The 61,709-nt window shown below is 54.7% G+C and overlaps 1 protein-coding gene across 1 annotated transcript; it reads right to left on the bottom strand.

Annotated features, from left to right (window-relative positions):
- Window positions 1–999: 999 nt before the first annotated feature.
- Rgs5 (regulator of G protein signaling 5) lies at window positions 1,000–58,578 on the bottom strand. Its single transcript, XM_076832444.2, has 5 exons — window positions 58,464–58,578; window positions 31,009–31,119; window positions 25,942–26,003; window positions 13,967–14,133; window positions 1,000–5,250 (listed from the first exon to the last, which is right to left on the bottom strand). The coding sequence occupies exons 1-5, from the start codon at window positions 58,505–58,507 to the stop codon at window positions 5,089–5,091; spliced, it is 546 nt and encodes a 181-aa protein (XP_076688559.1). The 5' UTR covers window positions 58,508–58,578; the 3' UTR covers window positions 1,000–5,088.
- Between the last annotated feature and the right edge of the window lie 3,131 nt (window positions 58,579–61,709).

Here is a 61,709-nt window from a genome sequence, read left to right as displayed (position 1 = left end):
GGCTGGAAGTCCACATCCAAAAGAGGTCCACGGGGGCATCATTTGCAAGACCCTGATGAGTGTGCCTTGGACATCTGAATGTGGGAGAGCCTGCCTTACCTGCCTGGTGGGGGCAGAATGGGCTCCCACTGGACAGGGCCGGTTCTGCTCAGGTTGGGGCCAATAACACCAGCATCTTGGAGTCGCAGGTGGCTCCTCTGATCTGGTGGACCAGACAGGAGCCTGGGAGGCATCTGATTTCTGAACCCTGCTTTACATGTGTTTTCATGGTGGCCTGAGAAAACCTCTTGCTTGGGGGGAGTCAGAAGTGTCCGTGATCTTTATCCTACTGGAGTTTCTTGGTGGAAACTCCCAGAAATGAACCCGACCAAGATGACTGCAGTGAAGAGGCAGTGTTGGATGATTCAGGGTGCTGCACCCATAGGAGATGCAGCCGGGCCCACAGGAGCAGGACTGAGAACCTGAAGCCTGCCCAAGCCAAGGCAGGCCGTCCCCCGTCTCTCCCATGTCCACCTGTCTTCTTGCTGTCTCTGTCTCTTTCTACGTGGCTTCCTATCACTGCTCCTATTTTCACTGATTTTCTGCATAAGCTCTCCCCTTCCACTCCGTCTGAGTCTCACCAGCTTTGTGACCTCAGCCTGTCACTTACCACATGTAAGATCATAGAGCTGCGTGTAGCCCTGTGGGCACAGGATTTCAGACCCTTCACTGGCTCAGGGAGAACAGGAAGCCATCACCCTCACTGAGCATCATAGGGTCCACATCAGTGCTGTGCTGTCTGTTCTCCCAGGGGTGACAGCAGTGACAATACTTACTGTCACCCCTGCCAGAACAAAGTGCCATCAGAGAATATGGACACGGCACTTTGTATCTCCTCTGTGGAGTCCTGCAGGTCGAGCTGTTCCAGCTGACTTCTCAGGAAGGGCACCTGCACCTGGGAAGGAGGACCCTGAGGTGGCTGTCACATAGATGCCCGTTTAATGTACACATGCCACATGGTCACAGATATGGATGTGGTGCTTTATTCATCAAGAAGCATGAATCACATAGTGTGTAAAGTGTTGGATATAAAACCAGAAGACAGACATGACTCTCACAGTCACCAGCTGTGGACAAATGCTGACATGTGGGGAGACGACCCTTCCCTTCAGCTCCCGAGTCCTGACACCACGTGACATGAAGAGGACTCTTACAAGCATATCAGAATCACTCATCTGCCGGGGCAAATCCCTGCCCTGGCCCTTTGCCCACTACAGCCCTGCACTCCCCGGGGTGGCCAGGGAAAGCTCTGCTGTACACCGTGGCACATTGGGCAGACATGGTGGATGTTTCCTCTCGTGGAGGAAAGGAGGCCATCAGAGTGAGGCAGGAGGAAAAGCAAGTAAGATCAGTGATGGGCAAGAGGCTTGCTAGAGTGGACTGAAGAGGTGGCTTCATAGCTTCTCTTCTATAAGAGGAACCTGCTAGATATGACACAAAGGGACACTCCACAGTCTCCAGTGTGTTGATCCTGCTCATCTCTGTGTGCCATGAGTTCCCCTCATGGACACCTCCTCCAGGGAGCCCTGGCCCTGGCAGCTGGGGTGGGCCGTGCAGGAAGGCCTTTCTGTGGGTACTGGGTACTGACGACTTGGTCTGCCACAGGACCTCCTTGGTAAATCATGTCAACACAAGAAACAAACTAATTGTCACCTGCAGAACCTGACCCAGCAAATGACAAACACACACTTGTCTAGCAGAAGCAGAGACTGGACAGCTGGCCAGACCCTATTACAGCTCAGGGATGCACCCTGAGCCCATGCAGGGCTGCCTGGCCCCAGGTTTGAATGCATCTATGTTGAAAACTCGTCTCTCCACTCTGCCCTCTGGTACCTAAGGCAAATAGGGAAAGAAGGGGGCGTCCACTCTGTCTTTCCAGGGCCAACAGCTGGGGTGCTGGCTTGAGGTCTCCTCCGGCTCCACTGAGTCAGGGACCCACCCTGCTGCTCTACAGTAAGACGCAGCTGCACTGGCTACCAGGCTGGCTGCTGCCTCCTGGCCAGTGGGTTCACCTTACAGGTCTTGGCCTGCTAGAGGGAGCAGGGGCAGCAGTAGGAAGTCACTTCCCCAGGACACAGCTGCCCTTAGGTGACCTGGAATCATCACAATATGGGACAGGTGGCTTGGCGAGGCCTGGGGTGCTCATTACTTCTGAGCATATTATAAATGGACCCCTTTTGTTCTCTGGGCAATGATTAAGGTCACCCTGTTGAAATGAACTGTGTACCAAGAACACATCACTAAGTAAAACCCAAGGCTTTAGAGAGGATGAAAAAAAAAATCTTCATCAAGTTCTTCTCCCTCTGCTAAAATCTGAAATCTGCTGAATCTAATTTGTACAGTCAAGTGGTACACAGGTGTGGACAGCGGAAGTAGGACATTGAAAGCGGAAGTAGGTGAAAACCTGGTGACTGCTGCTCTGAGTGAGGTCCAGGAGCCTGGGCAGCGCCATGTGCCCAAGCTGTGGGGTGGGGGTTACAGTAGCCGAACACCATGCTCAGCTTCCTAATCTGCTCTAGAATCCAGTCTCCTTGTCCTGCTCTAACTTAAACCTCATCTGCCCAGCCCCACCCTATACCAAACCCAGGCAGAACAGCCATCAACACCTGGGCCACTGCACCGTCTCACTCCATCTCCAGGGACCACAGCCTGCTCCAACCTCCCTACTTCCCAAGTCCTCCTGCAGGGGCTGCGACTCCAGGGGAGGGAAACTGCCAGAGACTCTCAGGCTCCCGCCATTCACTCAGGGCAGGGGAGAGGAGTGGGAGAAAGGGATGCACGTTGGCTCCTGGAGAGCTCCTCCCACTTTTCTAACTTCTCAGTTCCCCAGATCTAAAGGAATGTGTTTTCTTCCTGTTACCATGGAAACAACAAATAACATGGGGTGTTGTTTTGTTTTTCCAAGTTTCAAAATACTTTCCAAACCTTTCAGAATTTTTTCTAGGGCAGTTTTAATACATTTGGTTTCTCATTTCAGGCTGGAATACTTATGTTCCTTGCACTACTTGTATGCTGGAAGAGTTTCTGATACAACCTGTGTATTCTGCTCTGGAGGTGCAGCTACATATAGGCAAGTAGAGCATGCCTGGCCACATCCCAGCAAGGTGCCACCGAGGCCCTTCCTGCGCTTTGCCTCCTCCTCCCCTACAACATCTGCCACAGGTCTGCACTGGCTTGAGATGCACCAGCTGCGATCTGCGACCAGCAGACCTCTGGGGGGAATCTGTAATGTCCACTTCAAACTCTGGGTGTTTTCAAATGCTTGGTATTTAAAATAATGTGGATAGACATTTAAATTTTTAATCATTTTTTTCTTAAAAATGTTTGGCATTCAAGAAAAACACAAGTCACCTAGATTTTTTGGTTGCAACATTTCTAGCTGCATGAGAAAGGCAGGTGTTGGCATTTCCCTCACTCAAAGCAGAGCAGTCAGGTGCTGGGGAAGAGGGTGCCAGCGTGCCCTGGCATTCCTGTCTGAGCTCCTGTGAACCCACACAGATGCACAGCTGGACTCACACACACAGCCTGGTCCCTGACTGCCCTCAACTGACACAGAGACTTTCACCTGGGCTGCACAAGTCCATCCCCCTGCAGATGTGGTGCCAACTCAGTCACTCCAACCCACTTCCAGTCAAGAATTCAAACACATTATCCCTTGAAATCACAAAAACACCAAGGCCAGCACACTTGGGTTGGCCCTAAGAACAGTAGCACAGCTGCTGCTCTCCGGACATTCCTAAGGGATTACAAGCAGGAGCTGCACCCATGAGAAAGGAGCATGCACCTGGGCAGGAGTGAATGTAGGACTGGACAGGGTCACCTTCCCCTGGATTCCCCTCATCACCTCCCTCTGTGAACTAGCCCGTGTCCTTCTTGACCTCATATACATGGTTCAGCTTGATTTTGCTTATTACCAAATTATGTGAATCATCACTAATGAGACCTACTACAGTTCAGGAAAAGTCTAACAACATTTATGATAATGCAATGTATAATCAGAAGATCAGGTCCACGATACAGCGTGGCCTATGCCTTAGCTGTGCAGGAGGCAGGTGGGGAGTGAGCCTCAGCCTCCAAGGTAGCCGCCACTCAGGCAGGAGGCAGGACAGGGTGGGGTCATGAAGGGCTGGTAGCTTTGCAAATTGCAAACTGCAGGGCCCCTTGAAACTGCCTCTCCTTGGAAGCCTGCAGTGGCGACCACACTGCCCTCCAAGGATGATGAGCCCTCCAGTCAGCCTTTACTGACAGGGATATGCATGCCTGGCAACCACTGCAGGCCATGTCTACCCTTGGAAGTGCACACCCTCCTGACACCCAGAAGGCAGTCACTCCAGGGAACAGCAGCAGCTTTATAAGATCAGAGAATTTTTGGAATTAATTGTACCCTCACAAGGATTTCAAATAATTTGGAAATAAAAATTTTGTTCTACATCCCATGAACATGAATACATTTATAAAACAGCCCATTGTTGATCTGAGGTCACTGATTTAAAATATAACTTGGTAAATTTATAGGGAGTGAGGGAGGGATAAGGACAGGATCAGCCTGAAACATATTTGGATTGGTTTTATACAAACACAGTATTTGTGGTTGTATCTCAACACTATCCAGCAAATATGAAGATGCTTGAAGGGAAAGAGCAGGATTTTAAATTCACTTTAGAATTAAACATCAATAAGACTCTTACCACCTCTTCTGACCAAATTCAGGAATGAAAAAGGGGTAACTAACTAAGGTCCCTGGAAACCGGCTTCCCTTCCACACTCCTCAGCCGGTGCCGGTGGCCATCTGCTATCTGGGCCACACTTGGTGACGCCCTGTTCTTGTCTTGCACATGTGTCTGGGGCAGGACCATCTGATTCTGACTGGGGCTAACAGAAATCAGGCAGAGCTTGATTAAGAATGGAGCAGAGGCAGAGCCACTCCAAAGCAGTGGGCCAGGGTGAGCAGCGCTTGGCCCTCACTGCGCACCGTGAGCAAAGCCTTGGAGGGTAGGTGGGTGTGCAAAGGGCCGGCTATGGTGGAGGGCATGGCTCAGGACCAGGCCACTACTTGACCAGCTCCTGATAGAACTCGGAGCGCAGGAAGCGAGGCAGTGAATCCTTCTCCATCAGGGCATGGACTTTCTTCTGGGCAGAGTCGAAGCTGCTCAGGGAAGGCTCCACCAGGTTCTTCACCGTGAGGTCCTTGGTGAAGTGGTCGATGTTCACCTGTGGACCAGAAGCAAGGCTGCAGGGTCAGCCCAGGCTGCAGGTGGAGAGGGGCGGAGAAGGAGGCTAAAGGTACCAATAAAACACCTGAGGGAAGAGTCCTAAACAGGGAGAAGGCCGGGTGAGTCAGCCCTGGGGCCAAGCAAGCACACTCCGGTGACTCAGACTCTCCCAGCCGCCCTCGACGCCCGCCCCACCAGAACCTGCACAGCAGGCAGCACACTGTTGAGCCTAGCAAGACCAAGGAGACACTGCTTTACAGAACACACACGCACACACAAACACATACACATGCTCACACACATTCACGTGAACACACATGCACATGATCATACACATACACATGAACACACATGCATGTCTGCACACACCTGCAAATATGTACATATGCACATGCTCACACACATACACATGAATGCACACAAAACATGTGCACACATGAACCCATACACATGTGCACACATGCACCCACATGCATGCATGCATGCGCACACACACACCTGCACATGCTCACACACATGCACCTGCACATGTGTATACATGCACATGCTCTCATAAACACATATGAACACCCATGCGCATGTACACCCACATACATGTGCACGCATGCACCCATGAACATGCATACACATGTACCTGCACATGCTCATACCCGCACATGCTCACATGCATACACATGCACCTGCACATGCTCACACATACACATGCTCACACACATACACTTAATCATGCTCACACATGTACACACACATGCTCACACATGCACATGCACACACATACATGATCACATATGTACATGCACACAGAGACACACACCTGCATGTGTTCACACATGCACATATTCACACACATGCACCTGCACACCCATGCACATGCTCACACAGTGCCCACACATGTACCCATAAACATGCTCACATGCTCACACAAGCACATACATGCAGCCACACATATGAACATCATGCACATGCATGCTTGCACACACACACACACACACACACACACACATGCACACACACAGAACGTTCAGTGGCTTTGAGACCAGAACACTAAGGAGTGTGTCTGAGTTCAGGGGTGTTGCCATTGAATCTCACACCTTTCTGCCACAGCATTTGCTTTCACACCTTGCAGAGGGAGCAGAGAGAAAAGGAAATTTTGACCAGGGACCCATGACCTCATCCATGACTCTAGAAAATCAAGAAAATGAGGAAACAGGAGAGAATGATCACATAGCTGCTAACATTTGTTGAGTGGTTCATCTCTGCCGGTGGTGTGCTCTTCCTGTGGATAAACTTGGGGATCCTATAACCACATCAAGAGGGTACTGCCATCTATCTTCATTTCTCAGCTGAAGCAGAGGTGTGGAAACAGTATGTGATTTGCTCAGGGTCACAGTGATGAAAAGCAAATCAAGAAGCCAGCAGAGCCATGGAAGGTGGTGGGCTCACATATGCTGTGTGCAGGGCCATGCACTGCCCAAGCTGGGCATCACTCATATCAGGACTGTGTGGCCGGTTCCCCTGTGGCTGAGCAGGGCTCAGCCTCAAGAACATGCCTGAGTGTGATTTGAAAAGAATGTTTGTACTTCACAATATGCTTCAATGACTCTCAAGGGCTCTAAGTGTAATAGAGAAGAAAACAGAATCAAAAGGGCCAGTGGTCCTAAGCTGGAACCCTGGAGGCGATCTGAGGGTCTCTCCTGGGTGTACTGGAGGTCCTGCCACTGAACAGAGCCATTTCCGGAATTGAGATACTGAGGAGCAGCAGTAGGCTAATCAGAGACTAAGGCAGGCCTGGGGAGGACAGGGCAGGAAGACAGCAGGACGGAGCTGTGCTTGTGAGCTCAGGGCAAGTGCCCGGTACCGCCCCGTGGAAGAGTGGGGGGCGGGGGAAGCCTGCAGGAGGACAGGGCCAAGACCGGCCTTTCATGCCAGTTCTCTGGCTGCAAGCTCAAACTGCAAATCCAGGGGCAGGAGTCTGGCCAGAGGGGCGGCCACAGCAGACTCCTCTATTCTCAGTTCAGAGCTCCTCCCACTGTATTGGCACCTCCTTTCTCCACAGAAAAGTCTTAACTGGGTGGCTCCAGAAATCTTCTCGGTGGCTGATTTTAGGACTGTCAAAAAAGAGTCTCTACAAAAGAGTTCAATGTAGATTAACTTCCTATTTTCGAGTTGCCCTCTTTTACTTGGCCACTGGCCGGGAAGAAATCAGCACTCCAGGTGCTGGACGCCCCTTTACTTGTTTCCACAACTACTAAACCAGCATAGTAGTTTGTAGAAATGTGTAAACAAGGCCTCTGGCCTTGAGCTGGGCTTCACAGAGATGTCTACCCTTCTAAGAGAAGTTACAACTGGGCCCATGGTAACAGCCGGCAGGGGGAGGGAAGAAAGGGGAGAAGAAGCTCTCCCCTCCTCAGGAGCTGTCCTTGAGGGGTTAACTTGCCCAGAACAGTGAAAGAAAAGCTGCTTTTATGTGAACTTCTGCAGACTATGAACTTCTGAGCCCCGCCCCTTACATGCTGGGTGTAAAACTGAAACTCCCTGAACTTGGGGTTCAGGGGATTGATTGATTACAGCAAAGGCTGTGCCCTCTGAACCTGGCTGCAGCCAAATAAAACTGTGTCCTGCTGTCTTTAGTGCCTTGCCTCGTCCCTACATCAATAACTTAAATGTAGGGCTGGGATGGTGGCTCAGTGGTAGAGTGCTCGCCTAGCGCGCACGGGACCCGGGTTCAATTCTCAGCATCACATAAAAATAAAGGAATTGTGTTGTGTCCATCTACAAAAAAAAAAAAAAAAAAAAAAAAAAAAAAAAAAGTTTCTCTCTCTCTCTCTCTCTCTCTCTTTAAAAAAAAATATAACTTAGATGTAGGCAAATGATGCAATGCACAAGTTGTCTCCACATCCAGCTACACATGGCCATTTCATTTTAAAAATCTTAGTTCCAATCTCTACGATTGTATCTCAGACAGATCCTGAAAAGCGAGCTGAAGGAAAAATTCAGAGAAACAAAAAACTTGGATGACTACTTTCTGTAATATACATCAATCTTTTCAAATTGAAAAAGTGAATATTTACATCAAAATGCAAGATTAGCAAAATTTATTAAACATAGATGAATGCAAAACGTCCATAGTCAAGAGAAACAAGCTCTGAGAGAACACAGGCCTGAGAGAATTGCACAGAGCCACACATCTAGTATATCCACTGACCTCAGGACATCACCCAGACAGTCCTGTGTGCCAGTGCCCAGGCAGGGTCCACCGCTCTGCTGTCCTGCTCTGGCTCATTACCCAGGGGCAGGATCCACTTCCCTACTGTTCTGCTCTGGGTCATCACCCAGGGGCAGGATCCACCTCTCTGCTGTGTGGCTCTGGCTCATCACCCAGGGACAGGATCCACCTCTCTGCTGTGTGGCTCTAACTCATCACCCAGGGGCAGGATCCACCTCTCTGCTGTGTGGCTCTGGCTCATCACCCAGGGACAGGATCCACCTCTCTGCTGTGTGGCTCTAACTCATCACCCAGGGGCAGGATCCACCTCTCTGCTGTGTGGCTCTGGCTCATTACCCAGGGACAGGATCCACCTCTCTGCTGTCCTGCTCTGGCTCATCACCCAGGGACAGGATCCACCTCTCTGCTGTGTGGCTCTAACTCATCACCCAGGGACAGGATCCACCTCTCTGCTGTGTGGCTCTGGCTCATCACCCAGGGGCAGGATCCACCTCTCTGCTGTGTGGCTCTGACTCATTACCCAGGGGCAGGATCCACCTCTCTGCTGTGTGGCTCTGGCTCATCACCCAGGGACAGGATCCACCTCTCTGCTGTCCTGCTCTGGCTCATCACCCAGGGACAGGATCCACCTCTCTGCTGTGTGGCTCTGACTCATTACCCAGGGGCAGGATCCACCTCTCTGCTGTGTGGCTCTGACTCATTACCCAGGGGCAGGATCCACCTCTCTGCTGTGTGGCTCTGGCTCATCACCCAGGGACAGGATCCACCTCTCTGCTGTGTGGCTCTGACTCATTACCCAGGGGCAGGATCCACCTCTCTGCTGTGTGGCTCTGACTCATTACCCAGGGGCAGGATCCACCTCTCTGCTGTGTGGCTCTGGCTCATCACCCAGGGACAGGATCCACCTCTCTGCTGTCCTTCTCTGGCTCATCACCCAGGGACAGGATCCACCTCTCTGCTGTGTGGCTCTGACTCATTACCCAGGGGCAGGATCCACCTCTCTGCTGTGTGGCTCTGACTCATTACCCAGGGGCAGGATCCACCTCTCTGCTGTCCTTCTCTGGCTCATCACCCAGGGACAGGATCCACCTCTCTGCTGTCCTTCTCTGGCTCATTACCCAGGGACAGGATCCACCTCTCTGCTGTGTGGCTCTGGCTCATCACCCAGGGGCAGGATCCACCTCTCTGCTGTGTGGCTCTGGCTCATCACCCAGGGGCAGGATCCACCTCTCTGCTGTCCTTCTCTGGCTCATTACCCAGGGGCAGGATCCACCTCTCTGCTGTGTGGCTCTGGCTCATTACCCAGGGCCAGGATCCACCTCTCTGCTGTGTGGCTCTAACTCATTACCCAGGGGCAGGATCCACCTCTCTGCTGTGTGGCTCTAACTCATTACCCAGGGACAGGATCCACCTCTCTGCTGTGTGGCTCTAACTCATTACCCAGGGGCAGGATCCACCTCTCTGCTGTGTGGCTCTAACTCATTACCCAGGGGCAGGATCCACCTCTCTGCTGTGTGGCTCTAACTCATTACCCAGGGGCAGGATCCACCTCTCTGCTGTGTGGCTCTAACTCATTACCCAGGGACAGGATCCACCTCTCTGCTGTCCTGCTCTGGCTCATCACCCAGGGACAGGATCCACCTCTCTGCTGTGTGGCTCTGACTCATTACCCAGGGGCAGGATCCACCTCTCTGCTGTGTGGCTCTAACTCATCACCCAGGGGCAGGATCCACCTCTCTGCTGTCCTTCTCTGGCTCATTACCCAGGGGCAGGATCCACCTCTCTGCTGTGTGGCTCTGGCTCATTACCCAGGGCCAGGATCCACCTCTCTGCTGTGTGGCTCTAACTCATTACCCAGGGGCAGGATCCACCTCTCTGCTGTGTGGCTCTAACTCATTACCCAGGGGCAGGATCCACCTCTCTGCTGTGTGGCTCTGGCTCATTACCCAGGGGCAGGATCCACCTCTCTGCTGTGTGGCTCTGGCTCATTACCCAGGGACAGGATCCACCTCTCTGCTGTCCTGCTCTAACTCATTACCCAGGGGCAGGATTCACTTCCCTACTGTTCTGCTCTGGCTCATTACCCAGGGGCAGGATCCACCTCTCTGCTGTGTGGCTCTGGCTCATCACCCAGGGACAGGATCCACCTCTCTGCTGTGTGGCTCTAACTCATTACCCAGGGGCAGGATCCACCTCTCTGCTGTGTGGCTCTGGCTCATTACCCAGGGACAGGATCCACCTCTCTGCTGTCCTGCTCTAACTCATTACCCAGGGGCAGGATCCACCTCTCTGCTGTGTGGCTCTGGCTCATTACCCAGGGACAGGATCCACCTCTCTGCTGTCCTGCTCTAACTCATTACCCAGGGGCAGGATCCACCTCTCTGCTGTGTGGCTCTGGCTCATCACCCAGGGGCAGGATCCACCTCTCTGCTGTCCTGCTCTAACTCATTACCCAGGGGCAGGATCCACTTCCCTACTGTTCTGCTCTGGGTCATCACCCAGGGGCAGGATTCACCTCTCTGCTGTGTGGCTCTGGCTCATCACCCAGGGGCAGGATCCACCTCTCTGCTGTGTGGCTCTGGCTCATCACCCAGGGGCAGGATCCACCTCTCTGCTGTGTGGCTCTGGCTCATTACCCAGGGACAGGATCCACCTCTCTGCTGTCCTGCTCTAACTCATTACCCAGGGGCAGGATTCACTTCCCTACTGTTCTGCTCTGGCTCATCACCCAGGGGCAGGATCCACCTCTCTGCTGTGTGGCTCTGGCTCATCACCCAGGGACAGGATCCACCTCTCTGCTGTGTGGCTCTAACTCATTACCCAGGGACAGGATCCACCTCTCTGCTGTGTGGCTCTGGCTCATTACCCAGGGACAGGATCCACCTCTCTGCTGTCCTGCTCTAACTCATTACCCAGGGGCAGGATCCACCTCTCTGCTGTGTGGCTCTGGCTCATTACCCAGGGACAGGATCCACCTCTCTGCTGTGTGGCTCTGGCTCATCACCCAGGGGCAGGATCCACCTCTCTGCTGTCCTGCTCTAACTCATTACCCAGGGGCAGGATCCACTTCCCTACTGTTCTGCTCTGGGTCATCACCCAGGGGCAGGATTCACCTCTCTGCTGTGTGGCTCTGGCTCATCACCCAGGGGCAGGATCCACCTCTCTGCTGTGTGGCTCTGGCTCATCACCCAGGGGCAGGATCCACCTCTCTGCTGTGTGGCTCTGGCTCATTACCCAGGGACAGGATCCACCTCTCTGCTGTCCTGCTCTAACTCATTACCCAGGGGCAGGATCCACCTCTCTGCTGTGTGGCTCTGGCTCATTACCCAGGGACAGAATCCACCTCTCTGCTGTGTGGCTCTGGCTCATCACCCAGGGACAGGATCCACCTCTCTGCTGTGTGGCTCTGGCTCATTACCCAGGGACAGGATCCACCTCTCTGCTGTCCTGCTCTGGCTCATCACCCAGGGGCAGGATCCACCTCTCTGCTGTCCTTCTCTGGCGCATTACCCAGGGGCAGTATCCACCTTCCTGTTGTCCTGCTCTGACTCATTACCCAGGGGTAGGATCCACTTCCCTACTGTTCTGCTCTGGCTCATTACCCAGGGGCAGGATTCATCTCCTTGGTGTCTTGCTCTGGCTCGTTACCCAGGGGATAGGATCTTTCTCTTTGGCTCATTACCAGGGGGCAGGGTCCACCTCCCTTCTGCCCTTCTCTGGCTCTTTACCGAGCGATAGGATCTACCTCCTTGATACCCTGCTCTGGCTCATTTACAAGGGGTCTGAAAATACTTCTCTGGTGCCCTGCTTGCTCATACCAGGGGCAGAATCACCTTTCCGGTCCTCTGCTCTGCCTTATTATCAGGGAGCAAAATCCACCTCTTTGCCATGGCTGGTTACCCAGGAGACGGTATCTACCTACTGCCCTCTCTGGCTCACAATGCAGGGCCTGCATTTGGAATCCATGCATAGGATTATTCCATTCCATCAGCCTGTGTCATTTAGAAGGGAGGTCTGTTATTTTAATTGGAAGCTTGTGATTCGTGTCCTCTGTTTTCTTGTTCTAGTAGGTTATCCAGCCAGGATTTATTTTGAAACTATTTAAAAATCATATTTTCATACCAATGATAACTTCAAAGGGAGAGCAATGTTTTCCTGGAGCTTAGAACAACTTTCAAAGGTCTGGGTGATTTCCACCGTTTTTAGATATTTCAACAAATCTTAGAATCCTATGAATAGGAATGACGTCAGTAGGAATGCAAGCTGCAGAGGAGAATATACTGGGACTAGGGAGTGCAGTCGTAACCTAACTCCAACGTCACCTCCATTCCAGTTCACCTGCTCACTGTACATAGGGTCCAGAGGGACAGAAGATAGGATGCTGGGCCCTAATGGCAGCCCAGGAGGGAGAGCTCGTAGTGGGCATGGAGGAGCGGAAGGCAAGCGGGGTATCCCAGAGCTCAGCACAGAGAGGGATCCCGTTCCCTCCAGCACCTTTCAGCTCCTGGACTGCCCAAGGTCCTCTGCACTCCTGGCCTGATGGCCACTGGTCATGGCAGGAGCGCATCTGTCACCCATGGGTGTACAATTTGCCATCCATCCATATACATGGTCCTCTCAAAAGGACCAGAGAGGGATGACAAAGGAGCTAACAATTGATGCTGTGACTGCAGCTCTTGGCCCTGGGGAGCAGAGGGCAGTGGGATTCCCTGCCAGTCACCGTGAAGGCTGTGTTGCTGCCTGAAGGCATGCTCGGCCAGTCTCGCTGAGACCTCTAGTGTCCAGGCTGGGTTTAGAGTGGCCTGAGACAGCTCTGATGTCCTTGATGCTGTTCTGCACTTCCTCGTCAGCTTTGAAGTTTGGTTTCAGTAATAGCAAGGAGAAAACCAACTCCCTCAAAGTCTTCTCGTGGCTGAATCAGAGCCGGTCTTGCGGGCTCAGCCAGGGGCACGTGGGCTCCATGTCTAGCATCTATCTGTGCTAGCTTTCATAGACTGAAGTCTTGTCCTGTCGCCCCAAGGACAGAGGAGATGCCCAAGGCTGGGGGCAGGGGAAATAGGATGGGAGAGTAGGGAGGAGGGGGAAGGAGCTGAAGGGTTAGGGTTAGGGGCAAAAAGACAGTGTGGGACAGAGGCGGGATGCTCGGGGGCACCATTAGTCCAGACCCTGGGGTGGGTGCTTCCAAGCCTAATTTAATCCTCCAACAACTCTACAAAGCAGTCTCCCTTATTCCTGTTTCACAAGGGGAGGAACTAGGTTAGAGAGACAGCAATTCCTCCAAGATTGCGGCTTACTGCTCACACCAGGGCATGGGGCCATGGGTGGAAATTGACCAGACAGAATCAAGAGCTCCAGTGTTGCCCTGGGCAGACACTGTGCCACCAGGAGCAGACCTGAGCTCCAGCACCGGCCATATCTCAGCTGGAGCCATCCTGGGGACGAGTGGACCCTGGCTAATGGTGCCCACCCACCTGCCACCAGGACCCACCTCCTTAGGAGCCTCCGTTTGGATGAATTCCTTGTAGATTTGCTTTGCCCTCTCCGCCATCTCGACAGGTGACTGGATCTTCTTGTAGTCCTCACAGGCCAGCCAGAACTCGAGGTTCTCTTCACTGAACTCAGACTGCAGGAAACTTTTGAAGTTGGCAAGGGCATCTAGCAAGGCAAGAAGTCAGTTGGGAAATTTGTTAATTTATTTAGTGACACTGAACCTTTCCACACCTCCCAAGTGACTTCCCAAATGTGTCTGTCATTGACATAAGAACCTTACAAATGTCAATTCCTGGATCTTCACTGCAAACCTGAGAGAAAGGCACTGAAAAGTCCAATTTTACAAGTGAGGCCAGAGAGGTCAGTGACTGCCCACAGAGGCCCACCTGGCCAGGAGGAGAGTGGACTCCAGGCTAGGCAGCTGGACTTGGAGTCCGTGCTTCAGAGCATATCTGCTCAGAGCTGCCTTGTTCTGCTTCTTGGACCAGACTGACCAGTAGCAGCTGCTGTCCACTGCACTTGAGGACACAAGGCCAGGTGTGTGCCAAGAGGAGAGGTCGGGTAGCTCTCCTTCCCTGCGGCTAAAGCTCTCATGAGTCTTAAGCCAAAGGTATCAGTCTCTGTCAAGTGGAAATTTGTAAGGCACGTTCTGTTTGCCAGAAAATGAAACCTGAGGAGATCCCATACAACCAGATCAAGGACTGCAGAGGAACCAGCCATTCTATAGAGTAAGCCAGGCAAATTGATCCCCCAGCCCACAGGACCACCTGAAAACGTCATCAGTCCCCACAGGACCACCAGAGGACCTTGTAGGTCCCCACAGGACCATCTGAGGAAACAGTCTGTCCCCACAGGACCACCTGAGGACCTCATCAGTCCCCACAGGACCACCTGAGGCCCTCATCACTCCCCACAGGACCACCTGACGACCTCATAGTCCCCACAGGACCACCTGAGGACCTCATCAGTCCCACAGGACCACCTGAGGACCTCATAGTCCCCACAGGACCACCTGAGGACCTCATCAGTCCCCACAGGACCACCTGAGGACCTCATCAGTCCCCACAGGATCACCTGAGTACCACATCAGTCCCCACAGGACCACCTGAGGAACGAGTCAGTCCCCACAGGACCACATGAGGCCCTCATCAGTCCCCACAGGACCACCTGAGGACCTCATCCCACAGGACCACCTGAGGACCTCATCAGTCCCCACAGGACCACCTGAGGCCCTCATCAGTCCCCACAGGACCACCTGAGGACCTCATCAGTCCCCACAGGACCACCTGAGGACCTCATCAGTCCCCACAGGACCACCTGAGGCCCTCATCACTCCCCAAGGGACCACCTGAGGACCTCATCACTCCCCACAGGACCACCTGAGGACCTCATCCCACAGGACCACCTGAGGACCTCATCAGTCCCCAAGGACCACCTGAGGAACCAGTCAGTCCCCACAGGACCACCTGAGGACCTCATCACTCCCCACAGGACCACCTGAGGACCTCATCGCACAGGACCATCTAAGGACCTCATCAGTCCCCAAGGACCACCTGAGGAACCAGTCAGTCCCCACAGGACCACCTGAGGACCTCATCAGTCCCCACAGGACCACCTGAGGCCCTCATCACTCCCCACAGGACCACCTGAGGACCTCATCCCACAGGACCACCTGAGGACCTCATCACTCCCCACAGGACCACCTGAGGACCTCATCAGTCCCCACAGGACCACCTGAGGACCTCATAGTCCCCACAGGACCACCTGAGGACTTCATCAGTCCCACAGGACCACCTGAGGACCTCATAGTCCCCACAGGACCACCTGAGGACCTCATCAGTCCCCACAGGACCACCTGAGGACCTCATCAGTCCCCACAGGACCACCTGAGGAACCAGTCAGTCCCCACAGGACCAACTGAGGCCCTCATCAGTCCCCACAGGACCACCTGAGGACATCATCAGTCCCCACAGGACCACCTGAGGCCCTCATCACTCCCCAAGGGACCACCTGAGGACCTCATCGCACAGGACCACCTGAGGCCCTCATCAGTCCCCACAGGACCACCTGAGGACCTCATCCCACAGGACCACCTGAGGACCCTCATCACTCCCCACAGGACCACCTGAGGACCCTCATCACTCCCCACAGGACCACCTGAGGCCCTCATCAGTCCCCACAGGACCACCTTAGGACCTCATCAGTCCCCACAGGACCACCTGAGGACCTCATCAGTCCCCACAGGACCAACTTAGGACCTCATCAGTCCCCACAGGACCACCTGAGGCCCTCATCACTCCCCAAGAGACCACCTGAGGACCTCATCGCACAGGACCACCTGAGGACCTCATCAGTCCCCACAGGACCACCTGAGGCCCTCATCAGTCCCCACAGGACCACCTGAGGCCCTCATCAGTCCCCACAGGACCACCTGAGGACCTCATCCCACAGGACCACCTGAGGACCCTCATCATTCCCCACAGGACCACCTGAGGCCCTCATCAGTCCCCACAGGACCACCTTAGGACCTCATCAGTCCCCACAGGACCACCTGAGGACCTCATCAGTCCCCACAGGACCAACTTAGGACCTCATCAGTCCCCACTGGACCACCTGAGTACCACATTAGTCCCCACAGGACCACCTGAGGACCTCATTACTCCCCACAGGACCACCTGAGGACCTCATCAGTCCCCACAGGACCACCTGAGTACCACATCAGTCCCCACAAGACCACCTGAGGACCTCATCCCACAGGACCATGTGAGGACCCTCATCAGTCCTCACAGGACCACCTGAGGACCCTCATCAGTCCCCACAGGACCACCTGAGGCCCTCATAAGTCCCCACAGGACCACCTGAGGAACCTGTCTGTCCCCACAGGACCACCTGAGGACCTCATCAGTCCCCACAGGACCACCTGAGGCCCTCATCAGTCCCCACAGGACCACTTGAGGAACCAGTCTGTCCCCACAGGACCACCTGAGGACCTCATCAGTCCCCACAGGACTACCTGAGGACCTCATCCCACAGGACCACGTGAGGACCCTCATCAGTCCCCACAGGACCAACTGAGGAACCAGTCTGTCCCCACAGGACCACCTGAGGACCTCATCCCACAGGACCACCTGAGGACCTCATCAGTCCCCACAGGACCACCTGAGGACCTCATCCCACAGGACCACGTGAGGACCCTCATCAGTCCCCACAGGACCACCTGAGGAACCAGTCAGTCCCCACAGGACCACCTGAGGCTCTCATCAGTCCCCACAGGACCACCTGAGGACCTCATCCCACAGGACCACCTGAGGACCCTCATCAGTCCCCACAGGACAACCTGAGGAACCAGTCTGTCCCCACAGGACCACCTGAGAACCTTGTAGGTCCTCACAGGACCATCTGAGGAACCAGTCAGTCCCCACAGGACCACCTGAGGCTCTCATCAGTCCCCACAGGACCACCTGAGGACCTCATCCCACAGGACCACCTGAGGACCCTCATCAGTCCCCACAGGACCACCTGAGGTACCAGTCTGTCCCCACAGGACCACCTGAGGCTCTGATCAGTCCCCACAGAACCACCTGAGGAACCAACCTGTCCCCACAGGACCACCTGAGGACCTCATCCCACAGGACCACCTGAAGACCTTTGTTAGTCCTCACAGGACCACTCAAGGACCCTGTGAGTCCCCACAGGACCATCTGAAGACCCTTGTCAGTCCCCACAGGACCTAAGGACCTCATCCCACAGGACCACCTGAAGACCCTCGTTAGCCTCACAGGACCACCCAAGGACCCTGTGAGTTCCCACAAGACCACCTGAGGCCCTCATCAGTCCCCACAGGACCACCAGAGGACCTCATCCCACAGGACCACCTGAGGACCCTCGTCAGTCCCCACAGTACCACCTGAGGACCTCATCCCACAGGACCACCTGAAGACCCTCGTTAGTCCTCACAGGACCACCCAAGGACCCTGTGAGTCCCCACAGGACCATTTGAGGGCCCTCATCATTCCCCACAGGACCACCTGAGGACCCAGTCAGACCCCAAGGACCATCTGAGGACCTCATTCCACAGGACCACCTAAAGACCCTTGTGGGTCCCCACAGGACCACCTGAGGACCTCATCGGTTCCTATAGGACCACCTGAGGACCTTGTCAGTCCCCACAGGACCTAAGGACCTCATCCCACAAGACCACCTGAAGACCCTCGTTAGCCTCACAGGACCACCCAAGGACCCTGTGAGTCCCCACAGGACCACCTGAGGACCTCAAGGTCCCTACAGGACCACCAGAGGACCTCATCCCACAAGACCTAAAGACCTCATCAGTCCCCACAGGACCACCTGAGGCCCTCATCAGTCCCCACAGGACCACCGGAGGAAACAGTCTGTCCCCACAGGACCACCTGAGGCCCTCATCAGTCCCCACAGGACTACGAGAGGACCTCATCAGTCCCCACAGGACCACCTGAGGACCTCATCAGTCCCCACAGGACCACCTGAGGACCCTCATCAGTCCCTACAGGACCACCTGAGGAACCAGTCATTCCCCACAGGACCATCTGAGGACTCTTGTCAGTCCCCACAGGACCACCTGAGGACCTCATCAGTCCCCACAGGACCACCTGAGGAACCAGTCAGTCCCCACAGGACCACCTGAGGAACCAGTCAGTCCCCACAGGACCACCTGAGGACCTCATCAGTCCCCAAAGGACCACCTGAGGACCTCATCTGTCCCCACAGGACCACCTGAGGACCTCATCAGTCCCCACAGGACCACCTGAGGCCCTCATCAGTCCCCACAGGACCACCTGAGGACCTCATCAGTCCCCAAGGACCACCTGAGGACCTCATCAGTCCCCACAGGACCACCTGAGGAACCAGTCTGTCCCCACAGGACCACCTGAGGACCCTCATCAGTCCCCACAGGACCACCTGAGGACCCTCATCAGTCCCCAAGGACCACCTGAAGACCCTCATCAGTCCCCACAGGACCACCTGAGGAACCAGTCAGTCCCCACAGGACCACCTGAGGACCTCATCAGTCCCCACAGGACCACCTGAGGAACCAGTCAGTCCCTACAGGACCATCTGAGGACCCTTGTCAGTCCCCACAGGACCACCTGAGGAACCAGTCAGTCCCCACAGGACCACCTGGGGACCCTCATCAGTCCCCACAGGACCACCTGAGGACCTCATCAGTCCCCACAGGACCACCTGAGGACCTCATCAGTCCCCAAGGAACACCTGAGGACCTCATCAGTCCCCACAGGACCACCTGAGGACCTCATCAGTCCCCAAGGACCACCTGAGGACCTCATCAGTCCCCACAGGACCACCTGAGGACCTCATCAGTCCCCACAGGACCACCTGAGGACCCTCATCAGTCCCCAAGGACCACCTGAAGACGCTCATCAGTCCCCACAGGACCACCTGAGGAACCAGTCAGTCACCACAGGACCATCTGAGGACCCTTGTCAGTCCCCACAGGACCACCTGAGGACCCTCATCAGTCCCCACAGGACCACCTGAGGACCTCATCAGTCCCCACAGGACCACCTGAGGACCTCATCAGTCCCCACAGGACCACCTGAGGACCTCATCAGTCCCCAAGGACCACCTGAGGACCTCATCAGTCCCCAAGGACCACCTGAGGACCTCATCAGTCCCCACAGGACCACCTGAGGACCTCATCAGTCCCCACAGGACCACCTGAGGACCTCATCAGTCCCCACAGGACCACCTGAGGACCTCATCAGTCCCCAAGGACCACCTGAGGACCTCATCAGTCCCCAAGGACCACCTGAGGACCTCATCAGTCCCCACAGGACCACCTGAGGACCTCATCAGTCCCCACAGGACCACCTGAGGACCTCATCAGTCCCCAAGGACCTCCTGAGGACCTCATCAGTCCCCAAGGACCACCTGAGGACCTCATCAGTCCCCAAGGACCACCTGAGGACCTCATCAGTCCCCACAGGACCACCTGAGGACCTCATCAGTCCCCACAGGACACCTGAGGACCTCATCAGTCCCCAAGGACCACCTGAAGACCCTCATCAGTCCCCACAGGACCACCTGAGGAACCAGTCAGTCCCCACAGGACACCTGAGGACCTCATCCCACAGGACCACCTGAGGACCTCATCACTCCCCACAGGACCACCTGAGGACCTCATCAGTCCCCACAGGACCACCTGAGGACCTCATCAGTCCCCACAGGACCACCTGAGGACCTCATCAGTCCCCACAGGACACCTGAGGACCTCATCAGTCCCCAAGGACCACCTGAAGACCCTCATCAGTCCCCACAGGACCACCTGAGGACCTCATCAGTCCCCACAGGACACCTGAGGACCTCATCAGTCCCCAAGGACCACCTGAGGACCTCATCAGTCCCCACAGGACCACCTGAGGAAACAGTCAGTCCCCACAGGACCATCTGAGGACCCTCATCAGTCCCCACAGGACCACCTGAGGACCACATCAGTCCCCACAGGACCACCTGAGGACCTCATCAGTCCCCACAGGACCACCTGAAGACCCTCATCAGTCCCCACAGGACCACCTGAGGAAACAGTCAGTCCCCACAGGACCATCTGAGGACCCTCATCAGTCCCCACAGGACCACCTGAGGACCTCATCAGTCCCCACAGGACCACCTGAGGACCTCATCAGTCCCCACAGGACCACCTGAAGACCCTCATCAGTCCCCACAGGACCACCTGAGGACCTCATCAGTCCCCACAGGACCACCTGAAGACCCTCATCAGTCCCCACAGGACCACCTGAGGACCTCATCAGTCCCCACAGGACCACCTGAGGACCTCATCAGTACCCACAGGACCACCTGAAGACCCTCATCAGTCCCCACAGGACCACCTGAGGACCTCATCAGTCCCCACAGGACCACCTGAGGACCTCATCAGTCCCCACAGGACCACCTGAGGACCTCATCAGTCCCCAAGGACCACCTGAGGACCTCATCAGTCCCCAAGGACCACCTGAGGACCTCATCAGTCCCCACAGGACCACCTGAGGACCTCATCAGTCCCCACAGGACCACCTGAGGACCTCATCAGTCCCCACAGGACCACCTGAGGACCTCATCAGTCCCCAAGGACCACCTGAGGACTCATCAGTCCCCACAGGACCACCTGAGGACCTCATCAGTCCCCACAGGACCACCTGAGGACCTCATTAGTCCCCACAGGACCACCTGAGGACCTCATCAGTCCCCACAGGACTACCTGAAGACCCTCATCAGTCCCCACAGGACCACCTGAGGAACCAGTCAGTCCCCACAGGACCACCTGAAGACCCTCATCAGTCCCCACAGGACCACCTGAGGAACCAGTCAGTCCCCACAGGACCATCTGAGGACCCTTGTCAGTCCCCACAGGACCACCTGAGGACCTCATCAGTCCCCACAGGACCACCTGAGGACCTCATCAGTCCCCAAGGACCACCTGAGGACCTCATCAGTCCCCAAGGACCACCTGAGGACCTCATCAGTCCCCACAGGACCACCTGAGGACCTCATCAGTCCCCACAGGACCACCTGAGGACCTCATCAGTCCCCACAGGACCACCTGAGGACCTCATCAGTCCCCAAGGACCACCTGAGGACCTCATCAGTCCCCAAGGACCACCTGAGGACCTCATCAGTCCCCACAGGACCACCTGAGGACCTCATCAGTCCCCACAGGACCACCTGAGGACCTCATCAGTCCCCAAGGACCTCCTGAGGACCTCATCAGTCCCCAAGGACCACCTGAGGACCTCATCAGTCCCCAAGGACCACCTGAGGACCTCATCAGTCCCCACAGGACCACCTGAGGACCTCATCAGTCCCCACAGGACACCTGAGGACCTCATCAGTCCCCAAGGACCACCTGAAGACCCTCATCAGTCCCCACAGGACCACCTGAGGAACCAGTCAGTCCCCACAGGACACCTGAGGACCTCATCCCACAGGACCACCTGAGGACCTCATCACTCCCCACAGGACCACCTGAGGACCTCATCAGTCCCCACAGGACCACCTGAGGACCTCATCAGTCCCCACAGGACCACCGGAGGACCTCATCAGTCCCCACAGGACACCTGAGGACCTCATCAGTCCCCACAGGACCACCTGAAGACCCTCATCAGTCCCCACAGGACCACCTGAGGACCTCATCAGTCCCCACAGGACACCTGAGGACCTCATCAGTCCCCAAGGACCACCTGAGGACCTCATCAGTCCCCACAGGACCACCTGAGGAAACAGTCAGTCCCCACAGGACCATCTGAGGACCCTCATCAGTCCCCACAGGACCACCTGAGGACCTCATCAGTCCCCACAGGACCACCTGAGGACCTCATCAGTCCCCACAGGACCACCTGAAGACCCTCATCAGTCCCCACAGGACCACCTGAAGACCCTCATCAGTCCCCACAGGACCACCTGAGGACCTCATCAGTCCCCACAGGACCACCTGAGGACCTCATCAGTCCCCACAAGACCACCTGAAGACCCTCATCAGTCCCCACAGGACCACCTGAGGACCTCATCAGTCCCCACAGGACCACCTGAAGACCCTCATCAGTCCCCACAGGACCACCTGAGGACCTCATCAGTCCCCACAGGACACCTGAGGACCTCATCAGTCCCCAAGGACCACCTGAGGACCTCATCAGTCCCCACAGGACCACCTGAGGAAACAGTCAGTCCCCACAGGACCATCTGAGGACCCTCATCAGTCCCCACAGGACCACCTGAGGACCTCATCAGTCCCCACAGGACCACCTGAGGACCTCATCAGTCCCCACAGGACCACCTGAAGACCCTCATCAGTCCCCACAGGACCACCTGAGGACCTCATCAGTCCCCACAGGACACCTGAGGACCTCATCAGTCCCCAAGGACCACCTGAGGACCTCATCAGTCCCCACAGGACCACCTGAGGAAACAGTCAGTCCCCACAGGACCATCTGAGGACCCTCATCAGTCCCCACAGGACCACCTGAGGACCTCATCAGTCCCCACAGGACCACCTGAGGACCTCATCAGTCCCCACAGGACCACCTGAAGACCCTCATCAGTCCCCACAGGACCACCTGAGGACCTCATCAGTCCCCACAGGACCACCTGAAGACCCTCATCAGTCCCCACAGGACCACCTGAGGACCTCATCAGTCCCCACAGGACCACCTGAGGACCTCATCAGTACCCACAGGACCACCTGAAGACCCTCATCAGTCCCCACAGGACCACCTGAGGACCTCATCAGTCCCCACAGGACCACCTGAGGACCTCATCAGTCCCCACAGGACCACCTGAGGACCTCATCAGTCCCCACAGGACCACCTGAGGACCTCATCAGTCCCCACAGGACCACCTGAAGACCCTCATCAGTCCCCACAGGACCACCTGAGGACCCTCATCAGTCCCCACAGGACCACCTGAGGCCCTCATCAGTCCCCACAGGACCACCTGAGGACCTCATCAGTCCCCACAGGACCACCTGAGGCCCTCATCAGTCCCCACAGGACCACCTGAGGACCTCATCAGTCCCCACAGGACCACCTGAGGCCCTCATCAGTCCCCACAGGACCACCTGAGGCCCTCATCAGTCCCCAAGGACCACCTGAGGCCCTCATCAGTCCCCAAGGACCATCTGAGGACCTCATCACTCCCCACAGGACCACCTGAGGACCTCATCAGTCCCCACAGGACCACCTGAGGACCTCATCAGTCCCCACAGGACCACCTGAGGAACCAGTCATCAGTCGCCACAGGACCACCTGAGGACCTCATCAGCCTCACCCCTGGGACTCACCTGGCTTTTGTGAGATCTTTCCCACCTAAGCCTAAATGCCGCTTCCTGCTCGAGCTAGATGGAATGGACCAGTGGCCCTTCAAACAACAAGCAGGCTACAAATTTATTATCCTCACCATTTATTATCCAGACCTTAAAAATACAAATCTCTTCAGAGGATAATTATCTGGAGCTTAAGATTACATAAACAAACACACACTGTGTCCCCAGACACACACATCATGTACACAGACACACACAGTACACAAACATAGACACTCACATCATGTCCACAGACACAGACACACGTTACATGCACAAGCGTGAACGCACAATAACTCTAAAACACAGTTATCTCCACTAGAGGCTCTGTGTGGTGTTCCATTGACACGCCCATGTGCACACATGAGTTCTGTGTGGAGACAGGTCTTCCTGCTGAGAAACAGGGAACCGCTGTGAGTCCAGAGGGGCCAGCTGCTCAGGTCCTCTGCACATTGCTGCCTCCCGGCCTCACACTCCGCCCCCGATGGCTGGCTTTCTTTCTCTTTCTTTCTTTCTTTCTTTCTTTCTTTCTTTCCTTCCTTCCTTCCTTCCTTCCTTCCTTCCTTCCTTCCTTCCTTCCTTCCTTCCTTCCTCTCTCTCTCTCTCTCTCTCTCTCTCTCTCTCTCTCTCTCTCTCTTTCTTTTTCTTTCTTTATTTTGTTGTGTGAATGTGTGTGTGGTCCTGGGGATTGAACCCAGGGCCTTGTGCAAGTGAGGCCAGCACGCTACCACCCGAGCCAGGTCCCCAGCCCCTGCTGGCTTTCTTAGCCTTCAGCGCCCATCCCCTAGCAGCCTGAGATGCCTGAGTGTGTGGCCTACAAACTGATGCTGTGGGAAAGGGCTGTAGAGGGCAGGGGCCAAGGCAGGAGGGGTGGCCGCCCTCGTGGGGTCCCAGGAACATCGGAGCAGAATGACAGGCTGCCCTGCCCTACCTGTCAGGCCAGGTCCTTCCTAACCATTAGGAGATGGGCAGCCAACTTTGGTACCAGGGGTTGAATCCAGGGGCACTTGACCACTGAGCCACATCCCCAGCCCATTTTCTTTTTTTTAATATTTTTTAGTTGTAGTTGGACACAATGCCTTTATTTTATTTATTTTTATGTGGTGCTGAGGATCGAACGCAGCGCCTTGCACGTGCTAGGCGAGTGCTCTACCTCTGAACCACAACCCAGCGCCCCCCTCAGCCATTTTTTTTTATGTTTTATTTTGAGACAGGTTCTCACTAAGTTGCTCAAGACCTTATTAAGATGCTGAGGCTGGCTTTGAATTTTCAATCCTCCTGCCTCAGCCTCCCAAGCAGCTGGGATCACAGGCATGCCCCACTGTGCCTGGCAGCAGCACTACTTCCTTCCTTCCTTCCTTGATTCCTTCCTTGCTTCCTTCCTTCTTAATTAACTAATTAATTTCACAGAATGCATTTTGACAAATAGTATACAAATAGAGCACACCTTCTCATTCCTCTGGCTGTACATGATGCAGAGTCACTTTGGTTGTGTAATCAGACATGTATACAGGGTAATAATGTCTCTTTCTACCATCCTTCCCATCACCACAGCCCCACTCCATCCCTCATTCCCCTCTACACAAACCAAAGTTCCTTCATTCTTCCCTACCCCACCCCACCAGCCCCACTAGGGACTAGCATCTGCTTATTAGAGAAAGCATTCAGCTTTTGGTTTGGGGGGATTGGCTTATTTCACTTAGCATGATATTCTCTAGTACCATCCATTCAAATAAGGTTTAAGATGCACACAGGTCTACTGGGTGCGGTGGCCAGTGCCTAGAGTCCCAGCTGCTCCAGAGGCTAGGTGGAGGGTCACTGGAGCCCAGGAGGTCAAGGCCAGCTGGGCAGCACAGCAAGACTGGGTCTCTGGAGAACACCAAGGAGGCAGCACGTGGGCCCAGCCACCTCTTCTGCCTCAGGAGCAGGCAGAGGGCACACAGCCTGCACTGTGCATCCCTGCATGCCCGGCCTGTCTCCACCCTCCACCCTCCTTGCCCTCCTGGGCACAGCACAGCCACAGCCCATGCCAGCCTCCCCGGTGAGACCATTGGCAGGACTGAAGAATCGCCAGTGCGGGAAGAGGGCCAGGCGTGCCTGATGCAGCCCTGGACCCGAGCACTTACGGTCATTCTGCAGGAGCTTGTCCAGCGAGTCACGCCACTGCAGAGCCTCGTCCCGCGAGGGCCTGAAGAAGAGGGAGGACGGTGAAAGCAGGCCTGGGCAGGCAGCCAGCATATGGCAGTGCCACTGCCCTGCTGAGCGTGGTGCCACTGACACCATAGGTACGAGGACGGGCGGCGTCCCAGCAAATGGGTCCTGGCAGTCAGCGGCCGCGCTGTGGTGTCCCCTGGCAGATCTGCCTCCACGAAGCCAAGCCTCACGACCGTGGTCCCTGCCAGCGGCTTCGTGGTCTCCAGCCAGGCACACCCCAGGGCAGGCCACCCCTCACAGGGCCGAACTCCTCTCAGCCTTGCCCATTTGCTCTGCGGGGCCTGGGCTCCCCATCCCCAGGCCATCGGCAAGGCCAGTGGAGATGGGCCGTGATCGTGCTTCATGCTAGGAAGTGGTCGTAGCGAGTCTGCATTTTTAACATCCATGCCAGTTTCCCTGCCCATTAGGACGGGGGATATTTTTGAGAAAAGCGGTTGGTACACCTCGAATGGAACGTGGCCACAAACGCCAGCCGTGCTGACTAAGGAGAATTGGTGGCCACTTGCCATGACCTCTTGGTGCTTCATCACTGTGCCCATCCCCTCCTTCCAGTTCTCCCCTCCCATCAGTGTGCCAGGGACCTGCTGGCCTCATCTGGGAGGTGTCCGGCTCTCCCTGCTACAGAGAGACAGACGGGGCACGGTGGGCCCGGGAGGTGTTTTAGCTCCGGCCCCACAGCCAACTCTGCACACAGCCCATGGGTTCCTGTTTCTAGTTTGAGAAATAGCAGGTGGCTTTTTAATGTTTCGATCTAGTAGCTGAGATTGACACAGTTGTGGGTCCTTGTCCTGCAGGCTGAGAAGCAGCCTCACTGTCTGCAAGGGCAGCGGCACCTGCAGTGCTGAGCTGACCCCCGACTCCATGCCCCGTGACAGAGCCTGCACAGACTGAGAAAGACATAGTGTCATTGGCTGAACAGGTGAGCCGCCTTCTCTGCCCTTCATACAGGGGGAAAGGGAGATGGGGAATGGCACAGACCTGAGTCCCTCAACTTTCTGGTCAGTGGCCACTTTGGCTCTTCTACACTGCCTCATACTGAGACTCTCCCTACGAATGTGTTCTTTTGCTCCTACATTGCTGTCACAAGGCCTTGTATACCCTAATTTCTTCACTAGAGTGGTTTCAATATTTTGTACTTAATAGACTCATATCACATCAAATTGTACATAGAAGCAGCAGAATATTAAGTTACTGGATAAAAGAAACTGGCTCAGAAAAGGGGAAGGCCTGAAGCACCCACTGAATCTTCTGATCCTGGAGTAAGTAAATCTTCTGATCCTGGAGTAAGTAAATCTTCTGATCCTGGAGTAAGTAAAAGGAATCACTTCCCTGTGCCTCCCCTCTGGGGTGAGAAGTGGAGAGCCATGGTCTGAGCAGGTGCACCAAGCTTTAACACCTTGCCAAATCCTATCTGTTCCAGGTGGTCTTGTTGGAGCCAGCTAACGGTCGATGCCAGCAGCACATCACAGCCCAGATCAGTCCTGGAAAGGATACATGCAGGGCCCACTCAGGGCCAAGTTGGCCCTTAGTAAGGTAAGGGTAGTCAGGTGGATGAAAGCCCCACAGCTCCTTCAGACGGCACCCTGGGAGGCCACAGAGGTTCATCCTGTCCCGATTCTCAAAATGCATAAGCCCTCATTAGGTCCAAATTCTTGGAAACAAGACAGATGCAGGATGGCCAGTTGGCATCCTGGGCTGAAGGTCAGAGCTGACCACAAGGAGTGGGCGCCCTCTGTGGTGAGTGTGGAAGGAGGGTCGGGAAGCTCGGTGAAAGGAGGGCAAATGAGCTTCGGTGGAGGTCTGACAAGGCCAAGCTTTTGCGGTTCAGGAGCCATCTCAACTGGAAGTCCCTCCTGTCCACTCTCCCACCCACCCTGCCTGATCTCTCTCACTGCCGGGGGATCGCGTCTTCAGGAAACCTTCCCCTTCTCCCTGCCCTGTGGCCTAGCCCCTGCAGCACCAGCCTCTAATGCATGAGTTTCTTGTGAGGGTAAAAGATGTCTGCAATTTGGGGTCCACACATGGACTTGGAAAAGGGCCAGGGTTTCCCCACTGGTACCCTGTCCATGGTGCCCAGGGCAACATCAGCCATGGGATAAGGACTCAGCAAATCCTCATGGATCTGCGGCTGATTGTGAGCTGCATGCACTGCAGGGCAGCCTGCAACAGACATGGCCAGGTGCTGAGTACGTGAGTGCTGGCCCACTTACCCAGAGGCAGGATTGGTTGCTAATAGCCACAACTGAATGAACTGAGATCTTTCAGTGGCTTCCAAGAAGCTATGGCCATGCCTGCTGGTGGCTGTGCCATGCATGGGCTGTGACCTCAGGTAGGGGAGAGTGTCATGACCTCTCTCAGCACCACTGCTGGTGTGGGTTGCTATGTGGGCTGTCTGGGCTTGGGCTTGGTTTGCAGTCTGCGGGGTGCCTGGCTTGACTCAATATTCCTGGTAAGTGTGTTTGCAGGTCTCTGCTCCGGTGGGAAGGTGATCCCCAGGGTGTAGTGATGCTCGCCCTGCCCTCCCCCCAGGTCTAGCTGCTCAGGACCAGCCCAAGTCTGTGAATCCTGTCCCGCCTTCACCCCGTGGCCAGCAGTGACCAGTGGGTCATAGCTTCTAAATAGCAGCACTTTCTGAGGTGGCATGTCTTTGATCCTCAGCAGGACCCACTTTGCAGCAGTGGGTGAATCCACCCTGGCCACAGCTGTGACGGGCGATGGCACTCAGAGCCCAGTAAGGGGCATTTGTGTGCAGTCAGCCCAAAGCCCCTGAGCTGCAAACAGCAACAGCAATAGCAGGACCCCCAGGCCCCGCCAGAGATGGGACATAATAGGCAGAAAAGGGAGCCTGGAGTGAGAACCTCAGAGGAGCGCCAGGTCTACCCTGCCATACCACGGTCCATCACAGCCCCACCTGCAGTGTCCACAGGCTAAACCCCCGTGGTCTGCTGACCACGGCTTGCTGTGAGGGCTGCAGCCGGCCTGGGCTGCTCAGATGCCGAGGGTGGGCGAACATGGGGGCACTTGAAGAAGAGGCGGGTGGGGAGGGCAGAGGCCCAGACGCTAGGAAGAACGCTGTAGAAGGAGGCAGCCGGTGGGCAGACACCCTGGTGCACAAGTCAGAGCTCTAAGGAAAGGTAGCTGGTGGTCAAGTGAGAACTCTGAAGAGGACAGAGCTCATGGGCAGATACCAGGTGGACCAGGCACCCAAGCTTCCCTGAGCCATAAGCCTCAAGCCTGATTAGAAGGAGGCAAGGAAATGCTGGGTGGTGGGCAGGTGTAGACTTCAGTCTCTGCAGTCAGCCAGGAGAGTGAGTGGTTAAGAGCCCAGAAGGGCGGCTGGGACCTGTGCAGACTGGAATAGGCACAGCCCCGCTCTGTGGAGGGCTCAAGGGACAGAGAACCAGGAACTCTTACCAGGCGAAGCTGGTTCTGGGGGAGGACACCGGCAGCTTTTTCTGTTTTTCTCAATGGCCTAATTTTTATGCAAATATGAATGTTTTTTAAAACAATAAATAAAAGAAAGTGTCTCCCAGGAGAGGAATCCCTGCTGATGAAAAGGAGAGGGTCAGAAACACTTTGTGAAGAGAAGGTACTTATCCTCTGATAGAACGTGGGTAGAGAGCACCCAGGGGAGGAAAGAGATGAGGGTGCACGCACCAAGCTGCCTGCCAGGCAGGGGCACAGACTGGCGCCCAGGATGGGTGGGCAGGGTGGCAAGTTTGGGAGCAGCAGACATCAGCACTCCCAGGAATGAAAGGGTTCTCTCAACCCTGAGAACTTTGGGGAGGGGTGGGGATGGAGGTCAAAGGGCAAGAGACCCTGCAGATGGGGTCCAGCAATCCTCCGGGGCTTTAGCAGGAATCCCTGGGCCCAGACTGCAAGCATGTCTGTGGGGCTTCCGAGCAGCCCCTCAAGGCAGGCACAGTGCCAGTTCTTCATGCTGATCCCAGCAGGTCAGTACCTGACCCACTGGCCACTTCCACACAGGTCTGGCCTGCTCCCACTGGCCTGAGACTGCTGCTTCCTGCTGATGAGCCCTTTCAGCTGTGAGAGTCCACTGGAGGCAAATGGAGATATCCACTTAGGGTGAATGGCAATTTTAAAAAGAAAAATCCGTGTTGGTGTGTCTCAACTAGTCCAGCTAGTTGGAGGTGGGAGGTGCCTAGACAGGCATCGGTGGTGGAGCACCCAAGTGTTAGTTTAGGAAGGAGAAAGAAGCTGTCAGGCACACTCTGTGGTCTCCAGGATCTTCAGTAGCAGAATTCACCTGGTTTCTTCCTCTGGGCAGAGAGAGGAGGGCTGCCCACCCTGTGTGGTAGACTAGGAGCGCGTGGGGACTCTGTGCCTCCCATGCTGACGGAAAGTGGGCCAGCGTCCTGCAGGAGCCGACAGCTCGACTCCCTAGCGCTGCAGCTTCCTGTGGTGCCTAAGTTCACCTGAGCACAGGAAACCCAGGAATGCTGGTTTAGGACTGGAGAGAGCTCTTGCTCTGCAGGACTTAGCAAAGGCCATCCAGCATCCACTCTTCTCTGGACCTGGGAGGTCTCCACATTGGAGAAGAAGCTCAGTCTTGAATCATCTGCCTGACCCTCAGGACCTCCAGAGGAAAACGCTCCTCACACCCTGAGAACGCTGGCCCTGCCCCCAGCTGCCAGCTGCAGCTTCCTGGCTCATGGTCAGGGAGTGCTCCTGGCCCCAGCCAGCGCCAGATCTGAGTGCTGGCTGACCAAGCAGGTGGCTGCTCCCTTTTACAGAGTATGGTATGTCTTTCCCAAGGTAAGGGCTCTTTCTCACTCTCCTTCACTGAGTGTGTGTGTGTGTGTGTGTGTGTGTGTGTGTGTGTGTCATTCTGCCAGTATCTGATATTGTGTTCCATAAATGGAATCAGGGAAAGCTTATCTACAAGCCAACTCTCGGGGGACTCTGATCTGCAGAGAGTGATGAGGGTCTGTGGAGCAGGGGAGCCGGGGCTCACTCACTTCTGGGGCTTGGCTGGCTTCTGCACCTTCTCGTTGTATGGAATGATGAGGTCAACAGCTGAGTCAGGCTTCTGCAGGAGTGTGCCCAACTTCATCTTGATCTCCTTGGCCCTGGAAGAGAGAGAAGGGAACAGGAATGTCACACCAGCACACAGACCTCACAAACAGACCTCCTCTGCCTCCAGGAACCAAAGGACAAACCCATGTCACTGCCTCTGTGCTTTCGCAGCAGGAAGAGCACCAGTGCAGAGACGGCTGGTCAGCGCTTCCGGCTGGCCCTGGTTAATCCGCACCGTCTTGTTTTAATCGTGATTGCTACGCATGCATTCTCTTCTTTACTACATGGAAGCTATAGTAGTGTTATTTTCATCCTGAGGATGAGAAAACCTACGACAACCAGCCAGGGTGAGCCCGAGTGTCTCTGGAGTCGACAGGGTAATGGCTCCGCATAGTCCACCCATCCCCAGGACTCTGTGCCCAACTACCAGTTGGTACATGACATAAATCATTCTTTACTGCCTGACCCCAGCTCCCCTTTCTGCAGGATGACGGAGTGTGCCTAGATGTGTGTGAGCCGTCCCAGCCACAGCGTCATGTATTCTGCTGGGTGACATTCCTCTCCACAGGGCTTCCTCCTCAGCCCCAGCGCCTGGCCCCAGCCAGCTGGCAGAGCCTCTCAGATGCAGCCGCCTTCACAGATGCAGACTGGTGGCCTCGGACCTGCCAGAGCTGTCTGCTGCCCTGTGTGGCCAGCATTTCAGGGCGTGAATGTAGTCCTGGTTCTGGACTCCCCTCCTCCAAGATGTAGCCTTCTCACTCTCAGTCCTAAGGGTAATCTTGAGGTCATGCTTCCCTTTATCAGGACTGAGATCAAGAGCACCGAGCAATGCTGATTCTAACCAAGGAGCGAGCCCTGCAGACACCCAGATGGTCCTCACCTGGTGCTGTGGCACTTCACCCAGTTCTTAAGGGTGATGTCAAACGGTATGACATTCATGATTATGTGTCTGTTTCCAATTTGACAAGAGAACTCCTGGAAAGTAGGTATCTTAAAGGCTTCCATCCCCTGTGCCTGGCAAAAGGCTTGCATGAAAAACATTCAAGAATACTTGCTGAAAATATCTAGGTCCTTTTCCTCATAGAGCTGTTAACATTTTTCTTAAGGAAACCAGATGAAAGTCTTCAAGATACAGAATGCCAGGAGGAGTGACCACGGACGTCAGAGGAGTGAAGAGCACTCCAGGAAATATCTAGCTTGACACCCCATTTTTCCTTAGCACAGGGGGTACAATAACTGCTACCAAGAGAGTCCATTCTACATTGCCCATCCCTTCTGCTCTTTCCCCACGACCTTCTCACCACTACCCAGCGGGTTGGCTCCCTCCCTGCCCAGCACGGCAGGCTGTAGAACAACATACTGTGTGCAGGACCAGGCCAAGCCCAGAGGTTAGGGTCCTGTGATCTCAGGAGGGTGTGGGAGGTAGGAGCTCTGTGCAGGACCAGGCCAAGCCCAGATGTTAGGGTCCTGTGATCTCAGGGGGGTGTGGGGAGGTAGGAGCTCTGTGCAGGACCAGGCCAAGCCCAGAGGTTAGGGTCCTGTGATCTCAGGAGGGTGTGGGAGGTAGGAGCTCTGTGCAGGACCAGGCCAAGCCCAGAGGTTAGGGTCCTGTGATCTCAGGAGGGTGTGGGAGGTAGGAGCTCTGTGCAGGACCAGGGCCAACCCCAGATGTTAGGGTCCTGTGATCTCAGGAGGCTGTGGGGAGGTAGGACTCTGTGCAGGACCAGGGCCAACCCCAGATGTTAGGGTCCTGTGATCTCAGGAGGGTGTGGGGAGGTAGGAGCTCTGTGCAGGACCAGGCCAAGCCCAGATGTTAGGGTCCTGTGATCTCAGGAGGGTGTGGGGAGGTAGGAGCTCTGTGCAGGACCAGGCCAAGCCCAGATGTTAGGGTCCTGTGATCTCAGGAGGGTGTGGGGAGGTAGGAGCTCTGTGCAGGACCAGGCCAAGTCCAGATGTTAGGGTCCTGTGATATCAGGAGGGTGTGGGGAGGTAGGAGCTCTGTGCAGGACCAGGCCAAGTCCAAATGTTAGGGTCCTGTGATCTCAGGAGGGTGTGGGTTGTTAGGACTCTGTGCAGGACCAGGCCAAGCCCAGATGTTAGGGTCCTGTGATCTCAGGAGGGTGTGGGGAGGTAGGAGCTCTGTGCAGGACCAGGCCAAGCCCAGATGTTAGGGTCCTGTGATCTCAGGAGGGTGTGGGGAGGTAGGAGCTCTGTGCAGGACCAGGCCAAGTCCAGATGTTAGGGTCCTGTGATCTCAGGAGAGTGTGGGGAGGTAGGACTCTGTGCAGGACCAGGCCAAGCCCAGATGTTAGGGTCCTGTGATCTCAGGAGGGTGTGAGGAGGTAGGAGCTCTGTGCAGGACCAGGGCCAACCCTAGATGTTAGTGTCCTCTAGGCTCAGGAGGGTGTGGGGAGGTAGGAGCTCTGTGCAGGACCAGGCCAAGCCCAGATGTTAGGGTCCTGTGATCTCAGGAGGGTGTGGGGAGGTAGGAGCTCTGTGCAGGACTGGGCCAAGTCCAGATGTTAGGGTCCTGTGATCTCAGGAGGGTGTGAGGAGGTAGGAGCTCTGTGCAGGGCCAGGCCAAGTCCAGAGGTTAGGGTCCTGTGATCTCAGGAGAGTGTGGGGAGGTAGGACTCTGTGCAGGACCAGGCCAAGCCCAGATGTTAGGGTCCTGTGATCTCAGGAGGGTGTGGGGAGGTAGGAGCTCTGTGCAGGACCAGGCCAAGCCCAGATGTTAGGGTCCTGTGATCTCAGGAGGGTGTGAGGAGGTAGGACTCTGTGCAGGACCAGGGTCAACCCCAGAGGTTAGGGTCCTGTGATCTCAGGAGGGTGTGGGGAGGTAGGAGCTCTGTGCAGGACCAGGCCAAGCCCAGATGTTAGGGTCCTGTGATCTCAGGAGGGTGTGGGGAGGTAGGAGCTCTGTGCAGGACCAGGCCAACCCCAGATGTTAGGGTCCTGTGATCTCAGGAGGGTGTGAGGAGGTAGGACTCTGTGCAGGACCAGGCCAAGCCCAGATGTTAGGGTCCTGTGATCTCAGGAGGGTGTGGGGAGGTAGGAGCTCTGTGCAGGACCAGGCCAAGTCCAGATGTTAGGGTCCTGTGATCTCAGGAGGGTGTGGGGAGGTAGGACTCTGTGCAGGACCAGGCCAAGTCCAGATGTTAGGGTCCTGTGATCTCAGGAGGGTGTGGGGAGGTAGGACTCTGTGCAGGACCAGGCCAAGCCCAGATGTTAGGGTCCTGTGATCTCAGGAGGGTGTGAGGAGGTAGGACTCTGTGCAGGACCAGGCCAAGCCCAGATGTTAGGGTCCTGTGATCTCAGGAGGGTGTGGGGAGGTAGGACTCTGTGCAGGACCAGGCCAAGCCCAGATGTTAGGGTCCTGTGATCTCAGGAGGGTGTGAGGAGGTAGGACTCTGTGCAGGACCAGTCCAAGCCCAGATGTTAGGGTCCTGTGATCTCAGGAGGGTGTGGGGAGGTAGGAGCTCTGTGCAGGACCAGGCCAAGCCCAGATGTTAGGGTCCTGTGATCTCAGGAGGGTGTGAGGAGGTAGGACTCTGTGCAGGACCAGGCCAAGCCCAGATGTTAGGGTCCTGTGATCTCAGGAGGGTGTGAGGAGGTAGGACTCTGTGCAGGGCCAGGGTCAACCCCAGAGGTTAGGGTCCTGTGATCTCAGGAGGGTGTGGGGAGGTAGGAGCTCTGTGCAGGACCAGGCCAAGCCCAGAGGTTAGGGTCCTGTGATCTCAGGAGGGTGTGGGAGGTAGGAGCTCTGTGCAGGACCAGGCCAAGCCCAGAGGTTAGGGTCCTGTGATCTCAGGAGGGTGTGGGAGGTAGGAGCTCTGTGCAGGACCAGGGCCAACCCCAGATGTTAGGGTCCTGTGATCTCAGGAGGCTGTGGGGAGGTAGGACTCTGTTCAGGACCAGGGCCAACCCCAGATGTTAGGGTCCTGTGATCTCAGGAGGGTGTGGGTTGTTAGGACTCTGTGCAGGACCAGGCCAAGCCCAGATGTTAGGGTCCTGTGATCTCAGGAGGGTGTGGGGAGGTAGGAGCTCTGTGCAGGACCAGGCCAAGCCCAGATGTTAGGGTCCTGTGATCTCAGGAGGGTGTGGGGAGGTAGGAGCTCTGTGCAGGACCAGGCCAAGTCCAGATGTTAGGGTCCTGTGATCTCAGGAGGGTGTGGGGAGGTAGGAGCTCTGTGCAGGACCAGGCCAAGTCCAAATGTTAGGGTGTGATCTCAGGAGGGTGTGGGTTGTTAGGACTCTGTGCAGGACCAGGCCAAGCCCAGATGTTAGGGTCCTGTGATCTCAGGAGGGTGTGGGGAGGTAGGAGCTCTGTGCAGGACCAGGCCAAGCCCAGATGTTAGGGTCCTGTGATCTCAGGAGGGTGTGGGGAGGTAGGAGCTCTGTGCAGGACCAGGCCAAGTCCAGATGTTAGGGTCCTGTGATCTCAGGAGAGTGTGGGGAGGTAGGACTCTGTGCAGGACCAGGCCAAGCCCAGATGTTAGGGTCCTGTGATCTCAGGAGGGTGTGAGGAGGTAGGAGCTCTGTGCAGGACCAGGGCCAACCCTAGATGTTAGTGTCCTCTAGGCTCAGGAGGGTGTGGGGAGGTAGGAGCTCTGTGCAGGACCAGGCCAAGCCCAGATGTTAGGGTCCTGTGATCTCAGGAGGGTGTGGGGAGGTAGGAGCTCTGTGCAGGACCAGGCCAAGTCCAGATGTTAGGGTCCTGTGATCTCAGGAGAGTGTGGGGAGGTAGGACTCTGTGCAGGACCAGGCCAAGCCCAGATGTTAGGGTCCTGTGATCTCAGGAGGGTGTGGGGAGGTAGGAGCTCTGTGCAGGACCAGGCCAAGTCCAGATGTTAGGGTCCTGTGATCTCAGGAGGGTGTGAGGAGGTAGGAGCTCTGTGCAGGGCCAGGCCAAGTCCAGAGGTTAGGGTCCTGTGATCTCAGGAGAGTGTGGGGAGGTAGGACTCTGTGCAGGACCAGGCCAAGCCCAGATGTTAGGGTCCTGTGATCTCAGGAGGGTGTGGGGAGGTAGGAGCTCTGTGCAGGACCAGGCCAAGCCCAGATGTTAGGGTCCTGTGATCTCAGGAGGGTGTGAGGAGGTAGGACTCTGTGCAGGACCAGGGTCAACCCCAGAGGTTAGGGTCCTGTGATCTCAGGAGGGTGTGGGGAGGTAGGAGCTCTGTGCAGGACCAGGCCAAGCCCAGATGTTAGGGTCCTGTGATCTCAGGAGGGTGTGGGGAGGTAGGAGCTCTGTGCAGGACCAGGCCAACCCCAGATGTTAGGGTCCTGTGATCTCAGGAGGGTGTGAGGAGGTAGGACTCTGTGCAGGACCAGGCCAAGCCCAGATGTTAGGGTCCTGTGATCTCAGGAGGGTGTGGGGAGGTAGGAGCTCTGTGCAGGACCAGGCCAACCCCAGATGTTAGGGTCCTGTGATCTCAGGAGGGTGTGGGGAGGTAGGACTCTGTGCAGGACCAGGCCAAGTCCAGATGTTAGGGTCCTGTGATCTCAGGAGGGTGTGGGGAGGTAGGACTCTGTGCAGGACCAGGCCAAGCCCAGATGTTAGGGTCCTGTGATCTCAGGAGGGTGTGAGGAGGTAGGACTCTGTGCAGGACCAGGCCAAGCCCAGATGTTAGGGTCCTGTGGTCTCAGGAGGGTGTGGGGAGGTAGGACTCTGTGCAGGACCAGGCCAAGCCCAGATGTTAGGGTCCTGTGATCTCAGGAGGGTGTGAGGAGGTAGGACTCTGTGCAGGACCAGTCCAAGCCCAGATGTTAGGGTCCTGTGATCTCAGGAGGGTGTGGGGAGGTAGGAGCTCTGTGCAGGACCAGGCCAAGCCCAGATGTTAGGGTCCTGTGATCTCAGGAGGGTGTGAGGAGGTAGGACTCTGTGCAGGACCAGGCCAAGCCCAGATGTTAGGGTCCTGTGATCTCAGGAGGGTGTGAGGAGGAGGGACTCTGTGCAGGGCCAGGGTCAACCCCAGAGGTTAGGGTCCTGTGATCTCAGGAGGGTGTGGGGAGGTAGGAGCTCTGTGCAGGACCAGGCCAAGTCCAGATGTTAGGGTCCTGTGATCTCAGGAGGGTGTGGGGAGGTAGGAGCTCTGTGCAGGGCCAGGGTCAACCCCAGAGGTTAGGGTCCTGTGATCTCAGGAGGGTGTGGGGAGGTAGGAGCTCTGTGCAGGACCAGGCCAAGCCCAGATGTTAGGGTCCTATGATCTCAGGAGGGTGTGAGGAGGTAGGACTCTGTGCAGGGCCAGGGTCAACCCCAGAGGTTAGGGTCCTGTGATCTCAGGAGGGTGTGGGGAGGTAGGAGCTCTGTGCAGGACCAGGCCAAGTCCAGATGTTGGGGTCCTGTGATCTCAGGAGGGTGTGGGGAGGTAGGAGCTCTGTGCAGGGCCAGGGTCAACCCCAGAGGTTAGGGTCCTGTGATCTCAGGAGGGTGTGGGGAGGTAGGAGCTCTGTGCAGGACCAGGCCAAGTCCAGATGTTAGGGTCCTGTGATCTCAGGAGGGTGTGGGGAGGTAGGAGCTCTGTGCAGGGCCAGGGTCAACCCCAGATGTTAGGGTCCTGTGATCTCAGGAGGGTGTGGGAGGTAGGAGCTCTGTGCAGGACCAGGGCCAAGCCCAGAGGTTAGGGTCCTGTGATCTCAGGAGGGTGTGGGGAGTTAGGACTCTGTGCAGGACCAGGCCAAGCCCTGATGTTAGGGTCCTGTGATCTCAGGAGGGTGTGGGGAGGTAGGAGCTCTGTGCAGGACCAGGCCAAGTCCAAATGTTAGGGTCCTGTGATCTCAGGAGGGTGTGGGGAGTTAGGACTCTGTGCAGGACCAGGCCAAGCCCAGATGTTAGGGTCCTGTGATCTCAGGAGGGTGTGGGGAGGTAGGAGCTCTTTGCAGGACCAGGCCAAGCCCAGATGTTAGGGTCCTGTGATCTCAGGAGGGTGTGGGGAGGTAGGAGCTCTGTGCAGGACCAGGCCAAGTCCAGATGTTAGGGTCCTGTGAATCTCAGGAGGGTGTGGGGAGGTAGGAGCTCTGTGCAGGGCCAGGCCAAGTCCAGATGTTAGGGTCCTGTGATCTCAGGAGGGTGTGGGGAGGTAGGAGCTCTGTGCAGGACCAGGCCAACCCCAGATGTTAGGGTCCTGTGATCTCAGGAGGGTGTGGGGAGGTAGGACTCTGTGCAGGACCAGGCCAAGTCCAGATGTTAGGGTCCTGTGATCTCAGGAGGGTGTGGGGAGGTAGGACTCTGTGCAGGACCAGGCCAAGTCCAGATGTTAGGGTCCTGTGATCTCAGGAGGGTGTGAGGAGGTAGGAGCTCTGTGCAGGACCAGGCCAAGTCCAGATGTTAGGGTCCTGTGATCTCAGGAGGGTGTGGGGAGGTAGGACTCTGTGCAGGACCAGGCCAAGTCCAGATGTTAGGGTCCTGTGATCTCAGGAGGGTGTGGGGAGGTAGGAGCTGTGTGCAGGACCAGGCCAAGCCCAGATGTTAGGGTCCTGTGATCTCAGGAGGCTGTGGGGAGTTAGGAGCTCTGTGCAGGACCAGGCCAAGCCCAGATGTTAGGGTCCTGTGATCTCAGGAGGGTGTGAGGAGTTAGGAGCTCTGTGCAGGACCAGGCCAACCCCAGATGTTAGGGTCCTGTGATCTCAGGAGGGTGTGGGGAGGTAGGACTCTGTGCAGGACCAGGCCAAGTCCAGATGTTAGGGTCCTGTGATCTCAGGAGGGTGTGAGGAGGTAGGAGCTCTGTGCAGGACCAGGCCAAGTCCAGATGTTAGAGTCCTGTGATCTCAGGAGGGTGTGGGGAGGTAGGAGCTCTGTGCAGGACCAGGCCAAGCCCAGATGTTAGGGTCCTGTGATCTCAGGAGGGTGTGAGGAGGTAGGAGCTCTGTGCAGGGCCAGGCCAAGTCCAGATGTTAGGGTCCTGTGATCTCAGGAGGGTGTGGGGAGGTAGGAGCTCTGTGCAGGACCAGGCCAAGCCCAGAGGTTAGGGTCCTGTGATCTCAGGAGGGTGTGGGGAGGTAGGAGCTCTGTGCAGGACCAGGCCAAGCCCAGAGGTTAGGGTCCTGTGATCTCAGGAGTGTGTGAGGAGGTAGGAGCTCTGTGCAGGGCCAGGCCAAGTCCAGATGTTAGGGTCCTGTGATCTCAGGAGGGTGTGGGGAGGTAGGAGCTCTGTGCAGGACCAGGCCAAGCCCAGAGGTTAGGGTCCTGTGATCTCAGGAGGGTGTGGGGAGGTAGGAGCTCTGTGCAGGACCAGGCCAAGCCCAGAGGTTAGGGTCCTGTGATCTCAGGAGAGTGTGGGGAGGTAGGAGCTCTGTGCAGGACCAGGCCAAGCCCAGAGGTTAGGGTCCTGTGATCTCAGGAGGGTGTGGGGAGGTAGGAGCTCTGTGCAGGACCAGGCCAAGCCCAGAGGTTAGGGTCCTGTGATCTCAGGAGGGTGTGGGGAGGTAGGAGCTCTGTGCAGGACCAGGCCAAGCCCAGATGTTAGGGTCCTGTGATCTCAGGAGGGTGTGAGGAGGTAGGAGCTCTGTGCAGGACCAGGTCAAGCCCAGATGTTAGGGTCCTGTGATCTCAGGAGGCTGTGGGGAGTTAGGAGCTCTGTGCAGGACCAGGCCAAGCCCAGATGTTAGGGTCCTGTGATCTCAGGAGGGTGTGGGGAGGTAGGAGCTCTGTGCAGGACCAGGCCAACCCCAGATGTTAGGGTCCTGTGATCTCAGGAGGGTGTGGGGAGGTAGGACTCTGTGCAGGACCAGGCCAAGTCCAGATGTTAGGGTCCTGTGATCTCAGGAGGCTGTGGGGAGTTAGGAGCTCTGTGCAGGACCAGGCCAAGTCCAAATGTTAGGGTCCTGTGATCTCAGGAGGGTGTGGGGAGTTAGGAGCTCTGTGCAGTACCAGGCCAAGTCCAGATGTTTAGGGTCCTGTGATCTCAGGAGGGTGTGGGGGAGGTAGGAGCTCTGTGCAGGACCAGGCCAACCCCAGATGTTAGGGTCCTGTGATCTCAGGAGGGTGTGGGAGGTAGGAGCTCTGTGCAGGACCAGGCCAACCCCAGATGTTAGGGTCCTGTGATCTCAGGAGGGTGTGGGGAGGTAGGAGCTCTGTGCAGGACCAGGCCAAGCCCAGATGTTAGGGTCCTGTGATCTCAGGAGGGTGTGAGGAGGTAGGACTCTGTGCAGGGCCAGGGTCAACCCCAGATGTTAGGGTCCTGTGATCTCAGGAGGCTGTGGGGAAGTAGGAGCTCTGTGCAGGACCAGGCCAACCCCAGATGTTAGGGTCCTCTATGCACCTCTAGGTGTATTAGGAACCATGACACACTGACTGTCTGGAGCAGTGCACAGCCTTCACCTGATGCAGAACCATAGTCGGGGAGGTATTATGCAGGTTGTCGGCTTTGCTCTTGCCTATAGAAAATCTGACACGAGTGCAATTATGACACAGAAGTAAGGAAAATCATCTTCCAAAGACCATTCCTATGCCAGGAGCAGGCTCTGTCTTATGAACACATTTCATTTCAAGTTTTCTGTTACTATTTATTTATACTTTCCCCATGAATACACTGTATATACGTTGTAGATAAGTGCTCCAGATACCCCACAGAAAACTTTTACCATCCGTCTGAATCAGATTCCCAGTAGTCACTTAATTATAGTTGTTTTTTAATGGAATTATGTGGAAATCAACTGTTTATAAAATTGTTGTAGATAATCACGTTCCATTCCATTCCATGTTTCACATTCCATCATGTGTAGTGAGTCACGTTCCATTTCACTCAGCCATAAAGAAGGACTGTATGACACTTGCCAGTAAATGAATGGCACTAGAGATGATCAGGCTAACTGAAGTACGCCAATCCCCAAAATCAAAGGCCGAATGTCTCCCTGATATGTGGATGCTAACACACAATAAGGGGAGGGAAGAGTAGAAGTTCATTGGATTAGACAAAGGGGAACAAAGGGAAAGGAGGGGGAATGGGAGTAGGAAAGACAGAATGAATCGGACCTCACTTTCCTATGGACACACGTGAACACAGGACCAGGGACACTCCTCATCATGTACAACCACAAGAATGGGATCCTAATTAGAATAAGTCATACTCTGTGTATGGATAATGTCCAAGTACTTTCTACTGTCATCTATATATAAAAAGAACAAATTTAAAAAATAAAGAAAGTCACATTCCACTTTCCCCTTTGTTGGCCTCAGAGGTGGGAAGGGAAGCCCTACTGGCTACGGATGCCTTGCTCCCTCCGGGGGCTCCAGCACAGCCCCTCAGAGACAGCCTGCGTGGGGGATGCCAGTCTGCTTAATCAGAAGCCTGCTGGGGCACAAGGGCCTGGCTGCGTCTGTGTGTAGGATCCAGGGCAGTCACAGTTGGAGCCACTCCTAATTTGGGCGCTTCTCAGTCTCAGGAGGAAAGGGTCGGGCCTGTTTCCTCCTGGCCTCTGGAACGCCTTCACACCCCTGTCCCTTCCTGTCCTCTCAGCTGCACCCATAGGACTCCGGGAATGCAGCAGGACCAATGGAAACTACCACAAAGCCCAAGCTCACTGAATTATTTCCCCTTTAAAAATAAACTGGAACCTAGCTGACCTTAGAGTAAAAACGGCTGTCTGGCCTGTTTACTGGCAATTTCTGAACACACCGGGCATTTCTTTCTGGCTGTCACTAAGGCCTGTTAACAGGAAACGATTTTATACCTTCTTACATCGTCCTCCCTCTTGTTATCCTTTTGTTTTATAAGGAAAAACTTGTTTTGAAATGAAATCAATGGGAAATGCCCAGGTGAGAGTTTGATTAAAGGCTCAGAGGAAGATCACTCTTTCTGGAGACGACTCACATTAGTGGTTTCAACTGAAAGGGTTTGAGTGAGTCTAGGGTTCAGCAGTTTTGAATCTGCTCCCTGTGTAGGTATGCAGGCTGCAAAATTAAAATTGAAAGGTACTGGCCAATTAAACTCAGTGCAACCTAAGTCTCTGCTACAGATGCCCCCTGCTGGCCAGGAAGGCATGAGCCAGCCCAAGAGCCTAGAGTCCAGGCTCCTTCAGAGGAAACACTACAAAAGCACATTTGCATATAGGCAGAAAGAATATGTCATTTTTGCCTCCTAAAAATGCAGCAAACACCCAGGGGAAATGAATGCAAGCGTTTACAAAACTTGCTACAATCAGTCTCAAGGACTGAAGGAGGAAATGGGCCAGCCAGTCCTGTGTGACTGAGCTCAGAGGTACACGGAGCCCCAGAGGGGCCGCCAGACATGACAGCCCAGAGGACACTGGTTCACTGCACCAGGCCACCAAGAAGGACTTGTGGGCTGGAGGCAGATAGGACATGGGATCAGAGCACTTTGCGAGACAGGGAGAGCTCAGGAGAGACAAGCAGGGCTAGTGAGCTTCCAGGACCTGCACAATACAAGGGCATGTGGGTGGAAATTAGGTCAGCTCTATGACGGCAATTCTCAAGCCCAGGGTCCTCTGAACACAGCCCCTGAAATCAAGATCAGCTCTCAGGCAGGGAGAAAGCAGCAGTGGTTCACAGGGGTGGAAAAAAGAACATCTATCACTTTGGCATCTTGCCTTTTTCCAAATTAACCCCCTTTGTTAGAACTGTATAAAATTCACCCGTTGCTTGGGCTTTATCAGAGTATGAAAGCACAGAGGTCTGGTGCAGGACAGGGTGCTACAGCACGTATCACTGTCCTAGCAGAGGTCTGGTGCAGGACAGGGTGCTACGGCACGTATCACCGTCCTAGCAGAGGTCTGGTGCAGGACAGGGTGCTAGGCATGTATCACCGTCCTAGCAGAGGTCTGGTGCAGGACAGGGTGCTACGGCACGTATCACCGTCCTAGCAGAGGTCTGGTGCAGGACAGGGTGCTAGGCATGTATCACCGTCCTAGCAGAGGTCTGGTGCAGGACAGGGTGCTACGGCACGTATCACTGTCCTAGCAGAGGTCTGGTGCAGGACAGGGTGCTAGGCATGTATCACCGTCCTAGCAGAGGTCTGGTGCAGGACAGGGTGCTACAGCACGTATCACCGTCCTAGCAGAGGTCTGGTGCAGGACAGGGTGCTACGGCATGTATCACCGTCCTAGCAGAGGTCTGGTGCAGGATAGGGTGCTAGGCATGTATCACCGTCCTAGCAGAGGTCTGGTGCAGGACAGGGTGCTACGGCATGTATCACCGTCCTAGCAGAGGTCTGGTGCAGGACAGGGTGCTAGGCATGTATCACTGTCCTAGCAGAGGTCTGGTGCAGGACAGGGTGCTACGGCACGTATCTCCGTCCTAGCAGAGGTCTGGTGCAGGACAGGGTGCTACAGCACGTATCACCGTCCTAGCAGAGGTCTGGTGCAGGACAGGGTGCTACGGCACGTATCTCCGTCCTAGCAGAGGTCTGGTGCAGGACAGGGTGCTACAGCACGTATCACCGTCCTAGCAGAGGTCTGGTGCAGGACAGGGTGCTACGGCATGTATCACCGTCCTAGCAGAGGTCTGGTGCAGGACAGGGTGCTACGGCACGTATCACCGTCCTAGCAGAGGTCTGGTGCAGGACAGGGTGCTACGGCACGTATCACCGTCCTAGCAGAGATCTGGTGCAGGACAGGGTGCAGCTTGTATCTCCGTCCTAGCAGAGGTCTGGTGCAGGACAGGGTGCTACGGCACGTATCACCGTCCTAGCAGAGGTCTGGTGCAGGACAGGGTGCTACGGCACGTATCACCGTCCTAGCAGAGGTCTGGTGCAGGACAGGGTGCTAGGCATGTATCACCGTCCTAGCAGAGGTCTGGTGCAGGACAGGGTGCTACGGCATGTATCACCATCTTAGCAGAGGTCTGGTGCAGGACAGGGTGCTACGGCATGTATCACCGTCCTAGCAGAGGTCTGGTGCAGGACAGTGGCGGCTTGCATCACTGTCCTAGCTGACACGTAATTAACCGGAGGGACGTGGCAAATAGCTGTATGGTCAGTTAGTGGGAACCATTCTTCATTGGTCCAAGGATAGAATGGTGGAGGAAGGTGGGAGCCTCAGGGCATAGATGTGTTAGTGACTTGTGATACAGTTGCACCTGGCCATCTCTCCAAGGACACAGAGCCCTTCCTCATGTGCTGGGGCTGGATGCTGATGCCTAAGGCGTGCAGCGGCTGAGGGAGCAGGAGTCAGCCCTGTTGGCTGTATCCGTGGGAAGCACTTACCCTTCAGCCCTTGCAGCTCCCACAGTGCCCCAAGGCCCCCCTCAGCGTCCTCCTCACCACAGCTGCATTCTCTAGAGCTCTCAGTTCAGCTGCCGCCACCCAGCCCCTCACGGGCAACCTGAAGGAAGAGGCCGGGGGTCCAGACTGCTTGAACAAGCTGGCTTTCGGTCAGGACTGCGCGGCCAGCACCTGCTATCCCAGCTAAGGGTGGAGGAGCCCTGGAGCCCATGAGTTCCAAACTGGCCTGGGCAGCAAAGCTGACCTCATCTTAAAACACCATAGCCTGGCCTCACACAGCTTCTCCTTTGGCTCGTTCATTTAGTCAAGATAAAAAATATGCTTACGGAAGGCCAGACCCTGGCCATCCACTACCATGTTTGAAATTCCCCATGATAGAAGACAGTCCTCTCCAGGAGTCTATGTTCTAGTTGGGTGAGACAGACACAAAACAAGGAATGAGAACCATGAAAAATGATGGCTTATTGTAAAGGAGACTGGGGGTAACTGTGTCTGTTTGTAACTGTGCTGGCTGTAACTGTGGCTGGTTATAATTCAAGCTGGCTGTAATGGGAGCTGGCCGTCATTGCACAGTGTGACATCTGTGCAGTAGCTGACCTTTCTGCTGGCCCTAGTCTGGAATGCACTTCTTAGTGGTCATCAGCAGCTGTTTGAAGGTCATACTCCCGAGGTGACTGCTCTCTGTCTCGGCCAACCTGGTCAGGATCAAGGCCATACACTCTGCCAGTCAGCAACACGGCGCTGGCAATGAGCTTCCTGTGTGGGAGACAGTGGGCTCCCTTCAATCATGGCACTGATTCTGGAAGATCTGGACTGAGGACACCACCCTGGGAACAGCTGCCCCAGCCACAGGATGGCAGAAATGTGCACTTAGCCCTCAGCCTGCCACTGACCAAAACACCTGGAGCTGGTCATGAGCAAGTTGATGTGGGCTCATCTTCCAGGCTGCTTACTATCTGAGGGACCTTGTGCAAATTCTGCAGTATCTCCGGGCCTGAGAGCCATCAGCCCCAGAAATGATGGTGACATTGAATGCTGCTGTAGGAGGAGTGGGAGGAGTGCAAGAAGTAACGCGTGGTTGCAAAATCTCCCTGGCGCCTGGCACAGGAATGCACTCAAGTCATGGCCCGTGTTGTGCCACTGCTGTCACCCACCTTCTTGTCACCACATCCACTTAGGTAACAGGCATGCACTTAGCTGCCTTGAGGCGTTTCCTATTCCTGGGGAGTCACGTTTGATTCCTTAGGCTCTGTCCCTCCTCAGTGGGTGAATGGATTGTCTCCTCAAATATGACTTTCTTGGTAATGTAACAAAGACACAAATGTGAGAAGAATTAAGACAAGCCAGATGTGATTCCTGGTGACTCCACATGTGGAGGGTAAGAAGAAAGCTAGGCTTCAAACACCAGGAGACAGTGTACTGTGAAACAGCGACTGAAAGAAGAAATGAGACCTGACTCGTTCAGGCCCAGGAGGAAGGTCCACTGCTTCCTGGTCACCTGGAGAAACACACCCTGTCTCCCGGGTGCTGAGATGTCCAAGGGTGCACAACCAGGTGACATCGAACTGATCCCACAACCCCTGAACCCACAATCAAGGACTCCACCAGGGTCCATGGGCCACCACTCCTCCAACCTGAACCACTCTACTGACAACGGCTCTCCTCCCTGAGGAGCCAGCTCCAGTGTCCCTCTGGGTGCACTTTCCTCTTGCTGTAGGCCTCCAGGCATTTGTGCTCCTGTCTCTGAGAAGATGATATGGATAGGAGCCCATTCCCCCTGTTCCCAACCCAGAACTCCCTGGATGGAGAAGACCACTTCTCGCTAAGTGATAAGAAAAAAAGCAGGACAACCAAGAGGGGAGAGAGGGGCACCCTGGGGCAAGGCCACATCAGCCATGTAGGTTCTCTAGCTTGTCACCCCACGCCGCACACCTGGGCAGCACCACAGAGAGGGACGGAGAAGCAGTACCCCTAGCACCAGGAATCCAACTGGAACCCAACCTGCAGGACAGACATGGAATGGAGCTTCAAACAGGAAACAAACAGCAATGCATCCTTCTAGAATTATTAATCAGAATTATTATTATTAATTAGAATTATTAAGGAACCAGCCTCCTGGAAGTGCAGAAAGGCTCCCTTGGACAGGGCTTGCTCCAGTTGAACAGGGAAGGGAGCTCACTAGCCCTCCACCACCTGGACAGGGAGTGTGGCGGAATTCCCACCCAGGTGAGGTCAGCAGGAGACCAGATACCAGCCATTTCATACAGATGCCATGACATTTGAATGGTGCATTGATATTACTAGGCATTTCCCAGATTTCTGGCCGTGATCACATCACCAGCAACCTGCTGAGGGCATCCACTCTCTTCCCTGCACCTGGCAGGAATGCGTCTTTCAACAGAAGTGAACGTCCTGACTCGGGTGACGGGTGATGTAGCTGGCAGCATTTGCACAGCACTAATCTGCACCTTGCCAAGGCTGTTCTTGGAGAGAGCCACGTGGAGCCTTGCACTCTTGTCCAGAAAACCAAAATAACACCAAAGCCAAGCTCTATCTCCCTAAAGACAAGTGATGGAATACCAGTGGCAAAGAGCAAGAATGTTGGTGCCAAGTTACACAGATCTTCCTTCCTGAAGGTGTGACTCTGGGTGAGCTTCTGCACACCCCCTTGCCTATTTCCTCATCTGTGGGACAGGTGACCACAGTGCCTCGGTGAGGCCACTTCTCAATGAGTAACAGGCATGCACCTAGCTGCCTTGAGTCGACATGAGTCCCCACCATGCTGGTGCGGGAGCTCCAGGAACAGCAGCCTTGGTATCACCATTAGACTGTCCTCCTCATTCTTAATAAACTGCATGCACATTGCTCTTGTCTCCTAGAAAGTGCTCCGAGTGTGCCCGTCCTCTCCCTCCTAAGTGCACCGCCCTTCTCCAGGCCTCGGCCTCGGCCTGGGCCTCACTTTTTCCATCTTCTCCTTCAACGCCATCTTCCTTCACTGCTGAACCAGCCTCTGGAGACCTCCCCTGCTCACCTGTGATGGGTCCCAGCCACAGCCACAGTGGCTCCTCCCACGAGAGGGCAGGAGATTCACCTGGAGAACAGACTCTGGGCCCACCCAGAGCACCTTGGGCCAGGAGCATGGAGAACCACAGGTGTTCCCACCCTCCTCTCCGGCTTCCAAGTCCTCCCTCCCTAACCTCACTCAATTCTTCCTCCAGTGTCTCCTGCCCTGTCCTGGAGCCTCCTCGGCACCTGCAGCCGGCTCCCTTCCTCCACCTAGGTACCAGCTTGAAAGTTCTGACACTCTGGGTGAGACAGTCCTCTCCTCCCCAGACCTCTGAAGCCACACTAGCCTGTTTTCTCTCCTCCCTACGGTGAAATCACAAGATGGAGGCATTTTCAAACCATGTTAGAGAGTCTTTAATTTGCTTTGCTCCCATCTTAAAAGTGGAAAACCTGAGTTCATAGAAATTGGAAGATGTCCTCCACTGCTCATAGCTAGTAAGCAGCAGAGCTAGGACAGCAGATTTTCTTGGTTCCTAGAGTTCCGTGTTCACATTCTCAGGGAACAGCCTCCTGGAGCAAGGCAGGGCTTGCTGCCTGCGTCTCTACAGAGCATCTCAACAGTGGTAAGTGGTTGACGTTGCTTTAGCTGCTAGGGCAGAGAGGAGAAGCTAACAGGCCTGGGGTTTGTTCCAACTCCTTAACAGCAGGGTGACTTGGGTGGGCTCCCTCATTTCAAGTCCTCATTTCCTGGGTAAAGTGGTGATAATAGAGTTCCTACCTCATAGACACATTGTGAGGCTGAGGAAAACAATGCACTCAAGCATTTAGAATACACTCAGGGCACAGAAAATACCCAACACATGGCTACTTCTTATTACTGTCACTCCCTGATGGTGGCAAGGTGTAGAAGGTGTGGTTAATGGGCAGATGCTAAACAGATGTGTGGAAGGGATGAAGTATGATTGTATAGGAAGGAGGGATGGAGTGGGTGGGATAGGATGGGATAGGATAGATGGGATGGGATAGGATGGGATAGAATGGGACAGATGGGATAGAATGGGATGGGATAGGATGCGATGGGATGGGATGGGATGGGATAGAATGGGATGGGATAGGATGCGATGGGAAGGGATAGGATAGAATGGGATGAGGTAGAATGGGATGGATGGGATGGACGGGATGGGATAGGATGGGGTGAAATAGAATGGGATGAGATAGATTGGAGAGGATGGATGGGCTAGGATAGGATAGGATGATGGGATGGGATAGAATGGGATGGAATGGGATAGGATGGGATGGGATAGGGTGTTGGGATAGGATGGATGGGATGGGATGGGATAGGGTGAAATAGAACTGGATGAGATGGATTGAGAGGATGGATGGGATAAGATGGGATGGGATGGCTGGATGGGATGGGATGGGTGGGATGGAATAGAATAGGATATGATTGGATGGGATGGGATGGCATGACATGGGTAGGATGGGATAGGATGGAGTGGGACGGGATGGCATGGCATGGGATGGGTGGGATGGGATAGGATGGGGTGGGATGGGATGGATGGAATGAGTTAGGATGGGGCACGTGCATAGGATGAGATGGGGTGGAATGGGATGGGACAGGATGAGGTGGGATGGGGTGGGAAGGGGTATACAAAGATCCCCTTGGCACTCAAGATAAGCTCCTTCCAGAACATCTCCCCCTCATAACTATGGAACTCGTCCTGAAAGCATTGGGAATATATGCTGTTGGCCCTTCCCTGGGCACCCGGAGGTGGAGGGACACAGGTGGTGAGCTGGAGGCCTCTGCAGCTACCTTGGGCGGCTCAGGCACATGGCAGTACCGCCCCCATGGTATTTTAAAAATAGTATTGTTTTCCCCAAGCTAAGGGTTCCCATGGAGACCAAGACATTCCCATGCTTTTGTGGCCTGTCTCCGACATCCTCCTCTGGAGTGAGAGGGGTCAGGGGAGGACACACAGGCAGGACAGAAACAGCTCCCTTCCCTCTGACCTTCAAGTCCCATCTTATTCAAAATGTCACTGGCAGGATTTCTAGACTTTGGGAATCCAGTTTGAAAACTAGATAATGAATTGTGGGAAAATGGTCCTCTGGTTGGGGCAGACAGACGCCATGGCTATTCTGAGTCCCAAAGGTGGAGGGTCAGGGGAAATTCCCGTGAGAGCGTCTCTAAATGCTGTCCTCCCACAGCCCTGGAGCATCTCCACATCCCTCTCTCCATGGCCAATAAGGACTTCAGGATTCAGGGCTCCTTGTAGGTGGCCTTCATTCACCTTGTTTCGTACATGACAAAAGAAAAGCACCCAGGAGGCAGGGCATTGGAGAAGGAGGGAGGGAGGGAGGAGGGGAGTAGAGCTAGTGGATCTCGGTGAGCACGCAGCTGAGTCCTGGCACTCAGTAACGTCCAGCCCCCAGAGCCTCAATGGAGATGCAGATTCACAGCCACCAACATTTTGGTTGGCATGTATCTTTGCCACGTGGCTAAAAGCGCATGTTCAGCAAGCCAATGATGACTCGATGAGAATAAGAGCTCCATTCTGTAGTGTAGAATCAGGTCCCAAAATGTCGCCCTACCAAGTGTCCTATTCTCAAGAACTCTGCTTTCTGTACTAATTTACTTGTAAGACCTGAGCACAGCAGCCGCTATCTGCCATGCTGTCCTAGAAACCATGGGGATGTTTCCCAAACCAGGGGAAACCCTTCCTACTTGCAGCTTCCACGCCCTCAGGGCACAGCAGTACACAGCATGCTGCTGAGATGTGCTGCAGAGAGCTTGGTTGGGGTCGGCACCCTGCGGTTGACCCCAGCCCAGAGAGCACACTGAATTCACTGGCAAAGCTGTGAGGTTGACAATACCTGCTCTGCACATCTTACTGAGAATTAAATTAGAGAATAGCAAATACCAAAGTTGAATCTGAGAAAAATAGGGTAAGAAGTGCTGCTAATTGTAAGAAGTTTTTTAAAAATTCTGTAATAGTTAAAAGCATGGAGAACTAGCTTCTCCCTGGGGAGAAGTAGGAAAAGTTTCCTGGGTAGGCAGGTATCTGGGGAGGTCTGATATGGCTGAGACCCTGCGTGCCAGGAAAGAAGAGAACATTTGTACCCCAAAGCCTCTCCCAGCTCTGTGGGGTTTCCTCCCAAAGTTTAATAGAAGCTCACACTTTTAGTTCTAAAACACTTCCTGGAAATTTTAAAGAGGTTTTCAAAGTCCATGCATGTATTTGAGGATCACACTCCTGGAAATTTCTCCCCAGCGTTCTGAAACCCCCCCCTCCAGCTTCCCCCATCCAGCAGCAAGTCTGCCAGGTGACTCTCACACATCGAGTACAAGACTGAGAGCCGCCCACACGGGTGGTCACTGAACAGGGGTTGCTGAGCCCCAGACCAGACCAGGCTTTGAGTGGAAGCAGAGGGTAGGAGCCAGGTAGAGGTCACCAGTGCCACCAGTGGAAGCCCAGGTCTCACCAGTGCCCCGAGTTGCACCAGCCCGAGGCTGAGCTCCCTCGAGTGCCACTGAGCAAGGGAAGAGATGATTTCATGTATCAGAAAAGCAAGTGGTGATTACGGACCCTTGTTGGATATCAAGCACGCCAAGGAATAAGACCTGAGAACTCAGAGACACTGTCAGGAACAGCCCCAGAGAAAGGGGAAGAACCGTGACTTCCAAGAGGAAACCCGAGGTCAAACTTTGAAAAGACCAGGCCTGCACTGAGAAGGTCCCCCTTCCCCCATGGTCCCTAGAAGAGGTCAGAGTTCAGAAAGACATGCTCAGGACTTCCCTCCAGAGGAGCCTCCCAACCCCAGCCAACCCGGCCGGGTGGTCCACTGTGACTCTCCCTCTCTGGGTCCTCGCAGTGGGCCCTTCCCCTTGGGTCCCGTTCTGCACCCACTCTGCAGCTCTGTGGGGAGGTGGAGATGGCTGCCTGTTCTGGGCCAGGCCTGGAGCTGGCTGCAAGGCCCTTCTGGGGCAGGCAAAGAGGAAGAGCACCCCACTCTCCAGCTGACTGGGCAGTCAGCACCTCATCTGCTGCCCCCAGTCATCCTGTGCCCGTGAGGATACGGACCTGGAGGAACCAGATTATTTGCCCAAGTTCACACAGCGAAAGGCAATGGCAGGATTCCACCCAATCTCATTTCAGTGTCGGGGCTCTTGAAACTGCACATGCTGCTCAGGTCCTCAGACAGTCTAACTGGCAGCTGAATGCATCTGATACATAAAAATGTGGGAAAAGGAAAACCTTAAAGGCTGCAGTGTAGTCACCAAAGCCAAAGCACGGTGTGAACAGAAGAGTCAATGTTTTGAAATTAAAGACACAGCAGTATGAATTTAAAGCCAAATTTGTGAATCAAAGCCCATCAGGTAAAGTGAAATAAAGGTGACTTGTGAGCCCAGCGGCTTCTCCTCAGCTCTAGTCCTACAAGACACGTGGCCTGGACACGTCACCACAGCAGTGCAGACCGGCCTGCCATCTGTGGAAAAGGGACAGGCTGTCTGCAGTCCCCGGCTGGGTGCCGACTGGGGAGGTGGACACGCCCTGTGTGGGTCCATCAGCTCCCCATCCCTGCGGCGTGCCCCGTGTGACTGAAGATGCTATGCCTTCTCCCTGGACGGTCTCCCTAAGTGGCCATGAGGCAGGGCCTGCTCCCTGATGCTCCTCCCGCAGCTGCCCTGCCCTCCACACTCACACCTCAGCACACTGCAAGCGTTCGGCCCTGACTGGCCAGCAGGAACCAAGGCAGGACTATGGTCAGTGAATCTGGACGATGACAGAGTGGAGGCTGTTTTCTAAAGTCAAGGATTTCTGAGCCTTCTGGTGAGAATTTTGAGAAAACCCAACTTTCATCTTCCCCAGGGCCACAGCCACAACAGGAATGAGTGGCCATGAAGCCCCCAGAACAGCCACCAGGGCGCTGGAAGAGACCCAGGCCTGTGGGTTGTCCACTGATCGTGTCAGCAGATGCGGTGAGAGTGGCTGCCCATCCACCCTGGGTCACTCTTTTCTGCAGTAGCTAAAAGGAAAGGCAGTGCTGGGCAGACCTCCACTGCAGACAAGCCCAGAGGCGGGTCTGTCCGAGCTTTAACTACCAACCTAGAAGCCGCTGGCAAAGGGAAAATTCACCCAGACAACAAAAGTACCTCAGGTCACCAAGAGGTAGCCAGGGTGGGGTGGTGAAGCCAAGCGATGTCTGGGGCTTCAGGGCAAGGGGCTGCTGTGGGTTCTGGAGGGAATTCAGTCTCCGGAGGAGCTTCCCGCAGTGGGTGGGGCTAGCAGGCCTCTCCAGAGGCTGTGCCTGGTCTAGGGGCAGGCGGCTGTGGCCGGGTCGCCCCCCTGCAGGAATGCCAAGTGAAGTATCCCAGAGGTGGCAGCGGATGAGCACAGCATGTGAGTGTGCAGGCTGGCCGTGGGATTCTCGGGTGTCCACCCACAGAGTGGGCCTGCTTCCTGGGCATGGCAAATGCACCCCACCTTACTGCCGCAGGGGGAGCAAGAACCAGGAAGCCTCGTCAATTCACTGCTTCCTCCTGAGTGTCTTACAGGTGCCAATAAGACAGCAGACTGATTGACAGGGATGCAAGAGTTTGGAAGGGAGAGCCAGACTCTTCTCCAAGGTCGAAATGTTTACAAGGTCACCAAGAAATGAGGTGGGCCAGTGCAACACTGGACATAACAAAGAGGAGGGAGGATAGAAGAATAAGGGCCATCGATGGCTGGAAGCCAGTCCTGTGTGACACCCGGAGGGCTGGGGACAAGAAGCCCCATGATCCTCCCTCATCAGAGGGCCCACGCAGCCTCCTCTGTTTTCCAGGTTGGAGAAGCTTAAAACCAGGCGACAATGACTATGACCAGGAACCTGACCTGCAGAAGTGCTGAAGCAAAAGTTGGACCACTCTATGGAGACAAGATCAGGAGGGGCCAGGGCACTGGGCTGGGCTCGGCCCCTGCAGGGGATCCAGAGCTTCTGTAGGAGTAGGTAAAATGACCAGGGAGTCAGAGTTTCACGTTTCCTCGTGCCCCCGAGAGACACGTAAGGATTGAAAGGTCAACAGATTCCCAGAGCTGGACTTTGAACAGGCTCTGTGAAGTGGCTCACGTGTTGGACCTTGCATGATATCATATGCATCCGGGACCTGTTTCCATACGTGACTGTAAAACCAAAGACCCTGAAATCGATCTCTAAGCCCTGCTAACTGAAGACGCTCTCCGCAGGTCCACAACCCTGTCGGTGCAGCCGGATCCAGGAGCAGCTGGAGTACTGGCGGGGACTCTGCCTGGGATGTGCAGGAGGAGATGCCCAGACTCAGCCCAGACGCTGCACTCTCTATGTCCACCATTTTATGCACCCTGGGGCTTCTGACAAGAGCCCAGGGACTTCCACCAGTGCTGCCACAACACACACTAGAGGGTTCCCTCGGAGGGGCACGTCCTACCTTGCCACTGGACATTAGTCAGAACCATCTCTCTAACCTTGAACAGAAGGAGTCTTGAGCCTTGAACACCATGTCTTGGCCATGTGCAAGCCCTCTCGTGGGCGGCTGTGCAGAGCAGGTAGTGTGTGAGCTGGGGGAACTTACACAGAATCGTGCTTCCAGGGTGCAAGGAGGAGATGGACCCACGGAGCCTTTTCCCCAGAACCGTTTTGGCACAGTGTGAGAGCTGCAGACTCTGCCATCACCTGGACCGTGCCCATGAGCACTCGACTGGCTGACAAAGCCATGCTGGGCCAGTGGACAGCACTTCTAAGATGAATGGACAGTGTCCAGCTGAGGGTGCCACCCCAGCCAAAGAAGGGAGAACAGCTCAGACCAGAGGTTGGCCTGCAGCTTTCCCAGCGGGATGGAAGAATCAAGCAGTGGAACAGCTGCTGTCCTCCAGTTTCCACGGAGTCAGGGGGCGTGGCCACAGACCTGGCCAGAGAGAAGGGCAGTGGCAACCCAACCTATCAAAGGCATACCCACAGCAAATGTCTCATCTCATGAGGGGGTCTCCATTGTGGGAATTTGATGGCACATTGAAGTAGGACCTGCCATCAGCAGGACATCCCGGGTCTAGAAGGAGATATCCCTGTCCTTGTTGGGCATGGCCACCAGGGAGCACGAAATGGTGGACATAGAGTCTGCAGCAAGGCAGACCTGGGCTGACTCTGGACATCTTCCTCCTGCACACAGCAGGGAGTGAGCTGAGGCTGGAACCTTGGAGGCAGCGGGCATCGAGACAGAATCAGATACTGACCATGGGCTTCACTTTCCAGGGTCAGGCACCAGTGCTCAGAGTCCCGTGAGAAACAGGAAGGCACCGCACAGGTTCGCAAGGCCGGCTGTCACTTCTGCAGACCAGGAGTTCAATTTGAAACCCATGACGCCCGACGGGCAGAGATCATCTTCAGAGTGATGATTTCATAGAGACATGGAACGGGAACTAACACATGGGCTGTCTAAAGGGGTGGAGTGGAGACAGGCAGGACAGGCTGGTCCAGCCTTCATGGGCTCAGCACAGGGGTGCTAAAGCAGAGGCCCCCACGCTGGTGGATCTGGGAATTAGGGCAGAGGATGCTTTCCCAGCACAAAGCTGTTCCCTTTATGTTCCATATCACCCACATTACTTCCCATCACTAGACACAGTAGTCAGAGGACTAGGGCTGCCACTACAGGCCTGGGAGAAGGGAGATCCCTAAGGGTCTGGGGCACCGTGCCTTCTCCTCTCTGAAAAAACCCCAGTGTCCTGTATGGTGCAGTGGTAAAAGTAGCCCCTCATTCAGCACCTGGGCAAAGCCCCTGGCCACTGCGGGAGCAGGGTGATGCAGGAGGCTCCTGGGGACTGGCAAGGGCCCATGGCAGAGGCCACAGAATGGGCAAAACTAACGCCACCCCCTGAGTAGAGATCTGGGTATAGATAAAAGGAAGAAGCCAAGGCAAAGGTAGGAGAAGGCAGTGAGGAGGAAGGAAGCTGACATCACTCGAACACTCGGAGGCTCAGGGCAGGAGACGTAGGTCTCAGCTCAAGCCAGGGCTGCGGGGCTCTCTGTAGCACCCAGCCTTTCATCTGACCAACAGGATGGGAGAGAGCGCAGACGGGATTCCCTCCGCCTAAGAAGGTCCCCACATGGTGCAGGGCAGGCTGAACAGCTGGAAAAGAAAGGGTGCCCTGACTAAGGGCCAGCACTTATTGACCGTTACAATTGACTGTAAGGGTTTAGCCAGCCAGAGGCCAGAGGTAGCTCTGCGGCACAATGAGAAATATATATATATATATGTGTTCTCTGTTCCAAATTCCTGACAGAGCTCCTACCTCCCCACACCCTCCTGAGATAGAGAACTCTAACATCTGGGGTTGGCCCTGGCCCTGCACAGAGCTCCTAACTCCCCACACCCTCCTGAGATCACAGGACCCTAACATCTGGGGTTGACCCTGGTCCTCCCCAGAACTCCTAACTCATCACACCTTCTAGAGCCCAGAGAACTCTAACATCTGGTTTTGGCCCTGGTTCCTACACAGAATTCTGAACTCATCACACACTATGGGGCATGAGGCACCAGCTCACCACTTTACCATGGGGCCAACCTAGGCATACAGACACAGCTCCCACACATTCATGGCAGCTGTCTCTGACCTTGGGCTGCCCAGGCCTGGGAGAGGCTCCCATGGCCTTATGGCCTCCCTCATGAGGTCAAGCACAGCTCCCCAGGCTCTAGAACCACTCCTAGTTCCCCAGGCCTGGGGCCCTAAGGGTTCCACATTTTCCCACTCCCTCCATCCAACCCGCTCCAGACTTTCGGAGAAAAGCAAGGGAACCAACATCCCCTGGGTTGTCTTCCTGGTCACTGATGTTGGGTGCATCTCTATATTGCACAGAGCCATGAATCCAAGTTTCCCCTGCTCGGCTGGAAAGCAGGGTCTCAAGGGGAAAGCAGCTGCCCAGGGGCATGACCTGGAAACCGACAGAGCGGGTCTGCTTGAGTGCAGGCCTCCATGTGACAGGGACAAGGTGTTCACTGGGCTTCTGTAAGCTGATTGTTTCTAGGGCCTGAGGCAGGGTATGATTCGGAGCTTTCCCTTAGAACTTGACCTGTTTGCAAAGCACAAGGCTACCCTAGCTATTTCATAAAGGTTCTCGCCTGCCCTCAGTGAGGCAGCCACCAGTCCCTTCTGGTGCTTGGAGAGGAGGATGGAAAGGAAGGACCTTGTGGGTGCAGGAACTGAGAGCCAGGGAGGCAAGGGTGGTGGGCTGCACTTTCTCAGGTGCCTCTGAGAACAGTCCTAGAGCGGCTCCCTGGGTGCCTGCTAACAGCTTCCCAGGTCTGCTTCCAGCTCTGCAGAACATTCTGCTAGGCTACATGTGATTAAAAGTACAATTTCACTCACAGTGGTAGAAGATCATGATGCACATGCAACAGCACATGTTAATCTCAGGATTCTACACATGCAGTGAATTAGAAAGTTCATCAATCGGCTAAAAAGAGCTTGCTCCCTAGCTGTTGTTTGATGTTCCCTGTGAACACTCATCCTGGAGTATGAGGATCTACTGGGTCAATAGAACCACACAGTGGGAAGTGTGCCGCCCGCCCTCCCAGAGCCCAGGGTGAGACCCTGCACGACACATGCAGATCAGGAGTGAGTCGACCTGGTGCACATGGCACAGCACTGCTGATCTGACCCCAGCTGGGCAAGCGCTGTCCCAGGAGCATCGCCCCAGCCCAGGTAAGTGATGATGGAACAGTGGATCAGACACATCCGTGATGGAGACCACTAGACAAGCCTTCCCTCATGAGTCTCAGGAAACTTTCAGCCCACTTACAAAAATATGAAGGGCAGAACCAGTGGCCAGCCAACTCTGGGTGTCCTGCTGGCCAAGGAGTGTGCCTCGGGGCCACGAGGCCTGAGGCTGTGGGTTCTGGGGCAGTGGAAGGGGAGAGGCAAGCTGGGCCCAGCGAGCCTCCAAGACACACGGGTAAGGCAGGCTGAGCCTCTCTGTGGGCAGAGGATGCTGCTGGCTCCAGCTCATCTTCAGGTGTTTGGGCTCCAGCTCTGTACCTGAGCCCATTCCTCAGGCTTTACCCAGAGCAGGTAGGGGCAGGGGCAGCCATGAACAGCAGCAGCTCTGGCCTGCAGTTGGTCCCTGGGCCACACTGATGCCCTAGCGGAGGCCGACAGCTGGGACTTAACTGCTCCCAGTCCCTCTTGTGTGCAGGGCATTAACTATCTTGCTGTTGACCACAGTGAACAAGCCCCCTCGGGCCTCATTCAAATCACTATAGAGCCTTGTGGAAACAAGTAACGGGCTGTGTTATCTCCCAAGAAATCAATTTGATGTTGTGTCTAGGGTGGAAGTCATCCAAAATAAGACCCGGGTTCTTAAAGAGACAGAAGTTGTAGGTGACTTTCTCAGATAAGCCTTGGCATGGCTTCAGGGCAGAATGCAATGCTTTTCCTTTGATAACACAGATCAAACTCAACTTAGTCAAATCCATCCCTTATAATAGGAGAAACGTCCGTTCCTCCATGCACCACATAGGATTGTTAGGTGAGATTTTCTAATGAGATACTTGCTCTGCTTCTGTTCACTTTAGACACTTGGGACATCCTCAAGAGCACTGTCCGGCCCCAGGACAACCAGCTCCAGGAATGCTGGCTGGGTGACCCCTGCATCCCAATGCCTTCTTCTGTCCAGCCATCTAGCTACTTCTATCTGATGCAGACAGGGTACAGAGAAGGCAGAGAAGCCCCCTCTGCCTCCAGCAGCCCCCTCCTCTCCCTGTCATTAGGGAAGGTGACCATCTGCACCTCCAGACCCTCTGAGCACGTCTCCTCAGGAACTCACTCAATCCCCGGAGCCAGCCTGTGGCAGACTCTCAGCATCTGCGTATTACAGATAGATAAGGAAACTGAAATAGAGAGCTTAAACACACTGGCCAGAGCCTCAGTCTGAGCAGAGGAGGTAGGACATGGCCCAGGCAGTTTGCTGATGGCATCTGCATTCTGAGCCTTGTTCCCTCACTCTGCACAAGCACTTGTGGAACGGGCAGCGCCCCCACCCGGGAGGAACACTGTCCTGGGTCCTAAGGGAGGTGTGGGGACCCTTCAGAATCTCTGCTCTTCACAGATGACCCCAGTCAACCCAGCTCTGCCACAGCAGATGTGCCTCAGGGTGAGGAACCCCTGGCACCCCCAGATAACATCCAGAGCTCTACCTCTCACCTCTCCAGGCAGGAATGGGGCAGCGCTGCGAGCCCCTTACACATCCTGGCAAGTGGTCTGGGGCCTCCGCTCTGCACACAACTTCTCAACAGCAAACAGGAAAAGTCTTTGAAAACTTCCTCAGGGTCTGGGGCTGCCTCTCCCGCTGAGAGATATATAGGGCTCTGGCCCAGCCCCCTTTGGCTCTCGGGACCAATCCAGGGCTGCAGAGGAAGCTGCAGCAGGAGAGGGCTGGGACCTCCCCAGGGCTGTGCTGCTGGGCTGCCACCCTCTCCTGCTGGGATCTCCTCAGTGTCGCAGGGCTGGCTGGACATAGGACCTTGGTTCCGACTCTAAGGTCAGGCCGCCATAGAGACTGGAGGCGGGAGGAGGCCCAGGAGCCAAGGCCAGAGTCCAGCCACAGATGAGACAGAGTGACCTTTATCAAATCAAAGCACTTATAAATGTGTGTATGTGTATGTGCGTGCGTGTGTGAACATATGCACATGTATGTGTATGTGTGTTTATGTGTATATGCATGTGTATATATGTATGTGCATGAATGTATGTGTATGCGTGCACAAGTGAATGTGTGTATGTATGTCTACGTATGTGTGCATGAATATGTATATGTATGTGTGTATGTATATGTATGAGTGTATGTGTGTATATGTATATGAATATGTATGTGTGTGAATGTATGTGTATGTATGTGTGTACACATTTATGCCTGTATGTATGTATATGTATATGTGTGTATGTGTATATGTATGTGCATATGTATGGATGTGAATGCATGTGTCTATATGTGTATATGTTTATATGCATGTGTGTATATGTGTGAATGTATGAATGTGAATGCATGTGTCTACATGTGTATATGTTTATATGCATGTGTGTATATATGTGTATGTATGTATGTGTATATATGTGTGTGAGTGTACATTTATATATGTGTGTACATGTTTTTGTGTATGTGTATGTATGTGTATGAGTATATATATGTGTATATGTATGCATTTGTATGTATGTGTGTATGTTTGTATGTGTCTATGTGTGTATATGTATGTGTATAAGTGAGTGTGTATGTGTGTGTGTGTATGTGTGTGCATTTGTCTTTGAACAAAGGCTCTCTCTGCTTTTTTGCAACCCTGCCCTAAGCATAGTCAGTCACTTGGATGTCCAAATGGATGTCCACAAATATTGAGAATGTATCCAGGCTCTGCTGCTCACTGGCCAACTCAACAAAGGCAACTAATTAATCATGGCTGATGACCTGGAAGTTGAGAGAGAAGGAGCAGATGACTTGGGCCTTGGTGAGAGAAAATCAGAGGACCTGGGTCCTTGTGGGTGAAGGGCAGAGGACCTGGGGCCTTGGTAGGAGAAACAAGGGGACCTTGGGCTTTGGTGGGTGAAGGGCAGAGGACCTGGGGCCTTGGTGGGTGAAGAGCAGAGGACCTGGGTCCTTGTGGGTGAAGGTCAGAGGACCTGGGTCCTTGTGGGTGAAGGGCATAGGATCTGGGGCCTTGGTGGGAAAAAAGAGAACCCAACCTTGATTGGTTTGCACTGTTAACAATATTGCTTTATTATGGCTGCATTCAAGACAAGCTTGATCTATAAATATCCTCCTTCTGGACACTAGAAGTGGGAAACAGGGCTTTGTGGTAGCATAGGCCTGAAGCAAAGCCCATGATAACCTGGAGCTACACAGGGTTATGAAAGATGGTTCTGCCCACAGCTTCTTAATCTGTTCTCCATGAACCTCAGTGCTTTGAAACTATCAACAGAATTCAGAGTACCATGTCCTTAGGTAGGAAAAACACATTCAGTCCATCTCCAAAAGTCCCCAGCCAACTCTTCTAGCACTGCTCAAATTCCAAATCCAAAGTCTCCACTGAGGCATGTCCCTGTAAGAAGGCAGAGACACAGCTGCATACTTGCAAGCTGCAGGGTCTCAGGAAAACATGTCCCTTCCAAAGGGCGGAATCCGTGGGTGTAAAGGAGGATCAGAGATGCGTGGGACTGAAACCCAGCAGATATTGAGCTCTGCAGCTGTGTCTGGCAGCACGTGGGCCACAGGGGCCTGGGCTATTGGCGAACAGGACTCTGACCTTCTGTGCTGCATATGGCTCGCCTCCAGCCTCACCTCTGAATCTCGCTGGAAGCCCCTGGGACCGCCTAAACCTGTGTCTCCCAGGGCATTTAGTGTTTTTTTTTTTTATAATTTTTTAATATTTATTTTTTTAGTTGTAGTTAGACACATTACATCTGTTTTATTTACACCGTTGAGCCACAGTTTTCAAGACCTCCTTCCTTGGCCTTCCTTGGCTTGGCTGAGAACAAAGGTTTCAGAGTGTTCCTGACTGTCTTTGAAAACACGTCTTCATGTTAGATTTGGACCCTGGAGCGCACAGGCCACATCCTCAGGGCTGCTTTGTCCCCGTTGCATGGCATTCAGAGGCGCATGGCTGGTGACCTTCACTGCCATCACCGATGTCATTAACTGGCTCCCAGTGGTTAGCAGGGTCTGAGGCTCTTCCACAGTAAACATGCTCTTTTATTAACATGTGACCTGAAATAAAAGATGTGTGTCTGCCACCTCAGTCCAGGCTCCTCCTGGACTGTGAGCGACTGGCTTCACCAGCCCTCAACAGATCATTCCCAGTGGAAACAGGATTCTGTGGAAATTTCTATGTAAACAACTATGTTGTTTCTAAGTAAGTATTTGAATTGGTCAATCAATATGTACTCAGTTCTAATCCCAGTCTTTTACATCTGCCCCCTGATCTGCTTCTGGCCAGAACCTTGAGTTCTGGGTGGAGTGAAATGGGTGGGAGCAGGATGGCCCACTCTGGATCCTGGGAGAAGGACTCTGCTGGCCGCAGCACTTTCACGAGTGGCCTTCATCAGAGGAAGCTCCTTTCCACCCCTGTTTTCCTGAGTACTTCTTCATTGTCAGCAGGCGCTGGATTTTCAAATTCTCACCCTTCTCCAGAGATGGTGGTATTTCCCTTGCTGTGTTCAGCTAGTGAGTGTGGGCTGGCCACTGTAGACCGACTCTGCAGTCTTGGAATGGACCTCACCTAGTACTAGTTTGATTTCCAGTTTGTGTGTTTCTTGATTCAATTGCCCATGGCCTCTGAGGGACATTTGCTCCTGTGTTCACGGGGACTATGGACCCGACACCCTTTTCTTTGTAATAAATACCCTTGTTCGTTGTTCACATCAGAGTCGGTGACCTTGTGAAGCGAGCTGTGCCTTGCTTCT

The sequence above is a fragment of the Callospermophilus lateralis genome, chromosome 13 (assembly GCF_048772815.1).
Source record: "Callospermophilus lateralis isolate mCalLat2 chromosome 13, mCalLat2.hap1, whole genome shotgun sequence".
Classification (NCBI taxonomy): Eukaryota; Metazoa; Chordata; class Mammalia; order Rodentia; family Sciuridae; genus Callospermophilus; species Callospermophilus lateralis.
The sequence above is the reverse complement of the archived record's forward strand: the minus strand, read 5'-3'. Positions and strand labels throughout refer to the sequence as shown.

Excerpts from the sequence above, each read along its gene's own strand:
- Rgs5 (XM_076832444.2), bottom strand. The coding sequence starts at position 58,507 with ATGTGTAAGGGGCTCGCAGCGCTGCCCCATTCCTGCCTGGAGAG. Across the intron at positions 31,120-58,463 it reads CCCCATTCCTGCCTGGAGAG|GGCCAAGGAGATCAAGATGA; the intron begins GTGAGAGGTAGA and ends TCTCTCTTCCAG. Across the intron at positions 26,004-31,008 it reads AAGCCAGCCAAGCCCCAGAA|GCCCTCGCGGGACGAGGCTC; the intron begins GTGAGTGAGCCC and ends CCTCTTCTTCAG.